This window comes from Arvicanthis niloticus, chromosome 16 (assembly GCF_011762505.2).
Source record: "Arvicanthis niloticus isolate mArvNil1 chromosome 16, mArvNil1.pat.X, whole genome shotgun sequence".
NCBI classification, from domain to species: domain Eukaryota; kingdom Metazoa; phylum Chordata; class Mammalia; order Rodentia; family Muridae; genus Arvicanthis; species Arvicanthis niloticus.
The window spans coordinates 7,163,708-7,234,775 of NC_047673.1; the positions used below are offsets into that span (position 1 = coordinate 7,163,708).

The following is a 71,068-nucleotide window of genomic DNA, read 5'->3' on the forward strand; positions in this document are numbered from 1 at the left end:
GGTTTAGGTCTCCAGTCCAAAGTGCTGACACCTTCCTACAGTTAGGGACCAAAGAGGAGAGGGAGCCGGGAAAGCGAGGAGAAACTGAAAGCCAGACTTGAGGTTGCAGCCGGGCTCCTTCTCAGAGGTTCTCTCCTGCGCTGTGCCCGGGACCGCGGGTTCTGCTTTGAGGTGGGCTGGTGGACAGCTCCAGCCTTGCAGCAGAGGCCGGGGACAGGGGACCCGCCAAAGGAGAGAATTACAGAGTGTTGGGAGGGTCCCCCCGCTGCAGACCGGCTGGCGGCCACGCAGTGGCTACTGCCCCGAGAGCCCCGCCCCGCTCCCTCTCGCTGTGTGCACCCGGACAGACCCCTGTCTGGGCGACTTTTTTTCCTTTTTCTCTTTCTTTTTTTCTTTTCTTTTCGTTTCTTTTCCTTTCTTTTCTTCTCCTTTCTTTTCTTTCTTTTCCTTCTTCTCTTTTTTTAACATGGAGAGCTTTGTGTTCACACACTAATCCTTAGACACTGTCTTTCGTTAGGTTGCTGCCCTTGGTAGAGGGAGCACTGGAGGGGGTGGGGTTGAGGAGCGCATCCTAGAAGTTGGGGGAGGGAAACCTGCCCTCGCTGCTCCGGGGGAGGCCTGGCGCGGCGCCCACGTCCAAGGTGTCCCCTCGGCGAGACAACAAAGCTCCAGCCGTGAGCAGAGCCGACAAAACCCACTGCGAGGACGCGGTGGGGGCGGAGGGGGCACGCCGCTCAGATCCCGCGCAATGACCGCGGTAACTCAGGAGTGCGGGCGGGGGCGTCCCCCCTGCAAGAGGTAGGGAAAGCCCGAAAGCCGCTCCAGGTGAAAGTCGCCGCCCGTGGAATGCCACAAGTGACTGATGTCAGGGATGGGGAGGGGGGTGCGATCGCCTCTGGGGGAGGGGGAAGGATCCCTATGGTCCCAGGGCCCCGAACCTCTGCGGTCGGGCCAGCGGGAGGGGCGGTGGGCGCCGGCGAATGGGGAGCGGCGGGGACCCGGCTGGGGAGCGGTTAGAGGAGGGCGAGCGGCGGCTCCACCTCCCCGCTCGGCTCGGCGTCCCAGCTGCTCGCGAGGCAACGGCTCCCTTCTATTCACTGCCGAGCAGGAACAAAAACGCGGCTATTTATTAGAATACTTGTTTGGTATTGTTCAGTGCCACACAAAAGGCGCTTCATTATGTGGCGGGATCCCCCTTTTCCAGAGAGAAACAATAACCTGAAATTGTCTTGCGAGTCTTTTCTATCAATAATAAATTTCATTTTCTTGTCTCTCTCGCCTGCAGTGTGTGCGTCTGCGAGTGTGTGTGTGTGTGCCGAGCGAGGAGCAAGGAGCTTGTGCGAGCGAGTGTGCGAGCGGGGGTGCGCGTGTGAGTGTGCGTGCGCGTGGCGCGGGCGCCGTCGCCGCTTAGAAGCCTGGCCGGGCCGGGGTCCGCTGGCTTCAGCGCGTGCGCTCGGCCTGCGGGGAGCCCAGGTCCCACGCGGCTGGCAACCAGACAGGGCTGCGAAGGTGCAGGCCGGCCAAGCGCTGCGGACCCGGCGTGGCTGCAGGAAGAACTAACTGTAAGTGTGTATCAAACTCGCGCCGGGGTTTCACCGGCCGAGCAGGGATCAGTGGCGGGAGAGGCGCGAGGATGGGTGCGGGTCTCTGTCGGTACTTTGCCGGGAGGATGTGCAGGGTGCTCGCAACCTTCTGGCCTCTATGGAGAGCGGCCCGGTAAGGGGGTGACCTTCACGAGCGGTCTCGCGGGTCCATTGGTCATTTTCTTATCTGTAAGTTCACTCCTCCCCGGGTCCTCAGCCTTTTGGATTGGCCACCGCCCAACGGGCCAACGCCATGTCTAGGTGGGCCGCCCTTAAAGAGGGAGATGAAGGGAGGTCGAGCCTGTGGCTATGGGGGGCAAGATTTAGTGAGTGGCGGTACCCCTTCAGGTCACCTGCCTCCGCCCCGCCCCCCCCCCCCACTACCGAGGCCAGGCTGCGGGCTCTTCGCCACCACTCGAGGCGTCGTCGTCAAGAACTAAACCCACGGGTTGAAATTACCTTCCAAAATTAACATGTTGAAGCGTGTGCCACTTAGTGAGAGGTGTTTTGGGCAAAGAATCAATTTAACTTTGACTGACCGACAGACTTGACTGTATTAATTCTGCTACCAAAAAAAATCAATCAGCCGGGAGCCCTCGACACGCAGCGTGCCTTTTGGACCGGGTGCCTGCCCAGCAGCCGCACTGGCGCGATGGAGGTCGCGCGCCGGCGAGAAGAGGACTCCCGGAGTCGGATCCTGAGTACTGCACGCCTGAAGGCCCGCCCTAGGTAGTGGTGACCCTGGCATAGAGGCCCAGCCTAGGTGGTGGCGTTCTCCCTCGTCAAGCGCACCATTCGGGTTTTTTGGTTAAACTTGTTGTGCACACTCAGAAGTCTCTAGGTCACCGTTGACCACCCTCATCTGCCGCCTCTTTTACCTGGTTCGAGTAGCAGGCAGACGGAAGTAGTCAGCGACTTTCAGAGGTGAAATGGATTTTCGGCGTGGCCAGGAGTCAATGAGGAAAGTGGACAGACACCACAGCAGCATCGACCTAGGCAGGGACCAGACAGGCCGCTTCCACTGGCAGGGAACAGGTGTTTGGAGGCGATAGAGGCCTCCAGTCAATTAACCCATTAAAAGCCCGCTTTCTGCCATTGATTTACTGCAGTGCGAAGGGCCGGGCTTTCAGGATGCGCCTTTGTGAAAATCTAAGGTTGGAAGGGAGCTGCATTCATCGCACCCTAGTAGGTTCAGAGAACCCCAGGAGCACTGCCTCCTCAGTGTCTTAGACTGAGGCTTTTCCCTCTGGCTGGAGCTGGAGAGAAGAGTCCGGCTTGGCACACAGTCTTATCTCAGGCAGCTTGGCGGGTAGATGTCGCTGCTAGGAAACACCCTCACTGGTCACAAACATCCTCGGTGGCCACAGGCCCAGTAGAGCTGAGCCTGACTGTGAGAGACCGACTGACTGTGGTCAAGTTCAGGATTCTCAGGAAAGAGGAAAGAGAGTTGTCCCTCTCCTGGACTCTGCCAGGTTTCCTCACCTAGGAGTTTTAGGGCAGAGCAAGGCAGCCCGTGTGGCACCACCTGAACAAGGACTCCCCCAGGAGATGTTTGGGTGCTCAGTGAAGTTAAACAGAAAGCCACCAAGTGGCTTCCTATTGGGCCCTACAAAAGCGATTGAGCCTCGGAGGTAAAGACTGAGGAAGACGCTGGAAAGGGGGACTGGGGTGGAGGGAAGTTGTCTCTCCGGAGAAACCCTCAGGTGGTCTGCGAGGGTTTCCTGCCTCACCCACTCCTCCCAGCAGGGAGCCCAACCCTGCAGTTGGTCTAGATACTCCAGTGGCTGACCTGAATCCCAGGGGAGGCGGGATGAGCTGTGTCCAGTCTGCCTTCCAGAAAAAGACACACCTGGGCATTCTGAGTTTTACCCACAATTTTAGATATCTGGAAGACCAAACAGATGGGGTTCCGACACCCCTCTCCTGCTGCCTGCTAGGTTTCTTTGTCCTTCTGAAATCCAGAGTCAGTGTCTGACCCAGAAGTAGCCTGACTCTGAGGGAGAGATGAGGCATTTCTGGAGAACAGTAAGGAGTGCTGACCGGAGCCCTTAGCCTATTTTATAGAAAAAAAAAAAAAAAAACCTCTTTTTACCTTCACTCCTGAGTTAGTACTCAAAGGCTACCGGAAACCTTACATGCCATATTTATCTATCTATCCATCCATCTTTATCTCCATCCCTATCTCTGTCTCCACGTGTGTGTCTCTCTGTGTGTCCCTCTACTCTTCTCTCCTTTCTGCTCCTCTCCTCTCCTCTCTTCTCCTCTCCTCTCCGCCCCCTTTCTCTGGACCTCCTTCCCAAAATGTCCTGAAGGGCACCTGAGCCCTGGAAGGTGGTTGTGATCCTTCTCATCCCTCCTGCCCGTACTGTGCTGCTCCCAAAGGCTCCTGTGCACAAGCAGTCGCCAACAGGCCTCTCTCCCCAGGGAAATCTGATTGCTGCTGCTGGACCAGCTGCTTTGTATCTTTGCAAGGGGAAGATGAATGGCATTCAGATGGGGCCAAGGGGTCCTCCATTAGCCCCTCATAGAGCAGTAAAGCCCTTCCCACAGCCTGGAGATATTCGCAGACCTACTTTTCCCGTTAGCTACTTTCTGAAGTAAAGCAAGGCACATGACTGAAAGGGCTTGAAATTGTGTCAGAGTGATGTTTTAATCTCATTGAAAAGTGTATTAAAGGACAAGATGTGATTTGTGTGCGCTGCTCCGATGAAAGGCAAGATTGGAGTGGATGGGTTTTCACTGGCGTGAACCTCCTGCCATGTTTATATTGCAGCCTGTGTAGCTAATCTAATTTGCAATAACTGGGATGGCCTGTAAGGGGGGGGGGGGGGAGAGAGAAAGCATCTCTAGTTTCACTCTATTCCTCTTCATATAGAAATTCCTCATGACTTGTCTCCTCTCGTGAGCGATGCCTTTTCTATTTGGGGACTAAATGAACGAGAATGTGAGAGAGGGCGGTGCATACTCCAAATGTGGCTTCTTGCACACATCCCTGGTCAGGACACTCTTGGGCCTGAAGGGTCATGGTACAGAACTGAAACATTGTTTCAGGCAGAATGGAAAGGTTACCATTGCCACCTCTGGTATGTTCCAGCCCACCTTGCCCTCCAGGCTTGTTTGCTTAGCCCAGAGAGTCTTGCTGTTAAAGGTTTCTTTGGGAATGTCCCTTAATCAGACTTTCCATTCTCCCATGTTTACCCTCTGCAAAACTGATTTGAGCATTTGTGCAGCTCAACTGTTCAGAAAAGTTTGATCTTGTGCACAGGCTTTCTTTGGTCTTAGGGGAAAGCCCAGCCCTCCCCCCTCCCCTGGGAGGAGAGCTCTGAATCCGTATCATCACATCTAACTTAACCAGCATTCTTTATCAGGAAGACACAACATGCGTTGGAAAATTACAACTTTTGCACAATGTAAAAAAGGTGTATTCAAACTGTTAATTACGGGGGGTTGAGTAAATGAAACTTTCACGGTGACCCATTTAATTTTGCAGTAATTGCTGACAAAATAAGACACGGATGAATCACAATACAGTATATTTATCTTGAAGGAGAATATTGTGCTGATGTAGTTAAACCAAAGACTAAGAGAAAAATTTAAGAACGGTGGCAGAAAATTTTAAAGTACATAAAAACCTCACCCTGAAAACATCTGGGTTAAAACTGCAGTAAGCGCAGCTTCCCTGCGTGGCTTTTCTGAAAAGCGCAACCAAATTACAGAGAGGACTGTGTCTCTTCTCAAAGCCCGGAGGCTCACCATGAGCCCTCCTCTCCGGCAGGGTCAGATTCTGACTCCCGGCCTTGAGAACAAATTTTGAGTGTATTAGTAATCTAGAGGCAAAAGAAGATAGGAAGGAAATTTCCAGCCCAAGCAGAATGCTGCATCTGTCAGGTGCCGGGTAGAGCCATCCGATGGCAAGCTGACCCTCTAACGGCGTCTCTAGCCCAGGCCCTACTTGGCAGAGAGAATGGAAAGCGAAAGGAGGGGTCGGTCACTCGTGCCCCTGGCACAATTCGCTTCGCAGGCAAGTGCAAACGGATTTTCGCTTCCCCTTCTTTTGCAGGAAGGGAAGCGGGCCCACACCCTCTAATTGTTAACCTTCCCCTTTCACCCAAGGCCAAGCAATGGCTCAGCCAAGGACTGGGGGAAGGGGGGGGGGGGACAAGACATTGGGCACAAGCCTGGGCACCCACTAGAGCTGCCCTTTTTCGATCAGCATGGACACCAGAGTGCGAACAATCTCGGGTGCCACCAGCGCCCGGCGCGCCCATGGTACTCGCGGAGGGTAGAGCTACTCTCTGCCGAGTGTGAGTACCAGGGGCGCTGTGGACGCCCAGGCGGCACTCGGGATGGGTGGGAGCCCAGGCAGCGCTCGCCTTTTCAAGGGCATAGCGGCTGCTGAAGGCTCAGCCCTCCTGCAGGCATGAGTTGGGGCCGAGTACATAGATTCGGAATCTGGTGCCCAGGTATACCGCAAAGCAGGCCTGCTGAAATTCTTGTCAGAAAATTTCTCGCGGCAGAAGCGGGCGCTCTCGGTTCCAACCCCGCGAGGCCTGGCACCCGGCGGCGGCCCAGCCTCGCTGGCATCTCAGTCGCCTCTTTCCCGAGTACCCGCAGCTCCGGGGTAGAGAGGGCTCGATGCCCCCTTGGGTTCCAGGCTTTCCTCCTCTCTTTCATTCATAAACCTGGTGGCTACAGACGCAGCTTGAATATTGACGTCTCTCCCCCGACTGCTCCGCCGTTAACCCAATTACAGAATTCATCAAGAACTGTGTTGAATTATCTCTTTCCATACAGTATCAGCATTAGCCTAATTAAAAGCTATAATGTCTGATATAATGATTAAATCGTTAGCTCTGCTGTAGGGAAGCAATATTTTGTTTTCCCTTCAATTAGAAGCTGATTGAGGTTTTCAGAGCAGGTCAGCTGTGAAATTTGAATTATATGTGTGAGTACTGCTCACAGGGTGAGCCCCTACTCCCAGAAGCTCCCAGAGATTCTCCGAATGCTTCCACCCAGAGAGTCGGGAGGCAGGCACGCACACATAGTGCAGCTCCGGATTGTGTGTGCCCTTGGCCACGAGGATGGCTGGAACCGGTGCCTGACAGCCTAGCCGAGAGGACTTTATTTTCCCACGGGCGCTGTTACAAGCGGCGCTCTAAACTCAAAGGAGAGTTTTTGCTTTCAAGCTGAGAGCGGCTTAGGAGAGATGAGTTCTGCGGGATGCTGGTAAAGACACTGATCGCCCAAACTTCCTTTTTTGCAAGTGATTCTCTTCCTTCCCGTCCACCCCCGGTATTCCTCCTTTATCCGTTTTTTTTATTTTTTCCCTCTTTAAATAAACCAGAAACAACAAACTAACCACACAGCTTTGAATTTGGCTCCTTTTGGTGTTTGGGAAGACCCCCTCCTCAAGTTAGCCCAGGCTGGGCCCCAGGAGATCGGCTGAGAAGACTTGGAGACTACCCAGGACAAAAGATGCCCCTTAGAGACTGGGGTCAGAGGCGCACGCTGAAAAGTAAACAGCGAACTGCGAGCCGCCTACCCTCCAGTGAGGCTGTGGTGGCAGTAATTGGGCGAGGGGCGCCTCCGACACACAGGTGACAGCCCGGGTGACTCCGCGAGGACAGAGAGGGTGGTGGCGGCCAGCAGACGGCGATCGCGGCCCGCGCCTCAGCAGGGTCCGTACTGACAGGCCTAGGGACTTCGGGCCCAGTGCGCATCCCTCCACTCCCTGCAGCAGGTCCCAGGACAGGGATGCGCTCAGATGCGCTCTGCTTCTCTCTGCTTCCATTCCGCCCTGAATCTGCACCTCCCGTTGGCCAAGGGGACCTCAGGGACCTCTTTCGAAGTACTTTATCTCTCCTGAGTTTTCTTTGCCGCTTCCTCCTCCTGCTGCCAAACTCTTTCTCCTTTCACGGTCCCACCATAAACTGCTCCGGTTCTCTTAAGATCTTTCTTCAACTATTCCCTCAGCCCTTTGAATGTACATCAGAGCCTGGAAATCTTTGCCCTGGGGGAGCTCCCAGGAGGCACCTCCATGTGTCCTCTGTCCTCCAAGTGCCCCACCAGCCTTTAGAGACTCTTCTGAGCATGGCCAGGAGATTGTCATCAGGGCAGATAATCTGAACCCCATATGAAATAATTTCTAGTCTTGCATGGTCCTTAAGAACCTCAATGTACCCAACTTGTTCGGAGCCTGAGAGACTAATACTGAGCTAAAACCCCACGTATGGATGTATCGGAGCCAGCCTTCAAAAAGAGGGACAAGGGCTTCTGTCCACAGGGACCTTCTCTGTCTCATGAGCACAAAGGTGTTTGTAAAGGAGTGAAAGTATTGGTTATTCTATGTCAGGGGTTCCAGCTGAAAGTATTTAAAACCCAGGACTTGGTTTATTTGAAAGTCAAGACTTTTGTGCAAGAGCTTAGACACATAATTTCATATATACAGGCCTTCATAATTTATCTACGAGCATTTACATATACAAGCACTCATGCCTGCACACACAATAATTTCCTCTAGCAATGAGCTGACTTGAATTTTCTGAGGATTATAACCATAGGCTGAAAAAAAAACTTAGTCACTTTGTAAAGTCGGTCTTTGGCCTTCTGAGCAGTGGCACGGTGAGATTGCTGAGTTGCTGAGAGAACAAAGATTGGTCAGTCAACAGTGAAACTAATCCTTTGCCTTGAGTTCTGAACTTTTTTTTTAAACTTGGATGCAGTACAGTTTTCAAATCCTAAAGAATATAGTTTTTAGGAAAGCATTAGGGTGGAAGGCAGCCCCACCCGTTGCGGGGAAGATGGGAAACAGACAGGAGTGTTTATCAAACTGGTTGTAGACTGTTCTTTTTGTGTGTGTGTGAAGAGGCATCGGGGAAGAGAGCATAGGAGTGAGAAATGGAGGAAGGCTTCCAGAAGTCGTCACTGACAGGACTCACTATACCAGGATGGAAGGCACAAGGAAGTCTGGCTCACCGTGACCACCACTGCTTAGTTGGCACAGACTGCAACCACCAATCTTCTGTCACTTGGCAACAGGTTACACCTGCATCTCTGATTTCATACTTCTGCAGGTGGGCACCCTGGGTTTGCACCGGCTTGGACTTGATTCTGCATAGTAGTTCCCAGAATGACAAGCACCAGCATGGCAGGATACAATGTGACGCCTTTTACCTACTATTTAGATGTTCTGGAAAACAAGAGTAACATCCTATTTGGAAACAATGTTCAGAGCTATGGTAGGAAGGAATGAGGCCATTTCAAAGTCATTATCCAAGTTTCCTAAAGCATAAAGCATTCCTGCAAAGCTCAGTGGAGTGCAGGGTGTTTATAAAATAAATTGCCCCATTGATATGGGAAATAACGTGCCAAGCTTGATTTATACAAAGCGTTTTCAGGGGGTCTTTGACTATTTAGTTTAAAATCTAAATTGAAAAGCACGGGAAAGAAATCTTTCAATTGCTAAGTGGATAATATAGTTTATAATTTGTAAATGTTTCCTTTATTTCAGTCTTGCTGACTCCTCCTAAGACAGTGGATCTCTCTGCACACCCACCGCCTCCTAAGTTACCCAAGGAAAATGGTCCTACGGCATTCTTAAACAATAGTTCTACTCGTTTTTGTTCATTTACAATGTAACTGATATTTGTAGGTAGTTCATGAAACAAATCAAAAGATTTAATAAACTTGATGGCTGAAATAAGAAGGTAGCTGAAAACCAAGTTTATAACCTAGGTGTTTATAAGAATGTGAACCGATGTTTCCTTTCTAGCATAATTCTATATTATTTGATGAGTTTACTAGTAAGTACTGAATGACCTGAAACGAAAGCTCAATCGGCACAGAGATGGATTTGCTGCCGCACTGTGCTGAGATAAAAAAAAATAATAATAATTAAAAAAATAAACCCCTGCAATAATCATAGCAAGGTAGCAACGGGGTCAGGGAATTCACAGCCTCAGATATTTTGTTAATGGGGGGAAAAAAGAACTGTCACATGTTCAATGTCCAACATACTGAAACACCCGTATTCTTGCTATTATCCGGGTTATCTCCGTCATCAGAAGAGCCTCTGGATTACATGTGAGGCGGTCTGCAGGCATCTGACTAGGCTTGCTTTACCCACCAGCAATCTCCTGAGGCACCTACATCTTAGAAGTAGAAACTCAGCCTCTATCCCCCTCCCCTTCCCACCCCGCCCCAGGACATCTGAAGAACTTGTAGACTCTAAGGGTCTTTCTGGAAGAAGGCTTTACATCAACTCTCCATCTCTTGTTTGTTTGTTTGTTTTGGAAATGGTGGTCTCTGACCCTAAGTAGCCTGGGGTGGAGTTGGAAATCTCTTGTACATTCCGGAATCATTCTTGTTCTGAGATTCATGGATTACAGCCGTTTGTATATGCCTTGATCATCCTCAGAACTGGCCTTTCCTTTTCACAACACAGGAAGAAACAACAAACAAACAAACAAACAAACAAAAGGCGGCCCTGTCACCGGACCAGGGAAGCACCACTTTTCAATTCCGTTTCAGCACCCGCACCCCACCCCACCCCCCCAACCCCGAGTTCACACGGTTTTCAAAATCCTTTGGCAAACAGCTTCTAGGAGAATCGCTTCAGAAAAAGCATAGGTTAGGTAGGTATTCTTTTGCTGTTTCAACAAACTTTTTTGACTTTTTTTTTTTCTGTCGGAGTAACTAGATTCCAGATAGATCTTGGTTTTGACCTTCGCAGAAATTCAAGAGGCTAGAAAATAAATTGGGACCTGACTATAACACTCCGCTCCATTAAAAGACACCTCCTCCGTCCCCCAAGAAAGTTCAGAGTAGATCAGGGAGCTAGAAGCTCCCTGTACCACACAAAAAACGCCGCACCTCCTGCCACGGAAATCCGAATTATAGATCCCAAATCTATAAAGGCCTTTGCAGGCTCTGAGAATACACTGAACGCCTGGGGTGGAAGAGGCTGAGCGGCCCCGTTTGGCCTGAAACCCAGCAGAGGTACTTGGGGCCTAAGCTCCCCCTGGGAGGATCTCCCCCGCACCGCTGTTATTCTGCACTCCGGCTGAGCTGAGTGCAAAGTGAGGCCTCTATCTCCAACTTTCCCCCTTCCCAGCGGGCACAGAGTTGGCTGGCTGGGGACAAGGGAGGAGCTGGGTCTCCAATGAGCGCATTTAAACAGGACCCGAGGCTGTATCCCCCCCCTCCCCCCTCCTCCCCCGACAGCGAATCTTTCTTCCTCTTGGTTTTCAACCCAATCGTTAATCATTCGGAGCGCGCGGGCGGGGAGAGGCGAAGGGGGCGAGCTCCGGGTTCGCCGCCGTCGCCGCCGCGCGCGCGCGCGCAGGCAGCAGTGTGGCTGTGACCCCGCCCCCCCGCGCCCCCTTTTTCCCCCTCCTTCCTGCCCTTGCTCCCCCCCTCTCCTCCTCCACCTCCTTGCTTCGCCGCCCGCGCCCAGTGTATCTACTCCCTCCCCACGTCACTCGCCAGCGCGCCATGCAAATCACCGCCGCCGCCGGCTCCCATTGGCCGCGGCGCGCTCATTTAATGGCAGCCCGGGCCCGGCGTATGGCTGCTGGGCCCCCCGCGCCACCGGCCCCGCGTGCGCCTCCGCTCCGAGCGCACGGCCTCGGGCAGGCAGCGGACAGCTTGTCCTGGGCACAGCGGCCCGGCTCTCTGGCTCTCTGCTCGCGTTGGCACTCCCACCGCTGTCCCTAACCCCCTCCCTGGCTGCACCGCGATCGCCCCCTCCGAACCCCCCCTTCGAGTCCCCCTCAGCGCCTGGCTCCCCCCAGGCACCTGGGACCAGCACATGCCCAGCGCACGCGGCGCACCGCCTTGCTAGAAGTTGCGGCCCCAGAGTTGGAAGCCGCCAAGGAAGCCAGCAGAGGAAGGAGACTTGGAGCCGCCAAGAGGAGGCAGCGAACCCCGCGTCGGGCCCAGGGGCACCGCTTCAGACCCAGAAAGTGGAGCCTCAACTTGGCCACGACTGCACCTGTCTGCACAGCTCAGCCTTGAGCGACCGGACTGCGGCAGCGGCGACGGCGACAATCATCCTGGCCATCGGCCTCTTTGGCAAGTGGTTTGTGCACCCGGAGAAACTTTCCACCTGCGAGCTGGACCCGCGCTAAGTGCGTGTGCTTTTGCCTCTTTTTGTTGTTGTTGTTGTTGTGGCCTCCACCCAACCCCCTTCTCTCTGCCAGGCACCCACCCCACCCCACCCCCAGTCTCTCTGGGCTGATCCTCTCTCCACCCACCCACCCCCACCCGGCCGTCTATGCTCCAGGCCCTCTCTTTGCGGTACCGGTGAACCCGCTAGCCGCCCAGATGTACAGCATGATGATGGAGACCGACCTGCACTCGCCCGGCGGCGCCCAGGCACCCACGAACCTCTCGGGCCCGGCCGGGGCGGGCGGGGGCGGCGGCGGGGGCGGGGGCGGCGGCGGCGGCGGTGGGGGCACCAAGGCCAACCAGGATCGGGTCAAGCGGCCCATGAACGCCTTCATGGTGTGGTCCCGCGGACAGCGGCGCAAGATGGCCCAGGAGAACCCCAAGATGCACAACTCGGAGATCAGCAAGCGCCTGGGGGCCGAGTGGAAGGTCATGTCCGAGGCCGAGAAGCGGCCGTTCATCGACGAGGCCAAGAGACTGCGCGCGCTGCACATGAAGGAGCACCCGGATTACAAGTACCGGCCGCGCCGCAAGACCAAGACCCTGCTGAAGAAGGACAAGTACTCGCTGGCCGGCGGGCTGCTGGCGGCCGGCGCAGGTGGCGGCGGCGCGGCCGTGGCCATGGGCGTGGGCGTGGGCGTCGGGGCGGCGGCCGTGGGCCAGCGCCTGGAGAGCCCGGGCGGCGCGGCGGGAGGAGGCTACGCGCATGTCAACGGCTGGGCTAACGGCGCCTACCCCGGCTCGGTGGCCGCGGCGGCCGCGGCCGCGGCCATGATGCAGGAGGCACAGCTGGCCTACGGGCAGCACCCAGGCGCGGGCGGCGCGCACCCGCACGCGCACCCGGCGCACCCGCACCCGCACCATCCGCACGCGCATCCTCACAACCCGCAGCCCATGCACCGCTACGACATGGGCGCGCTGCAGTACAGCCCCATCTCCAACTCTCAGGGCTACATGAGCGCGTCGCCTTCGGGCTACGGCGGCATCCCTTACGGTGCCGCGGCCGCCGCAGCCGCCGCAGCGGGCGGCGCGCACCAGAACTCGGCGGTGGCGGCCGCGGCGGCTGCGGCGGCCGCGTCGTCGGGTGCCCTGGGCGCCCTGGGTTCTCTGGTCAAGTCCGAGCCGAGCGGCAGTCCGCCGGCCCCGGCTCACTCGCGGGCGCCGTGCCCCGGGGACCTGCGCGAGATGATCAGCATGTACCTGCCCGCCGGCGAGGGTGGCGATCCCGCAGCGGCTGCGGCTGCCGCGGCCCAGAGCCGGCTGCACTCGCTGCCACAGCACTACCAGGGCGCGGGCGCGGGCGTCAACGGCACGGTGCCCCTGACTCACATCTAGCGCCGCGGGGACGCCGGGGACACTGTGGCTCAAGGCCGGCGCCCCGGCGACGAAGAGCGTGAGGCCTGCGCCCTCGCCTCCAGAGCCCGACTTTGTACAGACGTCCCCGCGCTCTGGTAAAAAGACCGCTCCGGAGAGCCGAGCGCCAGGTGACATCTGCCCCCATCACCTTTCCTGGGACTCCGAGGCGCTGACACCAGAATGGCCTCTTAGACCGAACTTTGTGTTTTCACGAGACCTTTTGTACAGTATTTATCGTCCGCAGAGGAGGCACACAGCGTTTTCTCGGCTCGGGAGGACAAAAGACAAAAAACCCAGCGAGGCGTTGCCAACTTTTGTATGACTGCCGGCTCTGTAACTTTTTCCGGGGTATACTTCCCGCCGGCTCTTCTGCCTGAGGCCGAGTGACGGACCTCGAACCCTTCTCACTTGTCATAAATCTAGTAAGGCAGATTCAAACATTTCCAAGTTTTTTGTAGTTGTTACCGCTCTTTTGGGTTGGTTGGTTGGTTAATTTATACCGCAATCCCCTCTCAGACGGTGGAGTTATATTCTGGGTTTTGTAAAACTCTGTATCCGAGCATTTCCAATTTTTTTTGTTTTGTTTTGTATTATTTCTTGTAAATGCGTTGTGACATTTTTATTTTAGGCGTTGCGATACGGGGGTGGGGCGAGGAGTTGGATGATGTACATAGCCTGCAAGTCTTTCATCTCAAAACGAAAAAACAAAGAGAGATACCCCCCAAAATGCATCAAATTTGAATCAATACTTTTAAGAGAGAAAAGCCCGTTTCCCTATGAAATCGAAACGTGCTAATTTTATATGCATGTTTTATGAGTTCAAAATACAATCGGCAATCTGTTGGAGGAGAGATTATCATTAGGGCCCAAGCGTAAAGAAGCCTCGCCAAGCAGAGGGCAGCGCTTCCGTGGCTTTATTCAGTGGGGGAAGAGAAATCTAAACTCCATAGATGATTTTGTAGAGTTGAAGTACACAGAAGGGAAGTAATTACACAATGTTTCCTAATGGTTTAGCATCTTAACTGCCACGGTCCCGGCATATGTTTGCGTTTCTTTCCTGTGACTCTGCCCTTCATGAACTGTATGTAGCAGTTTTGAGGCAGCTTGGTCTTGGAAGGAGAAAGGACATTGCTTAGTGGTGGGACAAGGCCAAGGATAGGGACAACAGCCACCGTCAACACAGCGTGCCTTTGATTTCTCTGTAATTGGAAGTGTAAGTGAAATTATCTTTCTATGATTCGAGAAAGCAATTCTGACCCAGACCGCACCGCCACAGAATCTCTCACCCAGGTCTTACCCCAACCCCACCGGCTTCCTCTCTGGGAAACTCCAACATAATTTTACAGATTTTCTTCCACCCACCCACCACCCCCCTTTCCTGTGTGAACCGGGATGCAGGTCGCCAGGAAATACAAACACAAAATGCGGTGTTTATCATTCCTGACCAGATCTTGAGGTTGTTTGATGCTTTAAATATTTTTAATTATATTTTTTCTAGGTGTTTATTGGTATATTGCAGGTCCCCCCACCCCCGCTGGAATTTAAAGTTTCCTGTAAAACTTTGTCTTCAAGTAACCTGACAGCATTAAATATTGCATTTAAAAGTTATACTGTAGCAAATATGTTTTAAAATTAATCACGACATTAGAATGGAATTCTATTTTTGAAGAAAATTTTCTTTAAGTCCAGAAGGGGAATGATATTATTTTCAGCATCCTCCCCCTCATTTTTTCCGATTTCTTTTCTTGGAATGAATATGGACTGCCATTCAAAAGTGGACTTAATCTATGAAGTCAGTAAGACCTGAGCTCAACCTACATAGGAGAATATCTTTCGGTATAAATGCTAGCATTACAAGTGACACGTGTGATTTTTTTTAAAGTCATTTTTATGATTTTGCTTAAACCCCTCATTCCTTAAAGTGATTGCAAGAGATTCAAGAATGACGCCCACTGCTTTCTGATGAGGTAATAAAAGAACAACTTCCCCCCCCCCCCATTTTCCCTTTCTTTGTTTTTCCTTTAGGGTTTTGCTCTGTTGTTTCTAGAGCTGTTTTGCTTGCTTGTGAGCCTAAGGTGGGGGGACACTCTGAGACAGTCTAGAAGTCAAGAAAATTCTACAGAGTGTTTAGGGTCCAACCCACTTCCCCCTTAAAACACAAGGACTTTTGCTAACTGGCCCCAACACCACCACATCTTTCTTTAGTGGGAATCAAAGGTGGCCACACTCACCTCTGTTATTCCTGGGCTTCTGGGGCTCCTGTGTGTGCCTTGGCTATGGGTAACTAAACCAGGGCTGACTGCCCTAGGAGTTGTGGCCCACTTTAAGTGAAGCACCCCACATAAAGTTAGTCATCTTGTTAGTACCAGACAGCTCAGCCCCCCTCCCTCCCCAAGACCTTCAGAGTTTTGTGTTCCCTACTGGAGCTCCACCCAGTGAGCAGGAATTCTTTGTGCCAGGCCTTCAAGCCACCTTCCTTTGGGTTCTACTGAGGTGAAAGACAAGGAGAAATTCTCTAATGACTTAATTTGAAGACAATACAGAAGGAGGGTTAGTCCCCCCCCACTGGGGGGGGGGGAACGACTTCTCTCAAGATAGAGGCCAAATCTGGACAGGCTCTCTCCAGTTTAAATAAGTGGAGAGAATTTTCTCTTAGGCCTTACTTAGAGCCCAACTCAGGGATAAATTCAGTACCTAACGGAGCAATACATTTTTGTTCAATTAGGTTCTTTATGACCATGATGACAGGATAACTTCCTTCCAAAGCACGGGCGGTGTTTCTTTCTATTAGTGCGATTTTATTTAAATGGGGCAGGATCTTTGTGAAGAGTGGATAAAGTTTGCATAACTTGGTGTAGGGTGCCTGGGTGGCTTCTAAACTCACGGGTAAACTGAGCAGGGTGATTTCCCTGATGGTCGCCCCCCTCCCTGCCCCCTTGTCCCCCCCCTCTCCTCTTCCCCTTTCTTTGCTCACTTAAAAAAAAAAAAAAAACTCAGTCACTGGTCCCTTTTTATTGTTGCCACTGAGACTTTGACACCCTCCCTCAAACCCACTAGTAGGCAGATGAAACGAATTAATTTTTTTAAAGGAGTTGCGGGCGCAGCGCGCCTGATCTGCAGATGTGTCGGGATGTGACTGATAGGTCTATTAAAATCATGCGTGTGGGAGAAGAATAACACTCAGATTCACGCATTTCATTTTCCCCCGACAAAGACTGGGCACTGCCGAGTTCTGTCTCCGGAAAATTCCAGTTTATTCGAGAAGCCCTCCCCAGCACTCATGTTCTGGGGACTCAGGAAAGCAAGCTCTGTCCAGCCGGGGTTAAGCACTGCTGGCTCGGGGCCCCTGAGATCTTGTGGTCACGCCCTCTCCCCAACCCAGCTTCCGCAGCGGGTGTCCGGGAGCCCCGCGGTGGAATCTAACCGTAGGTTAGAGTCCTGGGAAAGTTCAGGAGGAGAGCAGACTTGGCCTTGGCTCAGGGACTACTTGGCGGGATTGAGAGAGAGGGCGGATAGGGAAAAGAGGCGCAGCGCGGATCCCCGGGGCGAGAATGCCAGTCTCTCTGTGCGGGGTGGCGGGTGGACTGTCCCAGGCTCCTGCAGCTCAACTCAAGGTTGCCTCCCCAGCTCGAGGATGAGAAGCCTCACTCCTCCCTCTCTTCTCGGTCCTCCTCCTCCCTCCTCCTGCCGGGCTCTTCCTCTCCAGCTGTGCCCCGCAGGACCCGGCTTCAGCCGCCCCCAGAGCCAGCGGGGCAGTGCGGTGGCGGACAGCATCCTTCGTCCCAGGCGTTGGGGCCAGAGCCCATCGGGGAGCGGGCCGTCCTCCCGTGGATCTTTACGCTGCCTCCTGAGTCCCAAGTCTCCCGTTCTTGCTTCTGTGGTTCTGCTGTCCGCTGAGGCCCGCACCTCGCTCTGCTCTCACGTCCCTCTCTACTCTCCTGTCCACCACGTCCTCCCATCTCCTCCCTTCCCCTAGTCCCCGTCTGCAGCCTCTGCTCTTGCTTGGCTTTCCCTCCACACGCTGCCAGGCCCTCCCTTTGTCTTGGTGCTCAGTCCGCTTCCCGCCTCCTAGGCCCCCTCTCCTCCCCACTCGCACGCTCTCCAGGCCCAGCCGCTCCGTCGGAGGCATAGGTTTAGGGCGATCCGTGCCCTCTTCCAGCTCGTCCATCCTTGCGGGGGGTTGCAAGTAAGGGCTTGGCGTTCACCTTAGTCATGTCCACGCTTGCCCGGAGGCCGTTGGGGGAATTAAGAAAAGATCGGTTTGTGTTAAAGACTGCAGGATTACGGCAGAGAAAGTCCTGACCTGGGTCAGCCTCAAGCCAAACCCTTTTACAATCAGTCGGGAAACCAAGCAGGTCCCAGGCGGGACCGCAACAAGTGGGCGCAGAGAGGGGGAGGGGAGGCAGGGTCTCCAGGCAAGCAGAGACAAGGAAAAGACAGAGTGGCCAGCAGCTCCAGGCAGAACTGGGTTCCGGGCAACAGCGGGCACAGGCTGGGTCTAGGCCTGGGAAGTGACTAGCTCCTTTCAAGGGTTTCCTTCTCAGGAAAGTGTCTGCACTGCTCAAGGACTAGGGGTCCGCCTGCATACTATTCCTTCCTTGGGCTTGGAGTCTAAGAGAAAGTTACGCAGGCCTCTGACCAAGAGGCCCCGTTTTGTTAAACGCAATTCAGCCTACTTGAGTAGCAATAAATAAGTGAATAAAAGTAAGACCAAGTTCTTGGAAGCTGGACTTAGCGGTCCTTTTGTAACCCCCGCTTTATTTTAGACTCTGCACAGCCCCTCATGTCCTTTTGGAGCTGTGGATGAGGTGATACTGAAAGGACTGCATTATAAAGGCAGTTTAGTCACCAGACCTGGTTCTCTACACGGGGTGAGTGAAACACCAAAGGGCAGAATCCACTATTTATTCGCACTGATGGAGACCTGGGACGTGGAGGGAGGCCGGAGGACAAGGAAGGAAGTAGGTTTGTCTTCCTTAGAGCCCCATTGGGAATTCCTACTGAGATGATACCAGTTAACTGGTGATGTTTGACAAATGTGGAAATAAATAAAAGCCCAAGGAAGTTGTACACCCACAGGCAAAGGTAGGACAAATAAAACGCACAAAATTGGCAAATCTTCTAAAATTCTCACCTGCACATGAGCAGACTGCCCTAGCAGGGACAAGACAGAGCCAGTTTTCAGTGTTTCTTTGTTTTTGTTTTAAACGATAAAACTCTCAGTGAACTGGAGCATCCTTGAACAGTGAGCAAGCCCTGTGGTCTCACACCCTTAGGTAGAAAGTATGCTCAAAGTTCAAAATGGAAGACCAGAACACTGCAGAACCAGCTGCTAAGTGACCTTCAGGGGAAATTTGTCTGTGGCAGAGATGCTGGCCTTAGAGTCTTCCTGAATGCCCCGCGGGCAGCTCGTGAGGATTTAATTGCCCTCAGCCACTTCAGAACAGCCATGTGGGTACATTAAAGACTGTTTGTGGAGAACAGCAGGTCACCACACGCAAAGCCTTGGAATAGTCAGCCAGTCAAATCAGTGGAAAAATCAGCTTTTGTTAGATTTTGCAGTTTCGGGAATTAGGCATTCACTGCAGAGCTGCAGTTGTGGGAAATTGCAATGTCAGGCGTGTTCCCAGTGGGGAAATATTGTGAGTGTGGAGGAACGTAAGATTGGGCCTGACAATGGGGAAACTGACAAGAGCCATCACCCAGACAGTGTTTTCCTCTCCCAGCACCCCGGAAATGCTAACTAGGGGATGCTACTTGGCAGTGGTGGTACTCCAGTCAGGTCTACACGCTGAGTGAAAAGACATACACACACACACACACTGCAAGACCTGACCCCAATTTCACATGAGTCAGAGAACCCAGAGGCAAGAAACTCCCTGTAGATAAAAAAAAAAAAAAAAAAAAAAAAAAAAAAAAAAAAAAAGCCATCTAAATGCCAGCATCAGAATCGTCTAGAAAAAAAATTAAAAGGACCGGTGTCTTGCTTCTAAGTGGCAGAAGTGAGGGCATCCAGGTGAGCTGCCTGTGTTTAACCAGGGAGCAAACTGAGCAGATCCAGGCTTTAGTAAGCTAAACTTCACAGTCACTAAGTGGAGGGCTCATGCCTCTTTGCTGGGTGAAGGAGCTGAACCCAGGCTTTTGTTTCCATGCTGAACTGAAGAGAGAAAATGACCAACACACTTGCTTTCTGGACTTGGCAAACAGCTCTTTCTCAACTTGGGATCTGTAGTTCAGAAGTGAGGCCAAAAACACATAACACCCGACTCCTTAGGACATGCCCTACAGAGCCCGGGCTTCAGAGCCTGGCAAACAGGAGGCCTCCGTGAATGGTCAGGTAGCATAGAAGCACACCCTTGAAACCAGTGAGCTGTGGACCAGGTGCGGCAGAGGGAGAAATGCCACGATCCACCCTCTGCACAGGAATTCTCAGATAGCTGTCACATTCCCTGCCTGCTCCGCAGATGTCCTATGTCATGACTGGCCAGTTACCAGGTGCCCATATGTTTAAGATCAACTGGACAAGGCTCACTGTCTCCTGGGTAAGACACGTGTCACACAGGAGGAATGATATTGCAGACAATCAACAGAGCACACGCCATAGGCATCTGGCCTGGCCTGAGGGAGACAGGGAACGCCTTCCAGAGCACATGAAGCCACGCGTCCTGTAACTTCCTGGTTTTTCCCTTGTGGAAGGTTCCCTGGGTGACTTGCACAGTGCTGGACTGTGATTGGTGATGGTGGTGATGTAACTTTAAACAGAGCCTTTGTTCTGGTGACTTTGGGCTGGGCTTGTGGTACTAGACAGAGACTTGGAGCTCTGCAAGAGCAGAGGCCTCTGACCAGACAGACTGACCAGAGGGGATGCAAGAATCCGCCCTCTTAGGCACGGTAGGGGAGGTGCTGGATGCTGGCCCTGGAAGACACTTGGAAAGCCTGTGTTTCAGACTGTGTGTGTGTGTGTGTGTGTGTGTGTGTGTGTGCATGCACGCGTGAGCAACTATCATGATCATTGAGATCAGAGCAGCAATTTGTTGTTTGTATAAAATAAATACTCATTTAGTCCTTCTGTTGGTGATTTTTTTGAAAAACAGAGTACTGGGAGAAGAGAATTTTTGAGTTGCACTTTTTTTTTTTTTTTTTTGGATCTTGTACCTGGAAGGTAGTGATGATGAAGCCCAGTTTTGTTTCCTACTCCTGGCTGGTTGTTTCAGCCTACACAACCACACCCCCAAACACATCCAGGATCTCCTGAAGGACAGCCTATGCAGAAGACCAGGGAGGGGAGGCACACACACACACACACACACACACACACACACACACACACACACGTGAATATTTTCAGAAATGGGTGACTGAAAGGCCTGTTGGGGCCAGCCTTCCCAAGGCCTTGTTTTTACCAGGCAGTTTTGAGTCTGCATAATCTGTATTAAACCACCCTGGTGTGCACCAAAACATTCCTGCTAGCCATATGGCAGAGGCTATATATTTCATATATATATTATATGTGTGTGTGTGTGTGTGTGTGTGTGTGTGTGTATGTGTGTGTACAAAATGACCACATCACTCTCCTCAAACATATCAGATCTACATCTATTAAATGGGAAGGCCCTGTTAGAGTGTCTCACGGGAACACCTGTGTACATGAAAGTGCTGTGTGCAGATAAACAGGTTGGTCTTGGGTGACAGTGGGCTGGCCTTCACTGTATTCACAAGTATAGCCACCAACCACCACTCGGCTGTGGAAGAACTCCTTATCTGATTGGCAGGTGAGTTAGATTGAAGCCAGAGAGAATAGCATGTCTTTTTCATTTTAAAATTTTAAAATGCTCAATTAAAACAATAAATCACCTATTTCAATGTTCCAGCAGGGTGTGTGTGTGTGGGGGGGGAGTGCAAATGTAGTGTTGATTTTAAAATACTATGAAATTTAGATAAATTACACGATCTACTTGCTAAGGGAAATTACACATAGCATAAAAATAAGAGGACACATTATTATTCTAATGTAAATAGATCATATACAGTAGTTAATCTAAACAATGGAAGATCGCCTAGAATCACAGTCAAATTAGATTATTCAATTGCACCAAGACATAATAATATAAATATAAATAGATAAATTTAAAATCAGTCCACAGGCTACATGTTTGATACCAATGTCAATAACATACATTTTAAACTGAAACTGTTATGAAGATATTCAAATAGTATTTAGGGGAAGATTTATGATAACATTTCCAGGTGACTTATTTAGGATTTATTTTAGTGAGCACCCTAAGGGTCACCTTCCCACACTTACTCTTACAGTGCCTGCCTTTGGCACTGTGTGAGAAAAGCTCCTCCCGAATGAATGTACTCTGAGGGACCAGAGGTCACATGGGGACAGATACCCCAACATCACCAAGTGCCTGTCAACAAAACGCATGCTGTGAGCACCGCAGCTATGTCTGATTTGGGATTTTAGGGAGTTGTAATTTCCAACACAGCCGGGTTCTGTGCACATCGCCGAGAGACAACATAATCGTTTATGTGAGATGAGTTCACAGGGCGGATGCAGGGATCACAGGACCGGCGTAGAGAAGGCTGGCCTGTTTCCACGGAGCACTTTGGCCTTCTGAGTATAGGCCGACCTGCAGTCCAGAAGTGGGACATTGGAACAGCACACCTGCTGTGTTCTCTGTGTGCTATGAGCTCCTGACTGTGGCTCTGGCCTTGTGACTACTGTAGGACAAGAACAGCAAGCGTAGCTTCACAGCTGGGCAGGGGTGTGCCTCCTTCCTCAAATGGCAGACTCTGAGAAACAGGCTCAGAGGTTTCTCTGTGGTCTCAATACTAACTGAGTGAGGGGAGCATGCTCTTTGCCTCAGAATCTCCTGGAGACCTGCTGTACTGGGCACCTGGTGAGTCCCGGGAGCTCTGTAATGGCACGGAGAATTAAGATGGGTTTTCCTTTAGAGACTGTGGCAGAACCCCTCTTTGCACTAGGGGACTTCAGGCACCTGGAAAGGAGGTGAAGCAGGGAAGAGCTGCCATGGTCTGCATTGAAGCAAATCTTTAAACTGTTATTTCACCCAGCCGCTCAGGGATCCTGGGGGCCGCTGGCACGGAGGTGTCTAGATGTTTTGAGATTCCCATGGAGATGGGTTATCAGCTGATCCCCACAGAGTTCTCTCCAGGCGTCTGGTTTATTATGTCCTGTGAGTCTGAATGTGTGCCCTGCGAATCTGAAACTCCTAAACACCAAATGGGTCATGGCTGCAGAGGTGTCAGCCTGGAGCACGGGAGGCTGCTGAGTGCATCCCTCTGGACCCAGCTGTGCACACTGCCTGCTCCAACTCTAGTCTCTACTCCCAGGGGTCCCAAGCTACAGGTTCCTTGGGACCCCCACAGTGAACTCAGAGAAGCACTGCAGGGTTTTTAATTTATGGAGAACTGGCAATTCAGGACATCTCAGAGGTCCTGTGAAGCAAGTACCTCGCTGAAGGCAGTAGCTCTTAGCCAAAGAGCTTGAACTTGGAGCCAATGACAGCAGGGGACAAACAAGCTTTAGGAAACCACGTTTTCAACAGACAATTGTGGCATTAAAACTGATTCCCTGGGGGAAAGTGGAGCAGACCAGGAAACCCAGTGCCAACCCCAACCTGGCAGGGCTCAGCTGAACAGTATATATAAGCAATAAGGCAGGTGTCCCAAACTTGTTATCTTCAAATGCATCTGGCTGTAGTCAGCTATCCTGGGATGCATGTGACCCATGGGTCACAGGCCTGACACGCCTGCAGTAGAGAATTTTTATTCTTTGAAGAGTGAAGTGAAAATATTTATTTTAATCTTTGTATACTGCTTTAAAATGATTGCCAACCTATCATAACAGAAATATATATTAAATTGTTTGGTCTAAAGTGCATAACAAACCTGGTGGGTGTTTCTCTTAGCCCAGGAGCTGTGGACAGTGTGAAATTTTGCACTGTTTACCACAGCATTAAACCTCAGCTTACAGATCCATCTAGAAACACAAGTTGTTGGTTATGTCTTTATGCAGTTGCATAGCTTAATTTAAGCTGTGGCTTGAAGAACAATTTTATTTTTCCTGCAAATAAATGCCAGAGGTAACATATTCATTCTGGAATAATAAAGTGTTGGTTTAATTAGTTTTTAAAATTTTTTATATAATTTCCCCTTACAGAGTGGATAATTTACTTTATTATCCAAATTTCATAGTCAGTGTTTTAAAATTGAGATGGCATTTCTAATAGTATTCTCAGTTTAAAGACTGAAGTAAACTTTAAAGTAAAGTTTACCAGACTGAAGTATTTATTTATTTACCTTTAAATGAGCAAGAATTTTTGTACATTGGAATTTTACCTCATTAATGTAACCGAATTTAAATCAGGGATGTCAGAACACTAGCAATGTGTGAACTCTGGTGCTTGTGCCAGGCACTTGTGTCATTAGCTTTCTGTCACATTTGGAGCCGAATGATCTGCACACCAGGAAATCTGCTCTCTCCTCAACAGATGTGTATTTATCTGTGTGAAGAGACCCTCCAAAAAAAGCTGTGCAGGTTCCCAACTTTAAGTCGTATCTTATTCCATCGGCTCTAGTATAAACAGTTGTGGACCAACATGTTCTTTCTGTTCTTGGGTGCAGGATGGTGACAGTGTCTCTAATCCTGGAGCTGTGGGCAGTGTGCAAGTGGCAGAGATGGTGTTTGTACCACATGACGGTCAGCTCCGGGAGTACAGGAACCCATGAAAAGCAGAGGGCTAGACTAGTGTACAGCTATAGCCTGGCATGTGTCAGCCCCAGAGTCCCATCCCCTACACAAAAGGAAAGGAAAACCATGTGGTATGAGTCCACCGAGGCCCTGAAACCCCAGCATCTGAGCGGTGTTGTATTTTTATTTTATTTTTCAAATAATTTGCTTTGTATGTTCAGCAAATGTATACGAGTAAGAGAAAATGCTACCTTTGAAAGTGATATTCAACGTCATATTAAATTACTTTGCACAAAAGATTTTTGGTTACCTTAGATTGTATTTTCTTCTTTCGTTTTGTTGAGTAAAGTTAAGGAGGATTAAGTAGGGGGACGTTGTTGTCTGGTGAGCGTTTGCTAGACCCATGTTTGAGCAAAAAAGTAGAATCTGACTCCAACCTGATTCCTCTCCCAATGCCCAGCAAAAATCTATGGGGTGGTTTAGAGCCTCACTATGAAGAGTCCCATCAGAGCAGAGGAAGCTGACACTGGGCTCTGTCACGACCTTCTAATTGCACATGAATGAGGAGATGCTTTAAAAAAAACTTGTATGATGTGTCTATCACAAAGTCTGGACCTTAGGAACAAATAGAGAATATAACTCTGGTTGAGAAACACATGTAATGTTAAAGGAATTTGAAGTGAGAGGTTTTCAAGAAGCAAGAGAAGAATCACAGTCAGAGACACGAGAAGCCACTACCAAGGACAAATACTAGAAAGGCAGAGTTTTAGTGACAGGCATACTCTCCAGCAGACATGGGGTCCTCAGGGACCTCTCCTCCGCCTGGAAGGAGCACATCAAAGGTCCCAAGCAGATTTGGAATTAGAATCCAACTGTCCACAGACTGCTGGAACTATTTCAAGTCAGAGGATTACGTGAACTGCCTGTGCAGCCAGACACCCTCTAGGCTGGTCTCTGGGGCTCCCATAACAGAGTGCCATGCAGGGATCCTTGCAGGACAAAACTTATCCTCCACAGCTCTGTGGAGAGGACTAAGCTGGAGATGTGAGCATGGTAGGTTCTTATTCTGGCACATGGGAAGGCATGGCCACACTCCCCGGGCACTGCCTTGGGACTTGGCATTGCTTGGCTTGTAGCAGCCATCTTTGCCGTGTATAAAGGCCCCCGTGGGGGCCTGCATCTAAAGGCCCTTTCCTTTCTTTTCTGTTTTTTTTTTTTTTTTTCCCTGTGTGTATGTGTGAGTGTAGGAGTATTTGTATGCCGGGGAGGATGCACATGCATCTGTATACACACTTGCATGTAGAGGTAAACATTGGATACCATTAGTTATTGTCTATCTTGGTTTCTGAGACAGGTTCTCTCCTCGGCCTGGACCTCACCAAATAGTCTGTAAGAGCTGACCAGTGAACCTCAGAGATCTGCCTGTTACTGGGTAGTACCAAGGTTGCACTTGTGTACCTGTCTTTTTAAGTGGGTTCTGGAGACCAGGTCCCTATGCTTGTATGGTAAGCATTTTACTGACTGAGTGATTACCACATTTTACCAAACCACTTTAAAGGACAGAAGTCACTAGCTAAGATGACCATGTCCTGACCTGTATGTCTGCAAAGATTTTGCTAGCCACCAAGTGTCCTGGGTCAGGGCTTTGAGCTATCTCTGGGTAACAATTCAAGGCATGGTGTTCACTGTTGACTGTGAGCCATCTTTCCTGGTAAATGCTGTGTGCATTCTGAGGTCCTGCCCCACCTCCAGAGCAGGTGCTACAGTCCTGCAGGCTGTCACACAGAGTAGTGTCTCTCAAGCCTCAGCAGCAGCCTTTCACACAGCTGGGCAGCTGCCCTCCAGTTGACCTGGGTCACCCAAGTTAATAATCTGCTGCCTGTGTGGTGGGAGTCACAGAAGGCTGGAGGGGAGGTCATCGTGTCAGGGCAGCACCAGTGAGCACATATGTGAAATCCACCCCTCAGGGACACAGTCCCAGAGGAAGGAGTGAACAATTCCAGGGTGCCATGCTAGACATACCTCATTTTTTTTTATCCTTAATCCAATTTCTTTTGTGGAATTACACGTGCCGCTGTAAACGGCCTTTGCTCCTGTGGAAGAACATTGTACAGAGACAATGCCACACAGCGGATACCAGCTCTCCAACCCTCCCACAGTTCTGAGCAGTCAGCTGAGATCGAACCCCGGGCCTTCCAGCAGGCTAAGTGTGCACCCTCTAACTTAACTATACCAGGCCCTCAAAAGAAACCAGGAGTTAGGTCATCTGCCAAAGGACGTGTCGTTAAGGAATCTAGAGCAGACAGGGTCTAGTATTTATGACTAATGTAATACACGTGAAGATTGTACAAAAGACCAAGAGCTCTGCTAGGCTTTCAAGGTGCCCAGCAGCTCCTTGCTCCCCCTACCCCAGCTGCAATTTCTAGTAGCTGCTTCTTAAATCTTTGGTCATCTCCCCCATGTCTTTATATGCATATTTCTGCATCCTGTGCCTGCAATGCTTAGTGTTGATCTTATCACTTGAGTCATTACCCAGTCAGACCTTTGTGCAACTGAGACTTTTCCTGTTTTGTTTCGGTTTTGGTCCCCACCCTCATCCACACCCCACACCCCCAGCCAACCTCCCACGCCCCTACCAACCTCCTATCCCCCTCATCTTCCTCACCTCCACCCATCGTAGCAGGTGAATCCTGGTTAGTTCCATTGACATTTGGAGTTTGTTTTGAATAGACAGCACTATTCATGGCTGAGCCTGTGGTAAAACAGGATCGTATTTCCTTTCCTGTGGGACTATGTTCTCTCTAACATCACTCGTGGCCTTGTTTGGTGAGATCGCTCACCTGCTTAGTTTTTTGTTACTTGCTGAACAAACAAACAGTGCCGCATGCAGGAGAGCAGGAGTGCCCTCAGCTCAGCTGCTTGGTGCCAGACCTTCAAGGGCCATTGTGTGTTTACTTGGCTTCAAGTTGGAGGGTGCCACATGACCACGGCCCTCACACAGTGGTCCATCTCTCTTCCATGTGGCTCTCAAATTGGTGGACCCCCTGCTGATCTTGTGTATCTCACACTGGTCTCCAACTCTCTGTTAAAATGGTCTTGAATATTTGTTCCTACTGTTTCTCTTTCCTGAGTGCTCTCATGACAGGCATGTGCTACACATCTGAGTTATGTGGTGCTGGGGAAGGAACCAATCTCACACGTGCTAAGCAAGCTCTCTACCAGATGAGCTACATCCCCAAAACCACCGATTCCCTCAGTTTTTGTCTCCTTGCTTTCTACCCTTGTTTTGGCAGGTGATATCTTCTAAATGACAGCAAAACCAGAGTGGTATTTTAGCTGGGTATAAGATTGAAGTGAAATATTGGTATGACACTATTCCCTTGAGAGTTTGTCTTCTCATCTATTGTGTTATTTGAGACCAGTCCTTACCTTTCTAAAAAAAAAATGCAGTTTGTTTATGGATACTTGATTTGTAAATAAGCTGTATAATATAGTATAAATATTAATATAGTATAAATCTGATACAGTTGAACAAAATGGCAAGACCACAATCAAGACAATTTAATTTACCACCCTCAAGTTTTCTTTTCTTCTCCTCAGTCCCCCTCAGTGCTTCTATCCACAGACAACCAACCACATGCTGCCTTTCATCACTACAGAACATTTTGCAATTCCTAGAAGTTTCTATCAGCGGAATTTTTATAATCTCGCTTTCTCTCTTTCTCTCTCTCTTCTTTTTTTAAAACCTGATTTCTTTAACTTACCATAATAATTTTGAGATTCATCTACATAATAGTGTGGGCATTAGTAGGCTCTCTCTCTCTCTCTCTCTCTCTCTCTCTCTCTCTCTCTCTCTCTCTCTCTTTCTCTCTCTGGTTTGTTGTTGTTATTCTGCTGTATGGCTATATACCACAGTTTGTTTACTCACCAATTGGTAAATACTTGTTTTCAGTTTTACTTTATGAATTTGGATATAAGTACATGTAAAGACACATGCTTTCATATCTTTCTGCTAGACCCTAGAAGTAAGAGGGCATATCCTATGATATGGTTGTTTAATTTAAATTGCTTTTTTTTTTTTTTTTTTTTTTTTTTTTTTTTTTTTGAGACAAGATCTACCTCAGGCTGCTTCAAACTCCCCATGAAGCTGAGGGTGATCTTGAACTCCTGATCTTTCCATCTCCAACTTCCCAGTGCTGGGATTTTTGAGTGTATTTACTTCTTATGTGTCCTGGGAGTCAACCCCAAGCCGTTGTCAAGGATGCACTAACTGAGCAGATCCTTTCCCTGGCCATATTTATTCAGTTTAGGTGATGACGTTGCCAGGCCTGAGGGGCCCATTTATCCACCTCCACACCCACACTTGTTTCCGATCTTAGCTCTATGATTGAACAGATAGTATTATCCCTCTGTGGTTTCAATTTTTTTTCCCAATTACTACCAACCCTGGCACCCTCTTCCCAGGTGCTCATTGGTCATCCTGACATCTTGGGAGAAATTCTCTGTTATGCTTTAACCATGTTTGTGGGTTATTTTTATATTATGAAAATTTAAGGGGTACTTTGTTTTACTTTTTGAGGCAGGATCTACTACTGTCTCTGAGGCTGACCTTAGAGCCTTGATCTGCCTTCCTCTGCATCCCAAATGCTGAGGCTCAAGGTGTGAATCATGCCCGGCTGGAGAGCTCATACATTCTGAACACAGCACGGCTGTTCAGCAAATGTTGTGTCTTTTGAAGAAGAAACATTTAGAGAAGTTTTGATGAAGACCTCATTTACTGGTTTCTTTTGTACCCCGAACTTTTTGTATCATAATTAAGAAACTTATGCCAAATTCCAAGTTCCTATAATTTTCTTTCCCAAGTTCACCCCAGAATTTGCTTTTCAATTCAATAGCCAATTATTATATGCAGCTATTTAGACTTCACACATAGGAGGCTGTTCAGTGGTTCAGACCACATGTTACTCTTGCAAAGTAACTGGATTTGGTTCTCAGTACCCACATCATGGCTCACAAGCACCTGTAACTCCAGTTCTTGGGGCTCCAACTACCGCTTCTGACCTCCAACAGCATAGCATGTACCACTGTGTACAGACGTACTTGCAGGAAAAATGCCAAACAAAGAAAATAAACAAATCTAAAACAAATACATTTAGCAGATATCCACTTAAAATAAATAAAGAAAAACAAGGAGTATACAACAACTGTAACCCCAGAACATAAGAAGTTGAGGCAGGAGAATCACACTATAAGTTCTAGGCCAGCCTGTTCTCCACAGTGAATTCTAGGTCAGCTGGAGCTGTCTCAGAATAAACACAAATGAAATAAAGCAGTGTCTCTTTGAAGCAGCCATATTGAGAGTTCTCAATATCCCATGAGCAAGTGGACTCTCCAGTAGTCAGGACACAGGGAGTTCTTGTCAAAGGACATGTACCATCATGTGGTCCCTGTTCACGCAGTGGCTCATGGTGTGAGGGAAGGTCCTATCTTTTGCACAGGATTATTTGTTCTCATCCGGTATTTTGAAGACACCATCCTCTCCTTTCTCCTGCCTCAGCATCTGTCCAATGTCAATTCAATCAAGGGGCGTGGAGATGGCCCGGTGGTTGAGCACTTTGTGTTCTTGCAGAGGACCCTGGTTCGATTTCTGCACCCACAGAGCGGCTAACAACCATCTGTAACTCCAGTCCCATGTGAGCTGGTACTCCCCTCTGACCTCTTTTGGGTATCAGACACAAATGTGGTACATAGACATGTATACAGGCAAAGCACTCCTATACATAAAAAATTAAAATCTTAAAAAAAAAAAAAACCAATTGTAATAGTTAGATGTGGTTGGTTATACCCATAATCCTAGCCTGAGAACTATGGCAAGAAGATGAGTTTGAGAGTAGATGCTTGACCAAGGCTAGCCAGGGCTTCATACTAAGACCCTGTCTGTAAGTAAGTAAGGTGCCCTCCCTCCAAATCAACTGGCCATATGTTCCTAGTTCTACTTTTATGGCTCAGTTTGCAGCACTGATCTACTGATCTGTCTTTGTGCTAACATTGCACAGTCCTGGTGTGTTTTTCCTATATGCCTCACAGACAGGTAGAGTAAGTTTCCTAGTTTTGTTTCCCAGAAATAAGGCCTTTTAGTTCCTCTATGTATTTTGAATTTCCATATAAAATTTTTAACCTTCCCCTCAAATAAAGAGAAGCAAAGAAGTTTCTTCTGTTGGACAGGGATGCTGCTCAGGAGGCTGAGGAAGGAGGAGCAAAGGTTTGAGCCCACCTAGCTAACCTACCAAGACCTTCTCCTTCCAGGTCAGTGGTAGAGTGTTTGCCTGGCATGCACCAGGCTCTGAGTCCAATCCTTTGTAAGACAAGACAAGTCAATCCCTGAAAAGACAAGAGCATGACATACTCTCTCTGCAACTTTGGGATTTTCTATAATTTGCAGAGGAATTTTGAAGACATTGATGTCTTCACCATATCGATCTTCTAACCCACGTATTAAAGACTCTTATTTTCTTTTTCTCTTCGTGATCTTCTGTAGTTTTCAGGAACCAGTCCTGTCCGTCCTTTGTCATATTTGTACTGAACGATTTCCTGTCAGGCTTGAGGTAGAGGAAAGTAGCTCTACGTTTTTCACGTGCTATCACGTGGTGTGATGGTGGACACAGGGAGCTCAGACACTGCTTGGTTCTTAATGGGAAGCTGCCAGCCACCAGGAGTCTGTGGGCAATGCCTCTAAGCTGGCTCCTGGTCCTTTACATGTGACCTAATTTTTTTCTCTGGCTTTAAGTCCAATCTACAGCCTTTCTAGGTTTTTAGTTCTTTAGTTTGTTGTTGTTGTTTTTAACTGCACAGCCATGTGTATGGACCACGAGACTTTTCTTATCTATTGTGCTGGGAACTTGATGTGTTTTTTTTTCAGTCTTGAAAATCATACACTTCGATTCTAAGAAATCTATGTAAATCATGTCTTTAAAAGCTCTTTTCTCTGTTTTCTCTTTGTACAATTCTTATTAGGGTGATAACTTCTGTATCATCTTGTGATTTTCATTATTTTCTTCTCTCCTATATTTCTCTTTCTCGTCTGGTTTCTTTTTAACCACACAGTCCCTGTGGATATCATTCCCTTGTTCCACATCTGTTTTATCTGGTGGTCGTACTTATATGCCCAGGCCTTTTTTCTCTGAGTTCATATTTTCCTTTAAAATATTGTATGAATTTTGTTTTTATGAATTAAATACCTTCTTCCTGAGTTATTTTCTAGGAAACACTTTCCGTTTTACCTTTTCTGATTCCTCTTGTTAGTTCTCGATGCAATCTTTCACATGGAGGTTTTTCCTCTGTGAATGTCTAGCAACCGTTAATATGTATTAGTATTTTAAAGCAAGGCATTAAGAAATCTGGCGGGAGCCTCGGGTGTGGGCTACCTGACACCTGGAAGCTTTTACCCGGGCTACCATTTAAATGTTTTGATGCAGGAGCACTCAAATATCATCTACTTATGGTTATCTCCCCTTCACGAGTTCTGCTTCTGCAGAGAATTCTGCACTGGCCAGCTTCACTCTTGGTGCTGGGTGGGGTCGAGGGACCCAAAATCCAGTCTGTGGACTTGGCTCAACCATTGCTTTCTGTTTTCTCCTTCCTCTAGTCTGTGTCTGTGGTCTCAGCCTTCACTGTCCATCCAGCCTAGTTTTCTGTGTTGGAGGTGGGATAGCTGCCAATACCAGGCTGGAGAGGGTCCTCCTAGACTAACAGTTCTCCATCTGGGTTTCAGAGCGTCAATTCAGAACCTAATTCTGTAATCTGGGCCTTTGGGCCTCTGCTGTAAGAACCAGTGTTTTTCTTATGATTCTGTGCATTTGTCCTCAGCTTTGTCTTCTCACCCTTTCCCCTTCCTCGGGCCCACAGACTGGATTGTTCATAGGTTCCCCCCCCTTCTTTTTCCTCCCTCCTCTCTCCTCCTCTCTCCTCTATCACCTAATTCTCATCTTAGGGGGGTTCTGAAAATGGAAAAAAAAAACGGAAATAATTTTTTTCAGAACACTGAATTTGGCTAGGCCTTGCTCAGTTTCCAAGTTTTATTTATTTATTATGTATATAGTGCTCTGCAGGCATGTATGCCTAGTTTCCAAGTTTTAAAGCAAGCAACTTCCACGCCATACCCACGTCACCCTGCCGGCTGTACAGAGCGCATGCGCGATTGCTTCTGTTCTACTGCTTTGCCTTGTAATCTGTCCTGAGGCTTCGCATTGCCGGCTGCATTAGAGCGACGTTCTGCCTTTCTCACAGGGTCCTTCCTTTGTCCCTTATCTCCTACATTCTTGGTTCTTTGTGAAGAAGGCAAGCTAGCTTTAGCTCCTCTGCCTCTGCGATTCTGAGCATGGAGCTTTGCCACGCCACATCACACTGGGCTTCAGTCCAACCGACCCATTCAAGACGGAAGAGATGTGAGCCCTTCCAGGCTAAGTCATGAGGCAAAGTCTGTTCTCCTGAAATCTTTGGAGCTGCTGCATTAGATGTTATCCATGCACGGAGAAGCATCCGCATCTACCCGCCCCACCTCTTCCTCATCTCACCTCTAGACTGACAGCCTACGGTCCATAAATATTCACTATAGCGTCCCTAGATGGTAAGATTCTTGTTTTAGAAAATGTCACACATGTTTTCAGGTCAGCTGTGGTTGTTCTTAACCACTCCCCCACCTCCACCAACAGCCGCTGTGAGAGGCAAGTGACCGAGTGATGCTGAGGTGGCTGTAGCTGGGTTTCCACACCAGCACATGCCTAGAGGACACAAGAGAATCACAGCTGGCTGAGGACTGCGTGTTAGCATTGCACTCCATCCACAGACACGAGCCCTTACTTACAGCCAGGAAGAGGCAGCCAAGGGATTGCCGTGGAAAGATGACTCAAAGTTTTCAGTGACTCATAAGTCACACTCTGAGGCACTCAGGGCAGAAATTCTCCCAGGGTCTATGCAGTTACTGGTAATGTATCATTCCCCATCACTAATTAAACGTTTAATGCTGAAGCAAAAGACCCCAAATAAAGTCAAAAGGAACAACTGTGGCCAAAAACAGGCATAAAGTTCCTGCAAACAGAAAGGAATAGATTGAGAGATATCAGAATCAATCAGTTTAGAAGTCTTTTATGGCAAGACACTGTCCAAGGTTCGGAACCTGAATAGAGGAAACCCCATGCTGGGTATATATGTATGTGTATATGATGTGTATGTATATGATATATATATATATATATATATATATATATATATATATATATATAATTTCTACACTCTCCTTAAAACCCACAGGTGCATCCCAAAAGGTCACCATGCTCAACTAACTGCTCAGAGATTTGTCTTGAATCAAAGGTGGTAAATAGGAGGACAACCAGTGGTGGGGTAATCTCATGCTCTCTGCTGAACTGAACCTGGAGCATGTGTCACAGGCATGTGCAGACAGGCACAGTACTTCCCAGAGTGTCACCTCCTCACATAGCAAGAACACAAAGGCTGGAACGTGAAGCACTCGTGGCCAGCTTTCAGAATCAGATAAAGAGCTTAACCAAAAAAAACTCAAATTCCTATTAAATATCAGATCAGGAAAACCTTCTGGAGATCACATATTTCCAGCTTGCCCACGTGAGGGCTTTCAGCCTGAGGTTCAGGATACACAGTGGTTCAATGAGAAATTGATTAGATGGACTCATAGGATTGAGGGATCATTTGCTAAATCAGCATGGAGGTCAGAGACCAAACAAGGTTAGCAAAACTCTTTCAAGGGATGCCCCAATGTGATTTGCAAAAAGTAAGTTCCATGAACCAAACCTGTTCCTGGCATAAAATTATTATGTAAAAGGCAACTCACTTTGGTGACCGTGAGTAAAACCCCGACAATGTGTTATTTACAAGGATGAGAGGACTGTGGACCCAGAACCATCTTACCAGGACAGGTTTGCCAACCAGGAGCACTCCTCTGAGATCAGGTGTCATGATTCCAACATCATTACTTTACCATGGCCCACTGGCTCAGAGCTGGCATCCCTCAGACACCTGCCACCTGCTCCTCTCAAGTACCAGGGAATGGTACCTACCACATTTAGGGTTTTGACATGCAAATGCGACTCTTTTGTTTTAATCAGGATCTCTCTATGTAACCCTGGCTGACCTGAAACTTATGTAGACCAGGCTGGCTTCGAACTCACAGAGATCTGCCTGCCTCTGTCTCTTGAATGTTGGCATGCATCACCACACCTAGCCAAAAATGACATTTTGGGTCATCTGATGGTATAACTTGCTTTCAATGAAATAAAGAAAAATGGGGGAGAGATGTTTTTACATATCTAAAAAGAACAGAGTGGTCAGTATTGGAATAGTACCAGATCAGTACCAACAAAACTGCAAAAGGAGACCTTGAGTGTCCACAGTGCATGGTAGCCATCCCTCCAATAGCATTTGGCTAGGGCATGTGTTCCCCAGTGCTTCTCAACAAGGGAGGTGCATGCCAGGCTCACTCGTGCAGTTCCTGGAAATACTGATGCCTACCCAGGAGCAGGTACCCAGGCCTGGTCACCTGTGTGAGGAGCAGGCATGTGCCAACACTCTGCATGTATAACAAACTGACTAAGTCCTGGCTCATGAAGCTCCAAGGACCCCTACGCATAGGTGAAGCCCTCCTGTTTATCTCACATGTTAACTAACAGAGTGAAGAAAAAGACCGTCTCACCTGGCTTCCTCCTGCACAATCTTCCTTCTAGAGACCCTGAGCCATTGCAGGTTCCAGAAGTTGAGACAAATCTTTCAACATTAAAAAAAAACAAAAACAAAAACAAAACACACACAAAAAGAAAACCAAGTGGGGGTGGTGGTGGTGGGGAGACTAGAGAGATGGCTCAGTGATTAAGAGCACTGACTGCTCTTCCAGAGGTCCTGAGTTCAATTCCCAGCAACCACATGGAGGCTCACAACCATCTGTAATGAGATTGTCTGCCCTCTTCTGGTGTCTGAAGACAGCAACAGTGTACTCATATACATAAAATAAACGAATACATCTTTAAAGAAAAAGTCAGACTTTTACAAAATGGATTCGAAGACTTCAAAGCCATGGAGCTTCACCAAGTGATTGGTTTATATTGATTGGTGCAGCTTAGGATATCAGGGTTCAATGTGGTGGCTTCACGGGACTGGCAGCTGCCTCACTGGGTGGTCTGCCAACAGGTCTTGGAGAGAGTGTGGTGTCAGTGTACCCTCAGGACCTGTGTTAGTCAGAGTTCTGAAAAGAAACAGAACCCATAGAACTAATATATAGATTTAAAAGGTATCTGTCAGATCGGCTCACAGGACGATGCCTTGAAGTCCAACAGTGGCGCTATGTCACAACACGAAGGCAGCACTCCCAGTCTGGCGCAGAAGGCCTAGGGGGTTCCTGCAGAGTTGCTGCTCTCCAGTCTAATATCAGAGGAATCTCAAGCAGCAGGAGAGGTGAACCTGCTCCTGAGCGTGAGGGACAGCAGGCAAAAAAGCCATTCCTGGTTGTTTTTTTTTTTTTTTTAATTTCATTTTAAGATATATTTTATGTTTCAGCAAGTGTAAATGTGTGTGGGGTTTTGTAAGAGTGTAGCTGCCATAATGGTTGGATCCCCAAGAGCTGGTGTTAGAGGCATTGTGAGCTACCCAGTGGATGCTGAGAGCTGAATTCAGGTCCTCAGGCAACTGCAAAGAGCAACATGCAATCCAGCCTTGGGCCTCTCTTGTCCCTTCCACATCCTGTCTGCTACCAGAAGGTGCCTATCACATTCATGGTAGGTCCTCCTGTTTGAAATAATCTGAATAAGAAAGAGCACGTGGGAGGCAGAGGCAAGCAGATCTCTGAGTTTGAGGCCAGTCTGGTCTGCATTGTGACTTCCAGGCCAGCTAGAGAGTCCCTGTCTCAAAAAGCAAAACAAAAATCCCTTACAAGGGGGTCCAGTAGCTTCTGTTTTAGTTGACTCCAGACGATGTCAAGTTGACAGCCAAGATAAGCCATCCCAGAACCCACTCGGGAAGTTGCAGGCTGCCTTGCAGGAAAGGGCTGGAATGCACGCAGCATGGCCTTATGCCTTTATAGTTACAGACAAGAACACTGTAGACAGAGCCTTTACAGACGCTTGTTTTAGACTGTGATCACACAGGTTTGACATTTCACAGGCTTTCATAGTCTGTCTGTCTCTCGTTTTCCCCATCAAGGGCTTACCCTCTTTATAGTGATGGATTCAGTTTACTTCCTTGGTCCCCTCACTCTGATACTTCTGGCTGATTTCTCTCACAGTCGTATTTCCTTATTTCTTGACATATCTAATAATTTAAATTGTGTACTGGACATCACATTACAGAATGTTTCAAGTTTTTAAGGAACACTGATTGGTTTAATCGTGTGTGTGTGTGTGTGTGTGTGTGTGTGTGTGTGTGTGTGTGTGCTGTGTGTGAGAGTGTGTGTGTGTGTGTGAGTGAGTGTGCTGTGTGTGAGACAGTGTGTGTGTGAGTGAGTGTGCTGTGTGTGAGAGTGTGTGTGTGTGTGTGTGTGTGAGTGAGTGTGCTGTGTGTGAGACAGTGTGTGTGAGAGTGTGTGTGTGTGTGTGTGTGTGAGTGAGTGTGCTGTGTGTGTGTGTGTGTGAGTGAGTGTGCTGTGTGTGAGAGAGAGTGTGTGTGTGTGTGTGTGTGTGTGAGTGAGTGTGCTGTGTGTGAGACAGTGTGTGTGTGAGTGAGTGTGCTGTGTGTGAGAGTGTGTGTGTGTGTGTGTGTGAGTGAGTGTGCTGTGTGTGAGACAGTGTGTGTGAGAGTGTGTGTGTGTGTGTGTGTGTGTGAGTGAGTGTGCTGTGTGTGTGTGTGTGTGTGAGTGAGTGTGCTGTGTGTGTGTGTGTGTGAGTGAGTGTGCTGTGTGTGAGACAGTGTGTGTGTGAGTGAGTGTGCTGTGTGTGAGTGTGTGTGTGTGTGTGTGTGTGTGAGTGAGTGTGCTGTGTGTGAGACAGTGTGTGTGAGAGTGTGTGTGTGTGTGTGTGTGAGTGAGTGTGCTGTGTGTGTGTGTGTGTGTGTGTGAGTGAGTGTGCTGTGTGTGAGAGAGTGTGTGTGTGTGTGTGAGTGAGTGTGCTGTGTGTGAGTGTGTGTGTGTGTGTGTGTGTGTGTGTGTGTGTGCTGTGTGTGAGAGAGAGTGTGTGTGTGTGTGTGTGAGTGAGTGTGCTGTGTGTGTGTGTGTGTGTGTGTGAGTGAGTGTGCTGTGTGTGAGTGTGTGTGTGTGTGTGAGTGAGTGAGTGTGCTGTGTGTGTGTGTGTGTGTGTGTGTGTGTGTGTGTGTATGTGCATGTGTTTGTGTGCTTATGCACACATGTGCATGTGCATGTGGAGGTCAGAGGTCAGTGCCCTGTGCCTTCTTCAGTTGCTCTCCACTTTAGTTTTTGAAACAGGATCTCTCACTGAACCTGGAGCGCCTTAGTCAGCTACACTGGCTTGTCACCGAGGCCCAGAAATCCACCTCTCTTCTTCGTCAGCACGAAGATTAGAGACAGATGCCACTAGGCCTGGCTTTTTCCGAGCTGCTAGGAATGGAGCTAGGTCTTCATTCTTACATGGCAAGCACTTTGCCAGCTGTGTCATCCCCCAGACTCAAGCTTGATCCTTCAAGATTGTCCTTACATTGTCCCGGTGCAGAACAAACTCCTGGGCTGGGCCTCTGTGCAGAGAGTAGCCTCTCTGGGTGAATGCAGGCATGGGATATATATTTAGGGTGCTGTGTGAGCCTGTTTGTGCGTTAGCTATGTTTTCAGAACTTTACCTTTTTTTTTTGATAGCACTAACACTGAAAACTTTCCCCTTACCTTTATTCTGAGAATTAACTGAAAGCTTAAAGTGTCTGGTGCCTGGGTTGTGTTAGCATAGGTCACTTCTCCACCCTCCTCTTTACTGTCTGAGGTAAAGGTGGTCCTTCCATCTTCCCCTGAATCCCCATCTGCCTGGTTTCACAGTGGTCCTCAGTACTAGGACAGTGGGAGGAAGTTGAACTGTGAAGCACCCAGGTCCAGAGCTAAGGCTTAAATCCAATATATAGCTCACAGAGTGAGCAAGAACTGCCCTTGAGGATGAGATGAAGAACAAGGAGTCTGTGAAGGCAATGGCAGACACCTGGTGAACTCTGACCCCACTAAACACTCAAGGCCAAACTGCCATGTCCATTCCCCAGACCCCCATCACTCCGCCCTCACCAGCCTCCTCCCCTTCTAACATCTCAGGCCCTAAGGCCCCCTTCACGTCAACACCAGTGCCCAGTCCTGGCCAGGGCCAAGCATTCCCATGGAGACCATCCTGCTTCCTCCATACCTTACCATACCTTACAATACCTTACATGGCTTCGACCTACCCTGACATTTTGTAGCTCCCAAGAACTAATTCTACTAACAGGAATTCAACTGGGAGCCTCTCTCACCTGGCTACATATTTGCCTAACAGCTAACTTTCTCATTCAAATCTCTGGTTATTTTCGAGCCGCCCTAGTCTTGCCTTGTCTCTGTTGCATTCTCTCTCTCAGCTGTGGAAGCCCAAACCCTAAAGAGTGCACTTCAGTCTTCTCCCCTCCTCCTCTCTTAATGGTTTGGTAATTCATCAGCTTTCTGCCTCCAGGTCCTGTGACTGACAAGCTGGACAGTACTGAGCATACAGGGTGGCATTCTAGGCCTCCTGTGATAGGATTCCCGTCGTGACAGATTCCTCTGTTTCTACAACCCTCCCCCAAGCCCCTGAAGCCCCTCCCAAGCCCCTGCAGCCCTCCAAGCCCCTGCAGCCCCCTCCAAGCCCCTGCAGTCCAGTTTTCAACAACATTTTTCTTTGTGACCCACATCATGACTGATAGCAACTTCTTTTTCTGCTCTAGCCTGTGCAGATAGTTATTGCTCACATGAGTCTTTGGGCAGGTAAGCAAGGTCCTCTGAAGAGGAGAAGGAAGAGGAGGAGGAGAAAGAGGACAAGGAAAAGGAGGAGGAAGAGGAGGAGGAGGAGGAAAAGGAGAAGGAGATGGATGCTGTGGAGAAGTGAATGTGTTTCCTTTCCTCAGAGGCTGTGTTCTATTGCTTAGGCTGCCTGGTTCAGTGGTCCATGACAGAAGGGATCTATAGACACTGGCCTGCACCCCAGCAGCAAGCACATGGATATCAGGAAACACCTCAGCTCAAATCCAGAGTTCTGTCCACACTGCCTCTCAGATCTTGCCTAGTACATTCCTATGTCCCCAGTCTTTAAGCATCTTTCCCGGATGCTCATTTAATGTCCCCCCCCCCCAAACAGGTCCAAAGTCTAGGGAATTCCCTGAGGTCAGAGAGTCACAGTATACTAAAACGAGGCCAGATAACCCCACAGGATTAAGGACTAGCGAGAAGTTCTGATTTTTTTAAGGGTATTTTTTTTTTTTAAATAGACCTGTAGGCATAGCCATCTATTGTAGGTTTTGGTTTGGTGTCAGTGAGTAATAAAAGTGTCATTCCCTGTGATTTTTATCAATTACAGTAAATATGCCAGTAATCACCCACTTTAGCTGCTGAAACACCAGTGCTGTCTGGAGTTGAGGCTGGGGACCTCTCAGAGGCCTCGAGAGGTAAACCCCACAGGTGTAGACTGACGTCTAGGCAAACAGTAGTTAAGCTAGAATTTGGAGGGGGGGAGTGCTAATGTATGTCAAGCCGACAAATTTGGACTTTTTCATGAGGGTCTGACATATCAAACAGGAAATAGGCAGAAATTACTGTAACAGGAAAAGTCTTGTCATTTACAACCTCTAAAGCAACGGCCTCATTTAACACATCAACTCGAAGATAATGATCGGCTCAGCCTGGTATTTATTCCACCTCTAAAGTGTAGACACCAGGGCAAGCCTCATGTGTCTGTAGAGGAGACCTGTGGTGACCCGTCAGTCCCTGCGGCTGCAGAATGAGTGGAGGACCAACTGCCACACAGGCTAAGATGTGAGAACCTTTCTACTTCTTCAAACATAAAAAACTGAAGAGATGTGGCTGGAAGTGACATGGAGTGGCAGTCTTGTCTCGAGGTGAATGACGTCAGGAAAGTCCCACGTGTTCAGTTTGCTTGTTTTCCTTGGGAGCTGTTTGGAGTCGTTGGAGCTGAGAATGTATTTCTGCACTTGAGGCACACGTGCGTTATCCCCAGTGATCCCTAGCCAGTTCTCAGCCAATCACCAGAGTTCCGTCTGTTTCAGATACCCGGAACCAACGCTGTCAGCGTGATTCAAGATGAGCGATGGGCGCCTCCTCTGCATGTGTGAAGACGGTCCAGCAAGAGGAGGAAGAGGGCTCCTGAAAGCCAGGCTGATGAGGAAAAATCCTGTGCTGAGTAATCGTGGGCTTCTGAATGGGCAGTCGGTGTATGAACATCACGGTGCCCGCCCCACCCCAACCCCAGTGGGCAAGCACTGAGATCACTTTCAGGGGTATAGGGAGAGCAGCGGGTTCCCAGAAAGACATTGCTCTAGACCATTCCTCTGGTTTACTCTTCTCTGCACCTCTCTGGTTTCCTGTTCTCCTGGGCTTCACTCGGGTAGGAATACAAAAGTGCCCTCTGCTGCAGGCCGCTAGGGTGCAAACCCACCGGTGAACAATGCACACACACGCCTTTCCATATACCTGCCACACCTGTCAGGACACAAACCTGCACAGACAACTGTGCATATACACCTGCACACAAACAAACCTACACATACCTTCAGGTACACACACACACACGAGCCCATACCTGCTCATAACTGCATACCCAAACATACCTGTAGGATATACACACATGCCTATATGCACCTTAAGGGACACACATATGCACAGATACCTGCCCACTCCTGTGTGAACAAACTCACCTACATACACCTGTGAGGGCACACACGTGCTCACACTCACCCACACATTATCATACCTGCAGAGGCCCACATACATACTTGAAGGGGACATACATACTTTACATACATACATACATACATACTTTACATACATACATACATACATACACACATACATACATACATACATACACACATACACACATACATACACACATACACACATACATACACACATACATACATACATACACACATACATACATACATACATACACACATACATACATACACACATACACACATACACACACACATACATACACACATACTAATAATAATCTAATAACTTTTCTCTCTTTATGCTATTTCATGTTTACCCAGAGATACTCTGTGAGGTCAAAACTGGTTCCTGTGTCTGTCTTCAAGGACACAAACCAAATGAAAAGGAAATAATTCACTTAAAAAGAATTTTAAAATCAGCTTCCACTGGTGCAGCTTGATTGGTTAATGTCTTCTGAACTTAGAGTGTTCTGAAAATAAGAGTTACTAACTTTCACAGACAACCAGTGGCCTCAAGGAGCCGTGAAGATGTCTCAGCAATGCATACAAGACACATATAGGCAAAGCTGGACACTAGTCAGACCTGTGAAGTAACTTCCTGTAACCGAGGGAGAAAGGCAGATGGGAATACACATCACCTCACTGGCTCTGCAGATCTAAGTCAACTCAGAAGCCAACCATGGCCCAGGTAACTCACTTCACTGTGACACAGGAACGTTCCTGTGGGGCTGATCAATGGGCTTCTGGGAATGTGAACTTGTCAAATGACTTGAGCAATGGAGTCTTTCTGTAATCAATGTATGTCCCAGGAAACCTGAACTGCACCCCCACCTTCAACTATTCCTAATGGGAGAATATTTGTTTTCCCCAACAAGTAAATTATCATTATTATCATCAGCAGTAGTAGCAGTAGTAGTGTGGTTATTTGAAACAGGGTTTCTATATACAGTCCTGGCTGTTCTAGAACTTACTATATAAATCAAGCTGTTGTCATACTGACAGAGGTCCTCCTGCCTCTGCCTCCCAAATCCTGAGATGAAAGGCTCATGCCACTGGGCCCAGCTAAATATACACCATGCCCGGCGTGTATGTTGTGTTAACTACAGACTATTGTTAGCATGCTTGCAAATTCATAACAAGTTACCTCTCTCAGAACAACAGGCGTGGTTTTAAAATATTTTTGGCAAAACGTTACAGACTCATTATTCTGTTAATTAAACCTCTCGCCCCAATTGCTTTGGGTTCTAAGATGCACACATGGAATGTTTTCATCCTCTGTAGAGCCTGATGCACCCTCAGATTCAGCAGCCACTCCCTGGCATTCCTTTTCCCCCTTCCACAGTGGTGCATGGAATAAAGAAGCACACCCCGGGCTTGCTGAAATGCCAAGGAAGCACGCATGCTCGTGGAGGTAAGCGAGAAAGAATTCATGATCCATATGGTCGAGAATAAAAATAATTTGTGGCAAGATCAACTATTCTTCCTAATCCCCTTTTATTTAGGTGTTGTAAATCATTCCCCCACACTGGAGCATGGCTCTTTTTATCTCAAGAGCATTATTTTGCCGCATGTATCTAGGAGAGAATGCCCCTCGCCACTGAATGTCTCCACTACCAACTGAAAAGGCTACACACAAACCCTAGCAAGTTCTCAAAGAATAAAGCAAGCCCTTGGGCTACGTACGTTTAGGTACGTTTAGGTAATATACGAAAGGTAAAACAGACGGTTAGGTTTGCAGCAGGTAACTGTGCAGTGTTCTCTCAGGGCCAGAGGAAGCAACTACTGCAGTGCTAAGAACTCCACCCTCATCCTCCACCTGTCACCAGCTTCCCAGGCTAACCCCTCTGTGTCTGGTCTCAGAGCCAAGAGTTGTACAGGGAACAGGGCTGATGGCAAACAAAGTCCTGCTGAGGTGGTGAGGGGTGAAACACTATGCTTGGATATTATTTGATGGTTGTCATCATCATCATCATCATCATCATCATCATCATCATCTGATCAGGATTCCAGACAGGAGCATCAGCTCTGTCGGTGCCATGCTGGAAGTGAGTCTCCTCAAGAGCAAGCAGGCCATGCCACACGCAGGAGCCAACGCAGAGCTCACAGTAATAGCCGAGTGGTCTGAGGGCTGAAGGTGAAGCTGCTTTGCTTTCAGCCCCGGCTCTTTGCCTCGGCTCATTTTTCCAGGGACCCTCCTATATGCACGGTGTGAAGGGAATTACCTATTACTTCAATTATTTGTTTCTTATCAGCTGATGTGAAACTACAAGGATTTGCATTGAATGGACACAAAGAAAGAGCAAGTCACGGCACATCGCCAAATGAAAGAGTGATGTTCTGGCGAATTTAGCCGAAATAATTTACTGCTATAAAAGTGGGGAAGTGGAAGGTACAGCCTTTGACCAATAAATCCCCGCTGCCCGTGAAACCCTTATCTGGTCCCCTCCGATACATTCCACACAAGGAAGCCATCATCATTGGCTCTGGCTTGTTATTTGTAAACCTTGATCTTCTGCACTTGGTGTCCTAAATATGGGTAATTAGCATCAGTTTATCACACTTCTGCATATTTCCTGTACTCTCCAAACACACGAGCTTCCATTGGCTGCCATTCTGCTACAGGAGATTATGAAGACAGATTGCACAGAACGAATGTGCTAAACGAGATTAGGAAGGAATAGAAATAGCAACTTGGCCAATAAATTCCTCGTGAGAGCCTTATCATGCAATTACACGTTGACTAGCTTCACACTCTCCCAGCCTCTTAATCCAGTGCCCCCACCAGGAATAAAATTTCACTAATTTCTGAATTGCCGCAGATCCTCCTGACTTGTCACCGAGAGCGAGAGAGAGAGCGGCTGGAACGAGTGGGCCTGCAGGAAACATCTAGCCGAACTTTACAATAGAAAAGTAAACTTTGAATGTCAGCGTGGGCGGCGTGCGTTGGGATGTTCAAAGCAGCTCAGAGTCTCTGGGTGAGCACGTACAGTCTGGGTTCTCAGTCATGTAACTTTGCTCTGTGCCCCACATTTCCTCATTGGGGATCGTGCCCTTCCTGGTCTGCCTGAAAGGGAGGGCCTCCTCACTAGTTAGCCAGAATGCGAAGCGGAGCGCCAGCTGCAGCTCCTTCTTGCTGACCTGACAGTAGCCAGAATACTCCTGAGCAATGATGGGACACTCCCTCCACCTCTTTAAGTTCGGCTTCCTCCTTGCTCAGACAGGCTGTCTCTCACCCCCTCTCATGTGCTCTAGCCCCCTCTGCACATTAAGGTGTATAAATAGGAAAATTCCTGCCCACTCTGCACCGTAAGGAGTGCAACCAAGAACACTGTAATAGGGCTGCTACAGGGGGAGCGTGATTCTTGTTCCTCCCTGCCTGTTAATGTTATCCTCCCCAGGGCTTTATAATAAGTTAGGTATTTAAAGAGGCCCATTAAGCCTTTCGATCTACCAGGGGACTATTTATAGCACAGAACCACAGTCAGACATCATGAGGCCCCCCACAGAAGCAAGGTATGGGCGAGAACCCCACAGGACTGAGCTTCTCTTTGCTAGAGGGCATACATGGACATCCAGATCAAACATATCTGTGCTCCCAGAAAAGATGGGCTTCCTGCTCAGGGTGGAAGGAATTCATTAGCTAAGAAAATCCAGAGCCATTGTGAAGCAAGTTTATATGTAAAGATCACAATATGGCCTCTGCTTTCCTTTTTTTCTAGGCAATTCCTATGGGGATTTGCTGCGTAAAGGGCCTCATGAGCAATCCAGAGAAAGGGTTCTAGGTTTCCTTTCTGAAACTTGAGTTCAGATCAGCATCCACAACACTCAACGGTGCCTCTTTCCACACGGACCCTGCATGCACTGTTTCTAGAACCTGGTGTGGCTGCACAAGGAGGAATCCCCGCTAGATGAACAGCCGCTCAGAATTCGGGTATGCCTGGACCTTGAGAAGGATGGTTTTGCCTTTTGCAGGCTGTCTGGTCTTTTGTTGGTTGGCAAGGATTTTATTTTCCAAAGAGGAGCCTTTACTAACCTTGAGTGGGAGAGAATCAGCCAGGGCCTCTGAGGCACATGGAAATACTTGTCTGGAGGAGATGGCTCTTAGAGATCACAGCACAGATGCCTGAAGCAGAAGGGGAAGCACCTGTAGTAGCTGCCGCCTTGCAGGCACCTCAGTTACTGGAGTCACCAAGAAGCAGCGTTATGGAGTCTTGGAAGTGAGAGTGCTCTTCTAAAGAGAGTCCTAGGAACCTGTTGCTAAGGGGCCAGGATGGCAGAGCCCCTGCTGGGCCTGAATAGAAGGAGCCAGGTGCTTAGTGGTTCCTTCCTGAAGCCTAGGTTAAGGATTCTATATGGCTTCTTCCGCAGCTCTACTCAAGCAAAGACGCACTTCAACTGCTAGGCCTAAGGCTCACGTGGATGCCAGAGCTCAGCTCAACAACTGGGAACGGAGGACCCCTCCAGAGCCCCAGAAGACCCCCGCCCGGGGGTGACATCAGTTGGGGAGCTATTAATAACTGCCCTCCCCTCCCTGTCATATTTCCTGAACTGGTGAGCTTTGTGGAGGGGGTGGAGTAGGAGGGAGCCGCTTGCCATTAATCTGGGAACAAACAGCTAACCCCGGTGACTGGTATTTTCCCTTTTCTTTTCTCACTTTTCTCAGTGTGGGGAAGGCGATTGTGAGGCGCTCTGCTGGAATTTGGCAGCGCGGAGGCTTGGAGAGCAGCCCCATGCTGGCTCCTATTCAGCCGGCCAGTTTTCCTCGAGCTTTGGAAGTTTCACTCAGCCGTGCACTCAATGGCTTCACAAAGCTGATTACAAGCTTCAGCGCATTCCTGAAGGAGCCAAAAGCGACGCAGGTGCAAACGAGCCGAGGGAGCCCCTTATCCCGGTGACAGAATGGGACAAGCTGGGAAAGGCTTGGACCACACAAATCCAAGGCTCACCAGGCAGCAGAGAGCCTGCCTTGGGAACCGGGGGTCATTATCCGCCCTATTCAGCGGGGCCGGGGACCCTGGGGCCGGGGAGGCCGGCCGGGCGCAAGCGCCACCGCCAGTGCGCGCCTGCGGCAGTGGGGACCCCGCTGGGCCCTACAGCCCGTCGGGATGTTGGGCGCTGCGTTTGTTCCCACCGACAGCGGTCCGCGAAATCCATCCTGCTGGTGAAAGCCGGTGTCTACGCTAACCGGGATACAGGAGAACGAGGGTAGCGAAGATGCTCAGTGCGTGGGACAGTGCGTAACTTCGGTAATCGAGGCCGCACTGACATGGTCCTGCCGCAGGCCACTCTCAGCCCCACCCCACCCCTGCTCTGGCCCGGTCCCCCTCAGCTTGTCTTCATCTTTCTTCTCTATGAGTCCTACGGAAAGCGAACTTCACAAAGTGCGGTGGGTGGGGGCGGGGGGTGCAGAGGCGGGAAATAGAGGTCCATAGCCCCGCAGGATCAGATCACCAGGTGGTCCCAGTGCGCCCTGCGGGGCAGTGGTGAGCCTGCAGAGCCTCCTCTGCCTGGGGGAGGACTACAGGCCGCGGGGACAGGCTGGCTCCCAGTGTAGAGCTTGCAGAAGGGACGAGGATGCGACAGACTGAGGTGGGACTGCTGTAGTTTAGGGGCCCGCTGATCCGGCTCTGAAGGCTGCCCCTATGTCCCTCCCTCATCCCATCCAGGCCAGCACAACACGAGTAACACCAGCCTAGAGCCCTCCCGCCGCGTCCTCCCACTCCCCGCCCCACGTCTCGAAGCCTCAGCCTAGCCCCACGCTTTGCCCGGCTGCACCCCGAGGTGCCCGCGTGCAGGGCTCGGGCGGGCAGGGCGCGCTTGCCGACGCTCTTTTGTCTGATAACTAATTTGAGTTAATGCGATCTTTATGTAAAGCTAACAGCGGATAATTGTCTATTTTCTCGCCAACAGTCTCCATCACAGTCACTTATCTGGAAACCTGCGGCTGGATTAATCGCTATATTCCCAAGATGAGCGGTGCTGCAATCCGCAGTGAACACGGGTGGGAACGCGGAAGCATCCCCCAGGCTCTCGCGGGGCCAGCAGCTGGCCAGCTTCTTGCAGCGGATGCTGCACAGTTGCTAGCACCTATTTGGGCTCGGGTTGGGGGTCCACGGGCATGTAGGCGCACAGAAGAGGGGAAGGAGACAGGCCTGTGGGGACCCCGGCGTGAGAGAGGTTGGTTAGCCCTCAGTAAAGGCACAGAACTGCCTATTTAAAGAGCTTTTTGACCAAACGGAAATGGTGCTGCTTCAGACCGTGGCCTATTCAGATGCAGAAAAATGTTCCCTCCCAATCTTGATCTCCCAGACTCACCCCTACCACACCCACCGCTGCGCCTTAGGCCCCTCCCCTGGAATTTCCTCCTTCAGGATCTTGGTCCTCCTAGGGTTAGCAATATTTACTTAGGAACTGTGAGCGTGGAAATAAGTCATAGTTGTCCAGCCCCTTGTCCTACCTATTCTAGTTAAAGATGGTGGGCTGTGTGGTACCAAAGTTTTAGGGAGGGTACTTGTCTACAAAACTTTCTCCGCTGAAGTCAAAACATAAGCTTCAAGGGAACTACCATTCGGTGCAGGATGTCTCTGGAGGTGTGGAAGCCGGGTATCTGCTTGTGACAGCTCTAGGTCATAGAAATGGAAACCGTGTGCCTCCATTTTGGCAGCATATTAAACATCCAAGGGTGAACAGCCATTGGTCTACCACATTACTAGATTGCTAGATGAAGGGGTACCCCAGGATGCTCCCGCAACAGCCTCTGCAAGCTCCTCTTAAAAGTCTCCTGGTTGTTTCTCTGCAGCAGCTGGAAGGAAACCTTCAAAAGCAAACATGTGAATCCCTGCAAAGCAGCTCAAGCTAAGGTTCCCAGGACAGTGGTCCTCATGCCCCCTGGATGCCTTCCAGCTTCAGCTCCCACCTGAATCCTGTCACCTCTGATCTGTGGACAATGCTGAGCTGGACAGCCCCTGGTCAGCCAGGCAGAACAGTCTATGCAAATGCTGGAGGCCAGTCCTGGGAACAGTGCACCCATTGTCCAGGGCCTTTCAGAGCTGGGAGCAGCTGCTCAGACTTGCCACTCTGGACCCTTGGCTGCCAGAGTAATGTCATCATTGCAAGACATAGACTCTGAAAATTATACGACCCGACTTCATGAGCAGCCTCGTCTCGAGTGTTTCTGTCTGTGCCACATTTCAGACATCCAGAGATGCTTCTGTTGTTGGGGACCAGAGGAGGACATGGGCAGGGGAGTCTGCAGTTTCTTACTAGAGGATTTGAAAACTTTACAAACTGGCCTTGGCTCAAAGGACTGAGATGTTGAGGCTTTTTTGTTGTCTCTTGCTGCCACTTGCAAGTTTAAGTGCATCAACAGGAGACAGGATGAGGAGACAGATGGAACAGGAGCCGGCCACAGGTGCTGAGGTCATTTTCATTAGCTTGGACTCCAAGTGCCCCTTCCTAGAGAAGCAAGCAGGCTGACTGGATCAGCACTCTCAGACCACCTCAGCTCCCTTCACAAAAGCAGCAGTGGTTCATGTGATCGCTTCCATCCTCCCTCCCTGCCTCCCCAACCCCCTTCTCTGCAACCTGGATTGGAAAGGAAGCTCTTTGGCCAGGGGATAATAGTTCCTGGTGTAAGAGATGAGAATGGGGACCAGCAGTTGGGTGGCCTATAGTGTGCCTGCTGCCAAACCTGAGAGGACATCCCTCTGGTCTTCAGGCACAGAGCCTAATGGAGAATATCTCCAAGGACTTAGGAGAGGCCTAGGGCTTCGGGTAAGACAGCTTCCTCCTCTCCCTCAGTATGTTTGGTTCCAAGGACCTCGAAAGGATTGCATTTTGCTTTGTTTTGGGTCTCATTCTCCGACTCCTGTTGGCCTAGAACTCAGTGCAATCCACCAGTGTCAGCTTTACTGACTATAGTATCACAGGTATCCTGTGGACACGTCCCCTGCCTCTTCACAGGACTCCACTGCTGTCCCCTCTGCCTTCTCCCTGGGTGGAGCATGTTTCCAGGAAACACCAAGAAAACCACCAGGCCAGTTGTAGCAGGATCAAGCTCAAGATAGGAAGGTTGCAGGGCATGTCCTCTCTACTGAGTTAGGCCTCCCCTGTGTACTCCCATCCTCCCAAGCGGCCTTCCCAATGCTTGATAGCCTGAACAGGAGTGCTCGCATAGATGAGAAGTTCAACAAAATATTGTTTTGTAAACACACACAAAAAAGGTGGAAAATTAGTGGAGAAGAGATTCTGTGACCCTTGTGGCTTGTGGATTTGGGTTTGATACTCTGAGCATCCCAGGCTGTGCAAAACCAGGGAGACTGTAGGGCAGTCATTTGGATATTACTATGGTGGGGAGGCCATTAGGATGCAAACTGCATGGACAAGCTGGGCTCTCAGTATGGACCAGGCTCCCTGGAGATGCTCAGGGTATCTACTGAGGCAGTTCAGAGGTCCTGGGTAGGAGGGGTTGATCGAGCTGGTAGCCAGAGATGTCATGTGACAAAGCAGGGCCTCTTTTCTGCAAAAGGACCTTCCCCATTTCTGGGGACCAGTCATGGGCTTGCCCTTGCCTCTCTCCCCTTCCCACACAGAGTGGGCATTCATCCCCACAGGCTCATGCACACTTGCACACACAGGTGCCAGACATCAGTACTAATGTGGAGCAAGTCATTCTCAAGTGACAGATTCATGCTCCAACACAAGGCATTCCCTAGTTGCAGAGCTGTGTTCCTGTTAAACACTGGATGGGTCATCCAGCCTGAGTGCCTGACTTCCAGGCAGAACTTAAAGAATTCGAGGTTAGGCACACAGAGCAGTTTGAGTCCAAAGGCCAGAAAGTCCCAGGCCTTTTCTTCTGTCCTGTCAGGATCTTGTTTTGTCCCAGGTTGGACAACTTGTGGGTGGGCTTGTCAACTTGTTTTCTGTGCTTCCTGATTCGCCCTTTCTGTCTGTATTCATTCCTGGATTGCTCTCAGAGTGCCATGTATATTTCATGTTATCCGGGAAGGTGCCTGGCCACTACATGTGGACCCTGAGCACCCAAAATTCAGAATGCCACACACACTAGATTTTAAAGCTGCTGAATGAGAAAGAGATCATTGATTACTGAGATGTTGCCTACAGAAACGGTAGCGCTTAGGATGTGTTGACTTAAGTAAAACACATTATTATAGTGAGCCTCACTCTGGGAAGTCGGGGTGCCTTGGTAGCGCCTCTTTACTGGCTCTGTGCCTTTCAGCAGCAGTCTTTGGTCTTTCCATGATCCTCTATGGAAAACGAAGAAGTAAATGTAGAGGAAACGACTGAGCCAGCGATCAGTAGAGGCAGCCGGAGCCCCTCCTAGCTCCTTTCAAAGTTACTTTTGTAACAAAGCTTCCTTGTTTGCAAGCAGCAGAAAGAAGTACACATTGTATTTATTGCTGGAATTGTATTCTTTCTAGTTTAGCTTTAATTCTGTTTAATTACATTGTGATCTCAGGCCACGGTCCTTAAACCCTGGAGCAACTTTTGAAGATTCTTGCTACTACTGGATGATGGAGGAATGTTGACTCCAGGAGTCCCTGTGTGAAACCCATGGAATTATAAGGAAAACTCTCTTTGCTCTTTTCAAACTTTTAGTCAACACTTGACACTTTCTGGCTTTAATTTTGCCTTATAAACGAGTCACCAGGTCTAACTGCCACCACTCAAACAAAACACAAAATTCTGAACAGAAATTTGTCTTCTGTGAACAGAGTCTATGCCAACCAAGAATGAGTTTGTTCTAGAAATTCTTCTTTGGGGCTAACACAAAGCTTTAGAACCTTATGGAATCAGACTTGGGCCAAGGAGGTCACGAGGGACCATGGTTATAAACTTCTCTTTTAGATTAATCCATTTACATTCCTTCATGCACTTGAGAGTGTGCATGCCATGGTGCACATGCAGGTCAAGGGGCAGTCTTCTGGTGTCACTTCTCTCCTTCCACCCTGCGGGTCACAGGGATCTAACTCAAGCCATCAGGCTTGGCACCAACTGCCTTTTAGATGTTGAGCCATCTTGTCAATCCAAGTAAACTTTAATATTAAAGATTTCAAATTACTCTTTATAATATTTTAGATACCAGGTGTCTGAAAGCAAAGTCATAAAAAGTAGAAATTTTATTTAGTCATTTGGTAGTAAGAAATGAAAAAGCCTGCCCTATGCTTATTGCCCTTAATATATTCTATTGAAGTTCACCATGAAAAATTTAAGTGAATAGACCTGGAGTACATACAATATATTTCAATATATTCAATATATTTACTTTGGGTATTGTATAACTAATATGAAGAAATTTGGGAAAATGTGAAGTCCACTATGTTGATAAAGTGGAAATATCTCAGAGATAATTTTGAATAAAATTATTTTTTCATCATAATAGGAGTTGCTGTCCATTATTTTTATGTCCATTTACTCTTCTGCTTTTGGCTGAATTCTGTCTAATTAAGATAAAAATTATAAAGTACCAAATTATAAAGTACCAAACAGTGTCAGGGTTTATGTAAATGAACTGATGGTTTTACTCAGTAAATGGTTTTACTGAGGAATTCACTCCTTGCAAAATATCATTTTTAGGATTTTCTGTTATCTGTCTATCCATATATATGTATGTTTGTGTATCTGTCTATTTATGATTGTTTGCTTGAAATGGGTTCTCAAGTATCCCAGGTTGGTCTCTAACCCACTGTATTGGCAGAGGGTGACCTTGAAGTTCTGATCCCTTTGCCCTGACCTCCTGAGCATCGGGATTACAGGTGTGTTCCACCACACCCAGCTTTTAGGCAGTGCTGGGACTAGAACAGAGAGCTTCATGCTATCAGGCAGGTTGTCTACAAACTGAGCTACACTCCAAGCCTCACATCATATATTTTTAATAGTTGCCAAGAAAACACCTTCAAATGGGACACGTGTCATACTGAAGACATTAGCCTCCTATGAGCAGCCCAAAAAGGTGCCTGGGACATGTGGGATGGTTGGTGTGTCCCTGGATGAGGTGCTTCAGTTTGTGATAACTTGTGTTTGCTCTCATTTATACTGACCCACATAACTGACAAGAAGAGCGTCAGGACTTCAGCCAGTCCCTGGTCTCCTACTTTCCCAGAACCGAGTAAGACTGGAAGATTCCAGAATGTTGAGTAAGGACACAGGAAAGATGAAGGGAGAAGAGGTTGGGGGGGGGGGAGGGTATCACAGATCCAACAAAGTAAAATTCCGATCAGCTCTTATTTGTTTAGTGAGTGTGTTACATGGCCCCCCTTGCTTCATCTTCTAAGACCATGGAGACTCTCATGGGCCTTCTGTTCTCCCCCCCACCCCCAGGAGATTACAATGGTTATGCACTTTCAAATATTCACAGGCAAGATATTGTGGATAAACAGCTCAAGACTCACTAAATTAGGTCACTGCTCATATGGAGCCAGTGTTATATATCCCTTGTGTTAAAATTATCTGGTGTCAGCTGCATTGATTGAAAAATTGAAAAAGCACTACAGACCAGGGGGAAAAGTCTTATTACAAGATGTCTCAAAAGCAGATAAGAAAGGAACGAGGGTCTCTGTAAACGAGGTTCTTATCTAGATTTTAATATGGCAGTAAGCAAATTATAAATGTTTTTGCAAGTAAGATAAATTACATAGGAAAGCAGACGCATCTAAAGCTCTCCTGATTCTGTGCTAGCCATATATACTTTATGTGTTCGCCAAGCTTGTGTGTGTGTGTGTGTGTGTGTGTGTGTGTGTGTGTGTGTGTGTTCCCCCAAGACACATTCTACGTAAGGGCAGATCCCAGCAGAGTAGGATATACCACCTGGACAATTGTCTCATTCTAGAAAAGGTTATTCAAGACATTGAAGCCAGCACTGCTGGGAGAAACCCTGGCCTTAAATCTCCTCAGCAATGACATCTACAGTTAAGCAGGTTTCTCAGAACAGGTCTCCCAAGGAAGCCCTGGAACATGGTCCTGGTATATGGGCATGAGGGGATGTTCTTCAGGCTTTCCTACAATGAATGGGCTTGCTGAAGTCAGAAGCCAGTGACTGCTTTTCACCAGCCAGCTCTTGGTAACGTTTTAGGAAACCGGTAATCCCAATTGAATCTTGTCCCTGTTGTCCTCTGATCAACCAAAGCTAAAGGGCTCCATGTTCCAGATAATTGTTCACCATCGTTGAGACTATCTATGTCCCAAGACATCAACACAACAGATATCAGCGGGGATATGTCAGGAATGCATTCGGTGCCCTGGAAGCTTGCTCCTTGGAGGATGTCCGTGTGTCTGAGTGGTGGTATCCATGATAACATTTCACTTCGGGTCCATATCACGTTACTGTTGGAAAGGGGAGATGTGAATGTACTGTGAGCTCTAAAACAAGGGAGTGAAAAAAGCTAGGCCTCCTGTGCGGGCAGCGGTGAGCTCCCTGCCCCCTGCAGGATGGCTAGAGAGGAGCAACAGCTGCACTGGGTGTGAATGGTGCCGAAGCAGCTGCCGAGACCAAAATAGACAACAAAGACGTTGGAGGCTGAGGTCTGAAATAAAGAATGTTCAGAACTTAGAACACCCAATTTTATGTGTAAAGAATGGAGCTGGACTGTTAAAAGTCACCCCAACTAGGCTTGAAGGCCATTCCTATGTGGTATGAACTGGGAAACCTAGTGTCTCTGCTGGGTGTCTCTGTTTAGCCACTCACCTGTGTCAGTCACCTGTGGGGAGCAATGGGTGTCTGAGACAGAGCTGACTCTATTTCTCTCCTTAGTTAATTCTAATTAGATATTGTGGGAAAAGTCACGCCTCCAGGAGGTGGTGCCTAATGCTCCAACCAATCCCTTTGGAGCTTCACTGGTTGGCTCCTTCCTAAGCCATTTTGCAGCCTCCCAGTTGGTTCACTAGAATTGGAAACCAGGACTTGTCTGAGAGGTAGGCACAGGGCTAGGGACTTCTTCGAGGCTTTTCACGACCCCACTAAAGCTGCAGGAAGGCAAACTGTTTCCCACGAGTGGATACTTAGTGAGGGCTGATCAGAGGAAGGTCGAGGGAGTCCTTCACTCAAAATCAGGCTCCCACTTATTGTGAGGGTTTTCTTTCTTGTGGGGCCAGGCACAAGGTTCCTGGCTTGTGGAAGTTCCTACTTCGAGGCTCTGTCATGAAGTGGGCAGTACGGGTGGTCAAACTTACTCCATGAGAGACTTCCTGAAACTTTGCAGGCTTTCTGATCCCCAGTCTGAAAGGTTCTCTGTATCTTCCTGTGTTTGTTTTCATCTTGATAACACAGGAGGAGCACAGGGATGACCTGGGCACAATTGTTATAGTGAGCATTTTTGTGAGAGGCAAGGAGGAGCACCGTCACCTTGTCCTGAGAGCACAGCAACTCCGGGGATCTCAGCCAAGCAAGACAGGCAGACAGGAGGTATTGGGGGTGGGGAGTGGGGGGAGAACAGCATTAGCAGAGGCACAGAGGTGTGGGGGAGCACGGGGTCTTCAGGGAGTTGTTAAGGGCAGGTGAGCAGGAGGAAAAGCATCACGAAGCCTGTGAGGGAGAATAACTGGGCATGGCAGCTAGGTTGTATTCATGTAGGGCCTGACCCCAAAGCACAAGCCTGGAGAGCAGAGTGCAAAGCCTCTCTGGAAGGGGTGGGACCTGATGCTGCTGGAGAGAGGGAGACACATAAAGGAAGGTTGTGTTTCTTGGTCCATTCAGTGGAGGAAGGATGCAAAGAAGCCAGACTTAACAAGGGCAGTGTGGACCAGTGAGCACACATGTGGTGCTGGGTCAGGAGAGAGCCTGTGCGGGTGCATGGGAGAGTGACCTCCAGGTGCCTATACTTGAAAAGGGTGAGTCTGGATGATGGCACTGGCTAATTGAATGTAATTCTGTTTGCTGAAGTACCTCTGTGAACGTGTGGAGTGGGTGGGCCATGCGTGAGTGCCATGTAGCTCTGAAGTGCTTTTCTAGGCTTTTAATGAAAACATTGATTACCAAGGTTATCATCTTGGGTAAAATAAAGTGCTTCTCCCACTGTGGTTGGCTTTAAATTAAAACACTGGTAATAAAGCACAAATGTATGATTCGTGTTTAAGTATTCACATGCACTATTTTTGTTGACTTTTGTCTCTGTGTGTGTGTGTGTGTGTGTGTGTGTGTGTGTGTCAGTCATGTGTTGACACTGAGTGTCTTCCTCAATCACTATCTACATAAATTTTTGAGATAAGGTCCTCTGCTCAATCTGAATCTCATGGTTAGGACCTAGGTAAAATATGAATGGAATATTAAGGCCTAGATAAAATGTTAAGACCTATGTGACAGTCACCTGGCTAGCCTCTATTATAAGGAAACTTTCTCATGTTTCTGCTGTTACTGGAAAACTTTTTAATGCCAAGATCAATTACATATTCTGTTATGTTCTGTGCCTTGGAAACCAATCACAATAGCAGTCAGTAGAACTGTTTTATATAGTCACCCACAATAAGCTTAGACCCAAACCAACCACCCAGCAGCACTTTCTGCACCTATGGATAAGCTTTTACGGTATAAGCTGCCCCTGGGATGGACCCCAACATAAGAGAGACATCTGCACCAATATAAGAGACTATTTGGAATAAGACTTCCATTTTGTGTAGTGGTCAAGTAAAGTTTAAGTTCCCAAGACCTCCCTGGGAGCTGACATCCTACTTGGCAGAAAGAGACATGTGCATGGGTAACGGTAACTGACATTCTAGTTGGCAAGTTAAGACTTGAATGTTAGACAAGTCCCATCCTAGTAGAAAATACATGAATGCCAGACAAGGCAAGTCCCTTGTCACAGTTGAATACCCCAACCAATGAGAACAGGGTAAGTGTACAGCAAAAAACATGTTCCTAAGGAAATCCCCCTATTCCTAAATCCTGATTGGTGGAATAACTTGCCACAGATGTTTGTGGATTTGGGACTTCAAAACCCTGAAGGATCTTAACTCTGGGTCATGGTTCTGTTCCTGAATTTGGACCATGGCCCTGGTCGACCAGTCCTGGGTCATATGCTCAATAAACTATCCCTGACTGACTGAGATGGATGTTTGTGTGGTTTGTGAGGTGATTCCTAGACTCCAATACTCCGTAATTAGCTATTGTGGCAAGCTGTGAGTCTCCTGATTGGTGTCTGACACCAAGTCTGGATTTTTATCTATGTCCTGGGATTGGACCAGTTGACAAGTGTTTTACTGACTGAGTCATCTCTTCAAGCCCCTCTGTTGATTTTTTTTCGATAATAATAAAAAATCAGCCCATTTCAAACGACTGAGCATTGTGTTTGAGAGCCAGACAAGCTGTGCCACGTTTCCTTCAGACCTACAGACAGTACACAGTTCTCAGGATCCAAGCCAACTTCCAGGCATTTCCTGTGCCTTCAGATGGATCACCTCATGCAATCCTCAGATGCCCACCACAGGGCAATGTATAACCCATGATAGCCTCCTTGCTGGCTAGGAATCTGGGGGGCATCACTTCACTCAAGCTCTAGGCTGTGTGACCAGAAGCCTACTCTCTATTCGTCTTGCCTTCCATAATACTTTACAGCCATTCTATCAGTCAACTTTCTCCTCCTGTGATGAAGTCCTGGAGAATTACATCTAACAAAGTGAAAAGATTTATTCTGGCTCACGGTTTCAGCGGCTTTCACCAATGATAAATACAGTCAGCTCCACAGTCTTCAGGCCTGCGGAGACAAGGGCCGCTGTTTGCTTCCTAGCAACCAGAAACAAAAGAAAAAGACAGGAAGGGGTGGGGATTTCAAGACAGCCTTGTAAGGATGTGCCCCCCAGTGACTTAACTTCTCCCTATCCCACGTACTAAATAGTCTACCATCCTCCAAAAGTCTGTGTCATCCATTGTAATCCAACCCTTTAGTGGCATTTACATGACAGTCATAAAAGTGGGGGAGGGGCTGATGCTTGTGCTCCACCAATGCTGTACTGAGACACTCACATCAGCACACATGCACCACACCCTCCTATCACGAGCAACCCAGGGGGTGTTCATTTGCCCCTAACTAGTACAGGAGTCCTTGTTTTCCTGCTTCAGTTTATTGAAGGCCTGTGGCCAGCGTGCTTCAAGCAGGTCTGTCATCTTTCCTAAAGCTCAGATAATTACCAGTACATTTTAAAAAATTTATAAAAGATTTTTCCTTTTTAAATTAAATTATATTATTTATTTACATTCCAAATGTTGTTCCCCTTCCTACCTCCCCCCTTCCGAATTGCTGGTACTTCTTAGCTATAAAATATTTGGGGCTGAGATATACCCACTGCTATTTTAAAGATACAGTGCTGTTGCACACTTACAGAGTAAACACATGTTCTGTGAACTGGGAAACCAAAGCAATGTGTGAAAATTCCTTTATCATCAAATTTGTTCCTTATAGTGGTCTGACCTCTGGACTGCAACATGTCTGAAGTACACAGGCAGACACGATCTGGAATGCACAGTGTTGGTAAGATACACATGTGGACAGGGCGTGGGGTGCATGCATGTAATCTCAGCCAGTGGGAGACTAGACCATCCTCACGTATACATATGTACATATACCTCACATATGTGTGTGAGGCCAGCCTGAGCTACATGAGACCCTGTAGCTCTGCTCCTTCCTGACTCTCCACCATGGCCATGATGTCCTGCCTGTCCACAGGAACAGCAGAGCTGAGTAGCCATGGACTGCAGGTGTTGGAATCATGAGCCACGCTGTCTTTCCAGCTGATTTTTCTTAGTCTTTGTATCATAGTTCCAGACAGTTAACTAACACAGAACCCAACACCCTGACCCTGTTCCACCCAGACACCAACTCTGCCTCTCTTTCTGACTCGGGATCAGCTTGTGGGACCCCATGTGTGGACAACCTAACTGGAAGGAAGGGAAATGAAAACTGGACAGTGCTCATGAGTGCATCGTGAGGACCAGGGACTTCCTCACACAGGAAAGGACATCAAGCTTGGCTCTAATTCAGTAGCAGAGAAAGGGAACACTGGGTGAGGTTCTCTGGGTGGCGGGCAGCGCATCCCTGAGTCAAATCATGAACACCCCCTCCAGGTGTCAGATCTTAACTCCTCTGCCCCACACTAAGAGAGCGCTACTATTCACACCACCTCTGTAGAGGTGATTGGTTTAGATGCAGTGTGGTCTCTCTAAGCAGGCAGCTCTGAACGACGCCCTAGAATAAGAGCAAGGACCCACAGAAAGCCAACGTGGCAGAGACCAAAAGCTAGGAGCAGCCTGCAAAGCCCACATGGTATTCAGAGCCAGGAAGACACCTCTCTAGGTGCATTAAGGCCTGCCTGCTTCCCTAAGCTAAGATTTTCACTCCCAGAACCAAGAGGACTCAGTGTGGGCATCCTGGGCTGGCCACATTGTGCTGGGACAGCCCCAGGCACTGACTCAGGGCTGACAGAATAGATGGTACCTCAAAATCAGGGGGTTTCAGGCAGGCTGGAGCAGGCACAGTCTCCAGGGCTGGAGGCAGAGGTGGAACACTCAATGTCCAGAGCAGGGGTCCCAGGGTAGAAGGGAGTTGTGTCAAGATCTCAGCCTGAGATAAGAGTCTCAGCAGGAAATGAACAGCTGACTTCACCCCTACAACTTTCGAGGAACATGTCCTCCAAAACACACCTGGTTGAGGTTCTAGGGCATCCTGGGATATATGAGGGAAGGAAGGGAGGGAGGGAGAAAAGAAGGAAAAGAGGAAAGGAAAGAAAGAAGGAGGGAGGGAAGAACCTTGAAGACAGAAAGCCACATCGGTGCTTACGGTATTTGCGTTTATACACATAACATCAGCACCCTTTCCCGGTCCCCTGAGCCGACAAGGGAAGGCTCCTGACCCTCCTACTTTGTCATCTTTCCTTGGTGGTGGGCTGGGGTCTTTAGAATAAATCGGACAGAATGGGCCACCTATTCTAACTCCTCAGTTCTGGTGCATCTCTGGCCGCTCCTCCAGGGGTGCAAGGCAACTCTGTGACGGGCAGAGCTGATTTCAGATCTGATTGCAGCAAGCAGGGCAGTGTAATTGCCAATCAGGCGACAGGAGGTAAGATTCAGAACTGCATCATGGGTAGCCCCACCTTGGAGTCCTCCTGAGCAGGCAACACTGGCTACTGCCACTCACGGAGCTGAGAGGCAGTGAAGCCCCTGCATTGTCACACTGAGCTGCTGGACCCCTGCTGGGTCCCGCCAGCCCCAATCAGGGGCCTCTTGGGAAGCTGCCCCTTCCTGAGATTGCAGGGGAGCCCAGGATGGCCTCAGGGTCCTTAATGAGCTCAACCTCAGCCGCAGACTTAAGACTCAGCTGACACCATGGTATCAGGGCTGGGTGCAAGGCCGACCTAGGGACTGCTGAAGGCCACATCTGCCTGGCCTTCAAATGGGTTCAGACTGGGACACCACCTGAGGTGAGAGGCGTCCCCAGCGCACCCACAGCCCTCCGCAGATCTCTGAGTAAAATCACACATTCTGAATTTGAATATGAAGGCTAATAAATGAGACACGAAATCAAAATTCCTCGTATATCAAATGCGAGCCGTGCAGCAGGACTTTAAATAGATCTGCGGCGACGCGCTTCAAAACGGGCGATCTGGATACAGAAGCTCGAGCGGCGCGGGTGACTTTGGGGAGCACACCACAGGGTCAGCACGTGGCCCGTGGGACCTGCTCCTGCCTGGGACAGCCGGGGCTGTGTGACCTGCCTTCTTCCTGGATGTTGGCTCTGGTTCCCACTTGGCCCATTTAGAGGCTCCTGACAGTCTCCCCCGAGAAATTTGTCAAGCTGAGTAAGCATTTCTTTTCCTGTCTCTTTCACCCCTTAAGACAGGACCCCTGTCGTAATGTGACTTAATGTGTCTCCCATACTGAGGGCAGTGCTCTGTACATGGTGGACTTGGCTGAGGGGGTAAAGAGGGAGAGAGACCTTAAGATGGGAGAGAGAAGTGAAGAAGAAGGGCAAGGAGGAAGAGAGAGGAGGAGAGAAGTGAGGGTGGAGAGAGGAGGAGGGGGAGAGGAGATGAGGGGGAGAGACGGGAGGAGGGGGAGAGAAGGGAGGAGGGAGAGAGAAAGGAGGAGAGAGAGAAGGGAGGAGGGGAGAGGGGGAGAGAAGGGAGGAGAGGAGGGGGAAGGAGAGAGGGAAGAGTGGAGGAAGAGAAGGAAATCAAAGAAGATGAAGTGTGGAAATGAAGCTAAATTCCAATAGGCCTACAGTGGCTTTGATCTCTGACTTGCAGTGTTGGAGAGAGTGAGAGGAGGGAGAGGGAAAAGGAGAGAGGGGGAGGGGAGGGGGAGTGGAGGGGGGAGGGGAGGGGGAGGGGAGAGGGAGAGGGAGAGGGAGAGGGAGAGGGAGAGGGAGAGGGAGAGGGAGAGGGAGAGGGAGAGGGAGAGGGAGAGGGAGAGGGAGAGGGAGAGGGAGAGGGAGAGGGAGAGGGAGAGGGAGAGGGAGAGGGAGAGGGAGAGGGAGAGGGAGAGGGAGAGGGAGAGGGAGAGGGAGAGGGAGAGAGAGGGCTCTTTTTCAAGCGGCCCTACAGGGACTCAGGTGTTGGGGCCTTGGAAGCAGCAGCATGCATAGGTCTGACCTCACCACCCAGAGTCTCCTCGAGGGCAAAGCACACAAAACACCTTACAGACACAGCTCCTCCCTACGTGGCCAACACCAGCCATGGGGGGCTGCAGACACAGCCTTGAGAGGTCCTAATGTTAGCATCATCTTTATGTCTGGTCCTTCCTCAGTTGCACTCCCCAAGAAATGAAGAACAAATCTTATTTTAGGGATAATGCTCCAAGGGGACCACCTGGTACCACAGGAGATGTACAAACCTGCCTTAAGTGTAATTATCCAGGTATGCAGACAGACAGACAGACAGACAGAAAGACAGACAGACAGACAGACAGACACAGGGTATGTGAACTCAGAAGAGCAGTGCATTGCTTTTGACAATGTTTATGAAAAGATGAACTCTCCTTTCACACGTGGGCCCGCACACATGTGAACTTGACTAAAGCCTGTGCTGCCAAGAGCTATAGAGTCTCCGTTTAGAAAAAAAATAGATTTACTTATTGTGTGAGTACTTGCTTGCACAAATGTATGTGCACCATGCGCTCACCTGATGTCCAGGAAGGTCAGAAGAGGGTGTCAGGCAACAAGGAACTAGAGTTGTGCGTGGCTGTGAACCATCGTGAAGCTGGATCTTTTGGAAGAGCAGCGGCTGCTCTTGAGCTGGGAAAACCAGATCATTTTACTCTTGACTCAAGGCCATGGGTGGTCTATGCAAGCTCTGACTCCACGGTCAGTGGGTCAGTGCGTAGAGAACGCGGGCCTTCTGGGAAGTGTGGGTATGATAGATACAGCCAAAGAGTTTGGGGGTGGACGGGCCTGAGGATGTGATGGTTTTCTAGGGTTCCCCCACCTCTCACTGACATCTCTTTCTGCATGTTCAGACACCAGCTGCTATTCCATGCCACATGGATGCTACAGGTACTGGGGGGAGCGTTTTAGAAACCCCAGTGCAAAGATTTGCACACTCATTGTTAGAGTCCCTGGAAGCAGTCACTTAAGAAATAGCACTGCAGTGCTCTGTGGCCACACACGCTGTAAGGTGGAAATGCTGCATGACTGCCACTGGCTTCTAGATATTTGCATTAAGGAAGTAACTACAGGTAAAATGAGACGCTGCTCTTATCCAAAGCCCAAGCTATGTTCTTCCCTCCAAGGTGAGGTAGTAATCAGAGGAAATTGCTCCCCGACCCCCACCCCACCTCTCTCTCTGTGTCTCTCTGTCTGTGTCTGTCTCTGTCTCTGTCTCTGTCTCTGTCTCTCTCTCTCTCTCTCTCTCTCTCTCTCTCTCTCTCTCTCTCTCTCACACACACACACACACACACAGGGGAAGGGGCCTTTAATTTCCTTTGTCTTACCTAAGAGGCAGCCTCACTCTCTCACTGAGCATATCCCTTCTACAGTTATGTTTGTGTCTTACTTTTATCTATTAGTGGTAATTTGGACAGAGCCAAACTTTCTAAGTTTAATAGTTTAAATTTTTCCTTTGTAGATTTTGCTTTTCACATTGTATTTGAGAACAGTTTGTCCAACCACTAATACAATGTTTGTTTGTTTGTTTGTTTGTTTGTTTTTTTCTACATTTCTCCTTCAATTTCCCCACTTGGGGATATTAGAAAAAAAATTTAAAAGCTGGTGGCTGTGGTGGTGTACAGCTTTAATCCCAGCACTTGAAAAGCAGAGGTAGTCTCAAAAGCATTTTTGAAAGTGATTTGTGTGTATCTGTTATTTGTATGTGTCTGTTATATGTGTGTGTGTGTATCTCTCTCTCTCTCTCTCTCTCTCTCTCTCTCTCTCTCTCTCTCTCTCTCTCTCTGTGTGTGTGTGTGTGTGTGTGTGTGTGTGTGTGTGTGTGTGTGTGTGTGCATATATACTCTCAGGTCTTCTGGTTAAATATCTGAGATTGAGACCACAGGTTCTTGAAAGATTAATTTAATTTCATAAGAATTCTGAAAAGTGTTTTTGTCACATGTGGCCATTTTGCCTTGAAAATTCTGGTCACCAACACTTAAAGCCCATCAACTCTTAAAATTGCAGTAAAAAAAAAAAAAAAAAGCTAGCTATCAGCAAGTGGATTATGAGCCTGGGTGTTTGTAGGTGTGGCTTACTTTTCTGTCTGACTCTTCCTTGGTAAAGTGTCTCTTCATCTAGTTAGCTGACTTTACAACCAGGCAGCTTGGTCTTATTAATGGATTTTGACAATTCCCCCTTTACATAAGTTCTTTGTGAGGTAGTAATTTAAAAGCATCTTGGGATAATCAACTGTTTTATCTTTATTCTTTTGGTAGTGATTTGGGCAGAGACAAACTTTTAATTTGGGTAAATTTATGTTTTCCTCTATAGGTTATGTTTTTCACATCATATTTAAGAACAATTTTACAACCAATGCAATGGTTTTTTTTTCCTACACTTCTTCTAAGATTGCTATAGTTTGAATTCTACATTTATATCTGTGGTCAATTTTTAGCTATAGACAGAAGGTCTGTTTTTCGTACAGTGTCCAGTGGCTGCAGTGCCACTGGCTGACAGGACCGTCTTTTCTCCATTGAATTATCTTTGTACTCTTGTCAAAAATCAATGGTGTGGGTCTATTTCTGGACTCCATCCTCCTGTATCGATCACTGTGTGTCTTTTTGCCAATAAGGCATTGTCTTCATCGTTGCAACTGTAGACTGAGTTTGGGAATTAGGTAGTCTTAATTTTGTGCCTTTTCAAAATTATTTTTTTATGATTCCAGTAACTTGTCTTTCTACATAAATTTTTGAATCAGCTTGTCTGTTACAAAAGAATCCTGCTAGGGCTTGATTAGGACCAGCTTCGTAACTGTAGACAGATTTCCAAAGAAGCGACAAGCTGATATTACCTTCGGATGCATGCACGGGGTACTGTTCTGTGTGTGCAGGCCTTTTTACAATCATCCTATGGCCTTTCATATGTTCTGTCCTCTATTCTATGATATAAACACCTGAATGTTTCATTTTTGTGAGTCTGTTGAAAGAATATTTGGAAGTTAATTCCCAGTCGTTAGTTGAGAACACACACACACTTCCTTCCATATTGCTGTACTGCAGTCTTGTTAAATGTACGTGTCAGTCTTAGGATATAGTATGTAGATTCTGCAGGATTTGTGTATAGTGGGGACATCACTGGTGAAGAAATATAGATTTCTTTTCCTTTACAATTCATGTAATTTTTTCCTGCCCTTGTCTATGCTTAAATGAAACCTCTCTTATATAATATTGGACAGAGAAAGAAGTGGTTAATGTCTTACCTCAGTCTGGTCTGGTTTATTTGTTTGCTTTTGTCTTATTATTATTTTTTTTTATAGATGGGCTCTTTTTGTACAGCCCAGGCTGGCCTTGAACACACAGCAATCCTCTTTCTCTGGCTTCTCTCGGGCTGACGTTACAGGCATGTGCTACTGTGTCCTGCTCACTCCCAGTGTTATAAGAGAAGTAGCTTCCCCTCCCCCAGAGCCTGCAGCAGGAAGGCTCAGGCTTGTGGTACAGATTGGCTCTGTTGAGTAAAAACTCTCCTGGTTTATTGAGGTTTTCATTGAAGTTCAGTGTATTTGGCCAAGGGCTTTCCTAAGACACCATGTCAGTGTTTGTAGGGAGCAGAGGAAGCTCTGAGCCAGCGATGAGTAGACACACACACACACACACACACACACACACACACACACACACACACAAATAATAAAACATGTTTTTAAAAGAAAAGACAACCAAGCTTCCCTTCCCTGTCTCCCTTTCATTTAGTTTCCACCTGTATTAGCATTTTTTTCTCTCTGCTCTAACCAAGAACCTAACAGACAGGGTAAAGAAGGAGACTCCATTTTGGCTCACACGAGACTTTCATGGTAGGGAAGCCACAGTGGTGGGAACATGAGCTACTGGCCTTAGTGCATCCTCAGTCAGGAAGCAGGGCGAGATGGACAGTGGCGTGGAGCTGGTCTCCTCACCTTTGTTCACTTTAGGCCCCCGCATGGCACTGAGATCACTCAGGGTGGATCTTTCTCAGTTAACCCTGCCTGAAGATGCTGATATGGAGTGCATGGTTGGAGTGCTCACAGAGGGCTGTAGTCCTGAGGGCAATGCTGGACCCCTGACATGCTCCTCTCCATCTCTGCACCCCACAAAAACCTGGGATGAGGAGGTCCAAACGCCCGGCTTAACCTTGAGCGACAGGACATAGAGCAAGAGGCCTTGGTGGGGCCAGGACCATTCCCACCAGCTCACTCTTTCTATCTGCTTTCCAATTGCCCCAATAGTAAACCACCCTCTTGCCTGCGGGTATATAGTCCTGCAGTTTGTTACTGTGCTGAGCTGGACCATGAGGTCTCCAGACCTCATGATGGGATCATAGGGCCTTCAACGGCCCAGCCAGGCCATTGATCAGTGACTATCTTGTGTGCCCTTCATTTTCCTTCTGCTTCCTTGTCTTCCTTGTCCTGTGCCAGCCTCTCTCCTCCCTCCATGCCTTCTCTAACCTCTTTTCTTTTCTCCAAATGTATTCCTTGCCCCCGCTGCCCCCACCACCACCACACTGTCTGATACAGATCCTTTAGTCTGATCTCAACTTTTTATTTAAACAAACTGGCATGGCTTATGAATGCTTTAAAAACACATTCTAATAAACTAAGTGCTATCTGAGGAATAAGGAGAACACAGAGGCAGAGCAGGAGCTGTGGGGGGTGGGGGAGAGAACGTTTGACCACCGTTGACAGAATGCAGACAGCTACTGTAGAAAATACAGTACGTATAGTCCTGTGAAAATTTAAAACAGACTACTACAGCACCCAGAAAATCAGTGCATGGATGTGATGATTTGTATATGTTTGGCCCAGGGAGTGGCACTATTAGGAGGTGTGGTCTTGTTGGAGTAGGTGTGTCACTGTGCATGTGAGCTCAGACCTTCATCCTAGCTGTCTGGAAGCCAGTCTTCTCCTGCTTGCCTTCAGAACAAGATACAGAACTCTCAGCTCCTGTACCATGCCTGCCTGGACACTGCCATGCTCCCACCTTGATGATAATGGACTGAACCTCTGAACCTGTAAGCCGGCCCCATTTAAATGCTGTCCTTATTAAAAGTTGCCTTGGTCATGGTGTCCGATCACAACAGTAAACCCTAATAAGACAACGCCCCTTTCCAAGTGTGTACAGGTAGTCAGCTGCACTGAGTCAAAGCTAGTTACTTCGTGCAAATGCAGTTTCTCACTTCTATGTTCAAGTACAGAAGCGATATCCAGTGCTCAGAGCAATATTCTGGAGTTAGCCAGCAACTCAGATCTGGTTTATCTTGAGGACTGGAGAGATGGTCCAGAGGTTAAGAGCACTTGCTGCTCTTGCAGAGGACCAATTACCAACACCCATAGAGCAGCTCACAAACATATTTATAACTCCAGTTTCCAGGCATCAGGTGTCCTCTTCTAGACTCTGGGGGCACTAGGCATGCAGGTGGTGTGCCTACACACATGCAGGCAAAACACTCATACACATAAAATAAAATAAATCTTTTAAAAAATTGTTATTGGGTCTCCTGGAGATTGTATGGATGGGAAGGGTAACTAAGGTGTATCTCCTACTGTTACTATGCTGAACACTGATTTGTTTGCCTGGTTGGTTTGTTTTGAGACAGGCTCTCTCTATGTAGCCCTAGCTGTCTTTGAACTCATAAAGATCTGTTTGCCCTGCGTCCTAGGTGACCTAAGAAACACATCACCACTCCCTACCCTTTTGAAGAAACAATTGATACAAGCTATAAACCTTTTAGCACTGTACTGGATCTTGCTAATGCTTCTTTTAACAGCCTCTTAGCAGATGACCCTAGAGACAAATTACCAACTGCAGTGGTCCTCACCTGCCACTCTTTGTAAAAAAAAAAAAAAAAAAAAAAAAAAAAGTGTCATTACAAAATGTTGCAGTGCTGCCCAATACAGAGTCCTACAGGGTTAGAAAGGCACCTGAGAGGTTTGCATGAACCCGGAAGGAACAGGGTGGGGAATCAGGCAGTCTGCTGTGGCTGGGCATAGCTACAAGTTCTGGGAGCTTCATGGTTAAGTAAGACACAGATGACAGTACACAAAAGAATGAGAAAAAACCTCCAACAACAGCCTGCCTGTGCCTGTAAACATTTCGAACAACGGTTAAGGAGTTTGAAGGAAAGCACCCTGGGTTGGTTAAAAAAAAGACACCCCCAGAGGCCAAGGTTCCTGTGCCAGAGATGGACTACTTCCTAACTGTGGTTGGCCACAGAGGAACCCTGGAGTTTCTTGCCCACCAAGACTAGATGGCCAGCCTCTACTGCTGAACACACCCACATATGTTAATTGTAGACATGAGAAGTCAGGTTGGGTAGAACTGGAAGCCTCTCCTTGCTGGTTAGCTGTTGTTTTGCTAGAAGGCATTATGGTAGAGGTTTTTTTTTTTTTTTTTTTTTTAAACAACAGTCCGGATTCTGCATGCTGTATTATCAACATGAAACATTGTGCCTACTGATACAATGACTGTAAGGTGTATAACCAACTGTTGGTGTATAACCAACTGTTTTCCAGTTGGACTGGAGCCTGTTCCACATCTGGTGCTGTCGATCCGTCAATATTTTGTGCTCCGGGAGACCTGGTATGTAATGAGAAAACCACTGCTGTTGTTTTAGTACGTGCATATGCTGTACTTGTGAAGTTGCTTTTGAAATGTTTATATTTAGGACCATAAATTGTTGTGACTGTCAGCAATGTTTAGGGAAACTTGTATTTGCAGTATCGGTTGCTGTGAAGACCCGGCCACCCCAGGTCATTCTGTCTGTCTTGTTCATTCTCTGTCTCCCAGTCTCTATCTATCTGTCTCTATCTCTTATGCTCCAACTGGAAGACAGCCCTTTGCTCTCTCCTCTCCCCTAAGAAGCCTCTTGTGTTAGATCTGCCACAGGGTAGCACACTTTGTCCCCAAACTGCCAAAAGTACGTTTTGCCATGCTTTATGAGACTAACAAAGACTTGTAGGAGAAAGGCTGAATCACATTCCTCAGAAAGATGGGGTGGGGGGAGGAAGTTAAGACACCAATTGTTGACCACCAGCAGATAAGGGAAACTCAGACCCCAGCATGCTGGAACAATAAAATTCCTCTTGCTTTTGCATCAATCCCCATTCCCGGCTCTGCATTGTTGTGGGGAGGGGGGTTGGGTAAGTTAAGGCTTGCCAGAGTCTTACAGTAGGCTCTCCTGGCGCTTGCGTGGCTGCCTACCACCTGTGATCTGAGCCACACTAGGAACCTCCCTGGGGGAATCTCCATTCCTCACCTCTACCTGTCACTGGGCACCCCATCCTTCAGCGGCAATTGGTAAGTTCTCCCTCTCAGTCAGTCTGGCGTAGGTAGGTCGTCTGACCATTTCCCTTGGGTGAAGTTTCAAGCAGTTTTCACCTTCTGGATTCATTTGAAAGTCCTGATACCAGGTGTCTCGGTTAGGGTTTACTGCTGGGAACAGACACCATAACCAAGGCAACTCTTAAAAGGACAACATTTAATTGGGGTTGGCTTTTAGGTTCAGAGGTTCAGTCCATTGTCATCAAAGGCAGGAACATGGCAGCATCCAGGCAGGCATGGTGCAGGAGGAGCTGAGAGTTCTACATCTTCATCTGAAGGCTGCAAGGGAAGATTGACTTCCAGGCAGCTAGGATGAGGGTCTTAAAGGCCTCACAGTGACACATCTACTCCAACAAGGCCACACCTCCAAATAGTGCCACTCCTGGGACAAGCATATTTCAACCATGACACCAGGCTTTCTGCCAAAGAATCTTTCACTGCCTTATCCTAAAAATCACCTCTCAGTATAGCACCACCAGCTGGTGACTAAGCATTCAATTCCTGAGCCAGTGAGGGATGCTTTTATCTCAAATCCCGACTGGAAGTTGGAAGATTTATCTGGCCCACAAAACCATCAGCCCAATGGTTTAAGCTTCTTCTTCTTTTTCTCCTTCTCCTCCTTCTCCTTCTCCTTCTTCCTCTTCTTCTTCCTCTTCCTCTTCTTTTTATTTTAATGAAAAAGTAAGAGCTGCAAACCTCCCAGGTGTCTGCTCAACAGAGTTCTGTTCTAACTCCTCCAAGGCTTATCTGCAAGCAGACAGCAACCCTGACCCTTCAAGCAACTTAAGGAGCCTGAGGTAGAGGTGAGAGAGCCATCCTGTGCAGGCAGGAGCAGGAAGGGCAGTGTGGGCTACAGTGTGTGATACAGCAATGGAGATAAAAAAAACATCTTGTCAGCCTCATGTTCCATGTATCTGTACGGGTGCTATTCTGTCCCTCAAAATCCTTCCACAGATTGCATGTCCCAGGCATGACCAAGCATGATTGCATGTCCCAGGCATGACCAAGCATGATTGCATGTCCCAGGCATGACCAAGCATGATTGCCTGTCCCAGGCACGTCCTGGCAAGCATGCCCAGATTGCAAAGGAGCAAGGGCTTCATCATGGTACAAAGCCTTCTTGATGAAAGACAGCATCCCTGTGGTTCCACACACCTGAGGATGAAGTTCCTTAAGAAGGGAGCTTTGAGAAGGTGTCCCTGGTCTCCGGGTTTGTGGAGCCTGAGGGCCGGGACATCACTGCAGTGGAGTACTGTGTTGATTAATACGATGTATTCCTTTGTTGTTTGTTACATCACCTGCTGTCTCACAGAGGTGCTTAGGATAGTTCTTACAAACATAGGGAGCAGGCATGGGCCTCACAGCAGGACGCTCTTTGTTTTAAAACCCAGAGTGTGGAGGCAGTAGTGACCCACAGGGACATTTTCTGGCAGTTAGCAAGTAGCCAGAGGAGTTTAAAATCCTGGGGTGAAATCAAAGGCCCTTAAGAAAAAAAAAACCACATAAATGAAAATGGCCACTTGGTCATTAGTCACAGGAGTTGTCTGACCCCGGGGGTGGGACAGTATTACTGCTATTATGAACTATACAAATGTAGAGAAGAAAGTAATTACCTCCTTCAGATCCTGAAAAGTTAATGTTGAATCGCTTGTTACCATGGACACATCAGCTGTTTGCAGCACTGGTCTTTCCATGGTCAGCGAGGATGCTCTGTAAAGCCAGCAAACCCACCATGGTTCCATGTCTCAATGCACCCTTCCTGGGCAAAGAAAGTCCGTTGTTCAAGATGCAGCCTCACCAATAGACACAGAACTGGGAAAGATAAGGTGTGTGCAGGAAGCAGATGTGACTTACCTGACTGTGCTGCAGCTCTGTGGGACCCCAAATAACAGGGGTGGTGAGAAGAAGGAGAGGAGGAGGGGGAGGGGGAAGAGTGGGAGGAAGCAGCAGCTACAACAGTAGTAGCAGCTAGAGAACTCTGTCCTATAAGGGGATCCCAAGCTATCTTGATCCTATAGACTTAAAAACATTTCAAGATCTTTTTAGGAAATCTTGCTGGTGGCCTGGGAGATGCTTAGAGATGTCCTTGTTCGTGAAAACAGAAGAAATAAAGTAAAGCCTGTTTTAAAGTGGATGTAAGTGTTTTCAAAGGCTTCTCTTTTGTTATTGCTGTTTCAGGGGATTTCCAGGTTGTTGCTGTTAGCATTCTGTCTAAACTCCACCCCACAGTTACCTGGCAACAGCCAGGTAGGCCTGACCCACTGTAAAAGGGGCTGCTTGCCCCCTCCTCTCTCTCTCTCTCTTGATCTCTTGATTTTCTGCTCCCTTGTCTTCTTGCTCCCCCTCTGTTCCCTCGTCCCTTCCCCTTCCCCCTCTCTCCACCCTCATGACCGGCCTCTACTTCTCTACTTTCTCTCTCTGCCTCTACTACCCTCTTAACTCCCCTCCCCACGCCCTGAATAAACTCTATTCTATACTATACCATCGTGTCACTGGTCCCTCAGGGGGAAGAGATGCCTCGGCATGGGCCCACTGAGACATCCCCTTCCCCATACCTCACCACACCCATTGAACATATTCTATATCCCTTTATCTTTTTATAAACACATCAGTTGCCCTCTTTCCCAAAGAATCCAAATGCATTTGGATTTGCAAAAGTAGAAAGAAAATTTTACTTAGAGCAAAGCCATAGCAGTGGGCATGTGAGTGGAGCTATTCAAGGTCCTTGATCACTGTTTGGTGTTTCCTTTTATGGGGTTTAAGAGAAGAGGGAGTTTGTTTGTTTGTTTGTTTGTTTGTTTGTTTTTAATATATATATATATTACATTTATTTATTTTGAGTGTATGTATATTAGGGTTCATGTGTGTTACCATGAGGATATGGAAGTCAAAAGACAACTTGCAGGATTCAGTTCTTTTCTGCGACCATGCAGGTTCCAAGGATCCAAATCAGGTCATCAGATTTGGCAGCAGATACTTGTGTATGTGCCGAGCCATCTTACTGACCGGGTTCTCCATTTTGATTGACAAGTTTAGATTCTTTAGGCCTTTGTTCTCCTTACCTGACCTTTCTCATAATGCATCTGATTTTAATTACATGTTCAACCGATTATGCTCATAAGATGGTAAATAGGGGATTCTTCAGAAGTTAAGGACAGTCTGTCTTCTTCACACACACAGCCAAGACCAGGTCAGGCTGGACTGATCTTTCCATTCTTCATATCTGAATACAATGAGAATACATTTGAATAAACATCAAGTTTGATGATCATTAGGAAAGAATAAAGTCTTACTATTGTTCAAGAAAGGTACACAAGTAGCCAGAATAAGTAGGGGCAGGTGTCCAAGCTCACTAGGTGCACTGCTTGGAGAGAGGTATGTGTACGT

At 48.3% G+C, this 71,068-nt stretch overlaps 2 protein-coding genes across 3 annotated transcripts; both read left to right on the top strand.

Moving 5' to 3' along the window:
* Positions 1-1,336: 1,336 nt before the first annotated feature.
* Positions 1,337-51,122, top strand: LOC117721690 (uncharacterized). Of its 2 annotated transcripts, XM_076913813.1 has the most exons (8): positions 1,337-1,562; positions 40,057-41,434; positions 42,028-42,157; positions 43,566-43,721; positions 44,466-44,677; positions 45,115-45,297; positions 45,410-45,992; positions 46,657-51,122. In XM_076913813.1, exons 6-7 carry the CDS (start codon positions 45,166-45,168, stop codon positions 45,953-45,955), a joined length of 678 nt encoding a protein of 225 aa, XP_076769928.1. In that variant the 5' UTR covers positions 1,337-1,562; positions 40,057-41,434; positions 42,028-42,157; positions 43,566-43,721; positions 44,466-44,677; positions 45,115-45,165; the 3' UTR covers positions 45,956-45,992; positions 46,657-51,122. The 2 variants fall into 2 exon arrangements, with proteins under 2 accessions (XP_076769928.1, XP_076769929.1); XM_076913814.1 differs by having other exon boundaries at positions 42,089-43,721.
* Positions 11,861-14,714, top strand: Sox1 (SRY-box transcription factor 1). Its single transcript, XM_034520513.2, has one exon. It carries the CDS (start codon positions 11,907-11,909, stop codon positions 13,083-13,085), a length of 1,179 nt encoding a protein of 392 aa, XP_034376404.1. The 5' UTR covers positions 11,861-11,906; the 3' UTR covers positions 13,086-14,714.
* Positions 51,123-71,068: the final 19,946 nt, after the last annotated feature.

Coding starts and splice junctions, on each gene's coding strand:
- Sox1 (XM_034520513.2), top strand. CDS start 11,907: ATGTACAGCATGATGATGGAGACCGACCTGCACTCGCCCGGCGGCGCC.
- LOC117721690 (XM_076913813.1), top strand. CDS start 45,166: ATGCCAGAGCTCAGCTCAACAACTGGGAACGGAGGACCCCTCCAGAGC. Junction 45,298..45,409: donor CTGTCATATTTCCTGAACTG/GTGAGCTTTGTG, acceptor CACTTTTCTCAG/TGTGGGGAAGGCGATTGTGA.